At 56.6% G+C, this 60,948-nt stretch overlaps 1 protein-coding gene across 1 annotated transcript; it reads right to left on the bottom strand.

The window, feature by feature from the left end:
* Nucleotides 1-526: 526 nt before the first annotated feature.
* Nucleotides 527-48,881, bottom strand: C2CD2 (C2 calcium dependent domain containing 2). Its single transcript, XM_042998472.1, has 14 exons — nucleotides 48,567-48,881; nucleotides 39,388-39,486; nucleotides 28,287-28,406; nucleotides 24,513-24,617; nucleotides 22,587-22,709; nucleotides 21,043-21,166; nucleotides 19,246-19,351; nucleotides 16,576-16,640; nucleotides 14,685-14,809; nucleotides 14,018-14,192; nucleotides 12,943-13,056; nucleotides 10,805-10,932; nucleotides 8,915-9,224; nucleotides 527-1,354 (listed from the first exon to the last, which is right to left on the bottom strand). The coding sequence occupies exons 1-14, from the start codon at nucleotides 48,837-48,839 to the stop codon at nucleotides 1,092-1,094; spliced, it is 2,130 nt and encodes a 709-aa protein (XP_042854406.1). The 5' UTR covers nucleotides 48,840-48,881; the 3' UTR covers nucleotides 527-1,091.
* Nucleotides 48,882-60,948: the final 12,067 nt, after the last annotated feature.

Here is a 60,948-nt window from a genome sequence, read left to right as displayed (position 1 = left end):
AAGGGCACACGGGGATCCGGACACCGTGGGCCACGCGGATCTTTTCTTCCCACTGGAAATCAAAGCAGGCGTGCGTCCCCTCCAACACGCGTCAAGCACTGTTCACAGAATCCTGCAGAGCTCCCGGAAGCATGCGAGGCAAGTTTGGCCCACTTGTTACTATTCAACTTGACTTCCATCCCTAAGCCTCACACCTGAGACCTAGAATGAGTTTTCTCTTTTGTCCCAGAAGTACTTTGTTTCAGCTATTGGCAACATTTGGCAAACTAACCTTGGACTAAAGAAAAAAAAAAAAAAACCCGGTGTGGGTGGCCACCGTGTTCCGTTAGCGGTCACTTACTGCCCCGACTTCATTCCAGAGGCCCCTCCCTGCACTCCCGTGTGGCAAGTACCCCAGCAGGGCAGTGGGAAAAAAAGCCAGGAGTTGACGGCCCCGTGGGAATCCTGAGCGCTTCTGAAACCACAGAGGAGACCGGAAAGACCACGTGGGAACTCACAGGCCTCCCGTTTGCGAAGGAAACACGAGTGCACAGGATAGATCTAGTGTTTGCATACTTTTCAAGTTATATGGCTAATAGCAAAGGCAACTCTGCTCCTACCTTTGTCACAGTGTCTCCATCACCACCGCGATGTCTCTACTGACCCCCAATCCCGCCTCCGTCCCACCTGTCCGCACTCGGGGCCGGCCGCACTGTGTTGCTCTGAGCAGCCAGTCAGGACAGGTGACCCATCCGTTCCAGTCACAGTGACAGCACAGAGGGACACCTCCTCTTCGCGACGCGGTCCGGGCACGGACCCAAGATAACACGCGTCGGGGCGCAGAGTGGGTGAGGTGGAGTCCCCCTCACCGGCCCCGTCACCGTCCATTACTGGAGGTCCTCCAGTCCGTTATGCAAGTCTCCCAACGTCTGACTTCAGCTCTTTGACCTGAGCGCAGCCCTTTGGCATCTGACTTGGTGAGTTTTCTCTGGGGAAAGCCTCCTGGCTGGAGACGCGGATCTTCGTCCCCCTTTACAGGATGGCAGTACGACCCGGCCGGACGGGGCGGCCGGCTGACAGCTTGCAGCTCTCTTGCTGCGTCCCGGGGGTGCTTAGGGGGGCACGCGTCTTCCCGCGTCCTGGTGGGGGAGGCCGCCGGCCGCGGGGTCCGCCGGGGCCCCGTTCATGGCGCTCTTGCTTCTGTGCCTGGAGAGGAGCTTCTTGTTGAGGATCCTGGTGAGCGTCGCCCCCTTCCTCCGGGCCCCCTCCGGCTGCTGCAGGAACACGAGGTCGTTGTGCGACTGGCTCATGCCAGGGTCCTTCTGTTGATGTCGCCGGCGGAAGAACAGCTTTGCGCCCTTCCTTAAAATCCCTCCTGGAAGAGGAAAGCAGAGGGGGGCGGTCAGGTGAGCTGAGGAGGAAACGCCGGGGCCACTAATCCGAGTGGAAAAGACAAGCAAGGAGGTTCGAACTACTCTAATGAGCAGTTTCTTCTGTGTGCTGTCACTATCCACACGGGAGGGAAACGGCCGGAATCTGGCCCGGACCACACGTCAGAGTTTTCAGGGTGAAAAGACTTGGAAGGGAGCCCGGGCGGCTGTCGGTGAAGCGTCTGACTCAGGTCATGATCTCACAGATTGTGAGTTTGAGCCCCGCACTGGGCTCTGTGCTGACAGCAGGGAGCCGGCTTGGGATCCTCTCTCTCTCTCTCTCTCTCTGTCTGCCCCTCCCCTGCTCGTGCTCCTGCAGATCTCCCTTTCTTTCAAAATAAATAAGTAAACTTTATTAAAAAAAAAAAAAAGACTTTGAGCCAAGAAGCAGTGAGCTGGACTGTCCGGTGCATCCCGGGGCAGGGACGTCCGTCACCGACTTCCGAGTCAAAGCAGACGGCGGCAGGCTGTCCCTACCTCGGGTCCCCTGGCCACTCACTCTCCTGCATTAGGAAGGGTGTAAATGGTGAAGAAGTGCTATGTGCCCCCGAAAAGAGGGTCCCGCTATTAAAACACAAAAACGGTCTCTGAGAACAAGGGATACGTATCCGCTGTCTTAGGAGAGTTAAGATCTCTTCTTTCAGGGAGTAAGATGTTGTTTCACTGCAGACCCCACCGTACGTGCCTCGGGCTGTCGTGAAATGTCTGTTTCGGGCTTGTTGCTGACTCACAAGACCTCAACTTTGTGCGCCTCGACCTGCCTGCAGGATGTCAGCTAGCGGAACACGGAATACAAAAACGGCAGCGGCAACGACTCTTCAAAGACCCAGGGCGAGCTCGCGTAGCCACGGGGCCCAGAACCCGCTACACGAACTCCCTCCGGCACGCTGCTGCCCGGGGCGCCCCCGGCAGGGTCCGGGAGCCTTTCGGGCCAGCCTGTGGCGCTCCTCGCATGTGCGTGTAGGCGTGGAGGGCTTCTGGACGAGGAGCCTTGTGGCTCTTTGCCAGTCAACTATTTTCCTGACAGAGCCCGTGGATGCTTCGGCAGCCGTGACACAGACCAAAGCCACCGGTGTCTGTCCAGAGGGGACGAAGGGCGCCTGCTGGCTCTCCCACGTGAAATGCGTGTGGACGGCGGTGGAGTATGGCCCCGCCCTGTCTGTGGACAAAGCAGCACGCCCGTGACTTTAAGGGATCTTAATTGGATCTGGGGCCAGGGGAGAACTTGCCCTTGGCTCTGTCCGGGCTCAGCCGCAGAACAAGGCTCGAGAGCCCCAAGGTGTAGGCTGAATGTCATCTGATCGGAGCTGCTGGAAAGATCTTTTGGGTTTTTTTCCATTTTCTCTTTGGATGTAGTCAAACGGCCTATTGGGAAGAATCATGGGGACGTTTCTACAACTGTCTAACGCGGAGAGGCTGCGTGCGGGGGGGTCCTGCGGACCGTGGGAAGGGGAGTACAGACGTGTGAATGGCTTCACTCCTGCCGCGAGCCTGAGGTGCCGCATCTGGGGACCACGAAGGTCCGTTCCCAGAGCTGTTCAGGTCCCCCTAAGAATGCAGCGTATCGCGAGAAGTCACCAGTTAGGGCGTGTTATTGCACCAACCGCGGCCACCAACCGGACTGGACTTTGGCCAGCGGGGGGCATTACACTGGTACCTGCTCATTAATTACCCCGGCATGGTGACAGGCTCCAGCCGGAGGGTCGCAGGGGCCGAGGGAGTGTTTCCGACACGGGGACCTGCTGTAGGTTAAGCGTGGGGTCCCTGAAGGGCATATTAATGTGGGCTCTCACCTGGAACAGAGGAGGGGAAGGCGGGATCCGTTCTGTTAACTCAGAGTGCTCTGACCCCACGCCCCCGGTCTCCCCAGGGGAACGGAAGCCCGAGGGGGGGCAGGCTGGCCCCATCCCCGGGTCAGCTGGAGGCCAGCAGTAACAGGTGCTGTCCTGGAGGGCCCCGTCTCCTAAGCCCGTCCTAGGTGTCCCCACACTGGAATTTAGTCTGGGGTCTGGAGCCAGGGTCTGAGGTGTGAGCAGGGGTGCTGTTCTGGGTGGGGTCGCGTCCCTCCAAAATTCCTGTGTTGGGGTCCTAATCCCCAGCACCTCAGAATGTGGCCTTATCTTACAGACGGGGTCCTTACAGAGGTGATTCATCCACAGGGCGTCAAGGCGGGTACCACACCAGCGTGGCTGTGCCCTACAGAAAGAAGAGATGTGGACAGGCACGCCCACGGGGAGCGTGCCAGGTGGAGGCAGGGATGGGGTGACGCTTCGATAAGCCAATTAAGGCGAGAGACACTGACAAACACCAGAGGCCTGGCGAGAGCATCCTGGCCCACAGGAGCCACCAGCCCTGCCCACGCCTCGACCTCGGGCTTCTGGCCTCCAGAGCTGGGGGGACTGTCCACTGCTGAGCACAAGGCTGTGTGGATCGCAAGAGGCCAGCCCGCCCTGCAGGGCACAGCGTCTGGTTCTCGAGAAGCATGGGTTTGCACCAGATTCCGAGGGAAACCTGAGCGCGGGGAGAGGCAAGAGGTAGGTGTTCAGATTCCCTCAAAAGGGAATCGGCACGTTGTCAAGCAATCCCTTTAACTCGTTTCAATGAAATCGCACTTGAAATAACTAAAATTCGAATTCCTGCCATATCACGATGGCATATCAAGGACCCCCAACCTGTGAATAAAACTGGAAAAGCAGAAAGATCTGTGTGCCGTAGTCACTTTGAACGGTCCTGCCGTCCGTGGTCTGTCCCACAAGCGAAGGTCTGCTCCCGTGCGTCCCACAGATGGGGCCCATCACGGGGTGTTTTCTGTCCTTCCGGGCCCCAAGCAAGCTCTCAGAACGGGCTGCTGTTTTGTTAAATAGGACTGTTCCAAATCAATACCAGAACCGATGATGTCCTGGGTCCCCTGGTAAAGTCACTTGGGGGACTCACCAAACCTGTGTCTTCTCTAACTTGATAGGACTTGTCATGGCTTTATGGGGACAATACCTCCTGCTTGGATGGAAGGGTCATGTGAAAGGAGGGACTGAGGTTTGCAAATCTATAGGCTGGAGCCCCGCTTCTGTCTCCCAGAGACCTCTGAGAGAGATCTCCTCCCCAGCGGTGACGTGCTCTGCCCCACTAAATGGGCCCCAGTGCAGAAAGCCTGTGTTCTCACACCCGGCTCCTCTGTTCTCCTAAGGACGGTGTCTGAGCTGGGGGTCACACCGCCCAGCAGTGGCCAGCAGGTGTCTGGTAGAGGGCGCATCCGTGGCGGTCACCAGGGGGGCCTCCAGAGAGTGAGACGGGTCTCAGCTCCCAGAGGCGTCACAGAGCACAGCCCTGCGCTCCAACGCGGGCGTGGACAGGCTTTCCGGAACCACGTAGATCCCGAGAGGTGTGCTGGTAGCGTGTGTCGGGCAGGACGTTTTACGGACACACGGCCGTCTCCAGATCCACGGTTTAACTCCTCAAACGTGAGGAGTAACCAGAGTAAGCGGAGATCATCTCCTCTGCATTTCCAAATAAAAACGTCAAAGCCTGTTGAGCCTTGGGCACACATCACAGTTACCCTCGGGGTAAATAATGACGGAGGAACAAGGCCACGCGTGTGGCACTGACTCCCGCACTCCGCGGTGGCGCGAGGGGCACCGGACTCTCCCGTCAGCTGAGAAGTCACGCCGTCTGGAGCTCCCTCACCTCACCATGGCCGTGCGGCTGTGTCTTCTGTGTCAAGGTGGCCAGCGTGCCCAGGGATTCAGTCAGACCCTCATCTGTTAGGTGAATGCACTCGGCAGATGTGGGGGTAACACCCGCATTCAGCTATCCCGGACTGAAGCACATTACCCCGGATGATGTGGACGGGCCTCCTCCAATCAACTGAATGCCTTGGGAGCCAACCCCGAAGGGCTCTGGGAGAAGAAGGGATGGTCCCCTGCCCGCCGGCCCCGCCCACAGATTTCAGACTGTCAGAGCCCATAATCGCGTGAGCCAGTTCCTTGAAATGTAGAACCGATTGGTGCCGTTCCTCTAGAGAACTCTGGCTAAGACAGTAATAGTTTGGTATGTGACGCTTGCCTCTGGGCCCCCAGAACCCGTCCCCTTTGCTGATGGGGAAGCTCACAGTGCCCAGGCCAGAGGAACTGGAGAAGTCTGGATTTCATAAGCCCCTTTTTTCCAGATTAGCTCAGCCACACCAGCAGTCAGGAGGCAAGACTCAGACCTCACCCACACTTTAAAGATCCCTTAAGGACAAAATCTGGAGAGAAGATGTGCAATGTGAAACGAATAGCCAAACGCTTAAAGGGGGGGCAGAGAGGAGAAAAATCTTTCCCTGGTTCTAACAAGGTTAAAAAAAAAAAATCACAAACACACTGAAAAGTAAATAGGAAGAAATTTGAAAATGATTGTTCTAAATTATAGCTTTACTAGAGCAAATGTTTGCAAATCTACGCTTGTCTGTCTGCACAGACCCTGACAGACACAAATAGCTCCGTGAAGAACCCATCTCAAAATCTCATACGTAGGAAAGCAATGACCAAAAGCCACGTCACACATTGTAGTTTGCTGCCCAAAGAACAGCTTCTGAGTTCGAGCTAAGCCCCACATAGTCTGTTTATAAGCGACTGCTTGTTAGAACCAGAGCTCCGCTAAGGGAAGGGGCGTATGCAAATCACAGTGAGCGAGGCTGCGTGCCCCCCATCTAGGGGCACAGCGCCCACGCCCCACCCGCGTAAAGTGCTGTCCCAACGCAACCAGGCCACTTGTACGGAGGCAACTGCGAACACACACTGGAGAGGGACAGGAAAATAAAAAGGAAGGGAAGGGGGCGGGGGAGGGGGGGTCAGCTTCCTGCTGTTACAAAATACGCTACTCTCGTGGCGAAACCGCACCTAATTTAAAAACACGTATAGAAGACAAAAGTAACTTACTGTGTAGGCAATCAATTCTGGTTGGCATAGCGATCCTCTTAAGTTAGAGGGAATGAGCGTGAGGTGACGAGAAGGAAGAGGTCAGAGGTCAAAAGAAAAGTGCGCGGGAGCAAAACAAGAATGACAGACAGTGAGTTCCAAAGCACCGTGCCCCACGTGCGGGTGAAGTGACAGGGAAGGACGTCTGGCAAGAGTCTGGGGGCTCGGATTGCTTTTTTTTTTTTTTCTTTTTTTACTTTTTAATATTTATTTGTCAAAGTCTCCATCCGATACTTTGGTTCTTACTCGTGGGGGAATACACGTGGCGTCACCTTTGCCATCTCGGCCGTCTCTAAACACGCGGCCACGTTAAGTAAATTCCCATCGTGCAGCCCGGCCGCATCGACACCGTTAAGCTAGAAACAAGCCCACGTGTGGGGATAAACTGGCTGCGACCTCACAAGATGGACATTTCCAACCCGCGGGGTTCCAGAACTCTAACTATGCTGGCAGGTCTTGGAAATCTGTGCAAACCCACATAGGTGGTTCTTGGGCCAGAAACTAGCCTTCAGTTATTTAATGCGGAAACGAGAGGAAACCCCACAGAGCCACTCCCTGGATCCCCAGTGTTGAAAACTGGTGCAACACAAAAGCTACTTAGCATCCGTTAACACATAACTGTCCAACGTCTCACGGAGATGCTGTGCCCAAGTCGCTGGCACTTAGGTCCCCAAGAGTGCCCTTCTTGAGGGGTGCCACCAACCTGGCCAGTGGCGGGCAAGGAGAAGGGCGGCCACGGAAGGGATCCCATGGGAAAGAACCTTCTGGAGGGAAAAGCAGAGGAAGGAGGAAGCGACGGGTGAGGGCAGGGTGGTCTCTGAATGGACTTGGGGTCGGCGAGGCGCGGCGGCCGGGGTTGACGCGGGAGGGCAGGAGGGCAGGCTGGGAGGTTGGGGCTCCGTGAGAACAGGCAGCAGACTGCTGGCCACCGGGAGAAGGAAGGGAGAGGAAGGGGCGCCCCACCCTGCACCCCCTTTGCTACCCCACCCAGCACTCGCGGCCTTCCTCCGGTCCAGGGGGGCTCCCTCGGGCCGTGCTGGCCCCAAGGGCAGGCCAGAGGGGTGCGTATGCGCCTGGCAGACCGACAGCCCGGAACCTGGGCTGCGCCTTCTGAACAGGAGCGAGGGAGCCGCCAGAGGGCAACGCACAGGTCACCCAGGCTCAGCGCAGGGGCACTTAGCGGCCCGGGGTCCGATCTTCATCCCGTGGCTTAGAAGTCCTGTCCTCCTTCCCTCTTTCCTTCTCCTGGCTTCCAGCCGCTCCCCACGTGTGCCCACCCTGCTTCGGCAACCAGGGGCCTCGTGGGGACGCACGAGAAGCAGACGGGAGGGAGTGGGTAGGGATGAACGCAGAGGCCTCCAGCCGGGTTCTCAGCCCCAACAGCAAGGACACAGGGCCACGCACCGCCACGAGGCGGCCCATCCTGCACCCCACGGGGCTCTGAGCTGCACCCCGCCTGCTGCCTGTAGCACCCCACTCCCAGCTGTCTCGGGACGCTTGCCGGTGTCCCCTGAGTGGGGGGCACAACCGCCGGGTCTGAGAACCACTGGTCCCGGCAGCAAGAACGGGGTGGGGGGGCGGGGGCAGTGGGAGACAGCCACAGAGCAGCTCACCGGGGTCCCCGACCTCAGGAGTGACTGGGACGTCTGCGTTCTCAGCGGGGCAGGACTTGGCGCTGAGGTGCACCCACGACTCCCAGCTCGGATCGGGCACCTGCTCCCATCCTGTCTCTGCACCGGGGGCCCCTTACCACTGCCCGGGGGGTGGGCCCACCCTCGTGCGCCGAGGAGAAGCTGAGCGCAGGAGGCGTGACGCCTCCCGTGGAGAACAGACCTCAAGCCCCCAGACCGCGTTCGCTCAGAAGGAACCTTTACGTCACCATCGTGCCGAAGCGCTAAGTACAACTGAGCACACTGAAGAAATGTACAAGTTAAAGCCCCGATTTAGGGCTAATGGAAAACAACAGATTATCCTAATGATGTGAATCCTCGGCCCTGCACACACGTTAAGTTGATGGTCGTCAACTTAAAACTGACCCCAGTTTCTGGGGTATTCCTCTCGCCCTGGGCCCTAGCAGGTCCGAGTGGTGGGGTCTGCCCTGGTTTTAGTGAAGGGAGGAGATTGAGACACAATGAACAGGTGAGTATCTGCACAGCCGAGGGAAGCCGGGTCTCTGGCGGCTACGTGTGGTGTCTCTCTGGCCCCACTGTGGGACATGACCCCCTCTAAATGCCCTAGATAGTTCTACTGGGCGGGGGTGGGGGGCAGAGAGAGGAAGGGGCCTCTAGGCATGACCACAAGCTGTTCCCCCCAGCCCCCCAATGCGGAGAGATGGAAGGATTCTCAATGTGGCCCCTGCCCAGAGGCTTAATCGGGCCCCAACCTCCTGCACAGGGGTGCTCGCTGGGGTGGGGTGCTGAGGAGGGGGTGGGTTTGCGCAGGGGAAGGGAAGCGGGTGATGGGAACCGAAAGTCAGCTCAGAAACTGGCAGGAGAGATCAGCCGTCGGGTGGGGCGGGCGGCGGGGGGACGAGAGGGGGGTTGGCGCAGGTACCTTTATGCTTCTTGGCAGCATCCGGCTCTGAGACACTCAGGGAGCTCTCCGACAGCTCGTCCCCATCGGGGTCCAGCGGGGCCTGGCTGTCCCACGCCGGGGCCTGTGACTCCTGGTCCAAGTCCCAGGAGCCTAGCTCGCGCTCCTGGGGCTCTGGGGCCGGCAGGGCCGGGGCCGGCGCCTCTTCCTCCTGCGGGGCAGAGACGGCAGCCGCCCCCGGAAGGGACGGGGGGTCCTCCTGGGGGTTGCCGTCCACGGAGGCCGCGTAGTCCAGCATGAGGGCGGCGGCATTGTCCTGAGATAGCGAGGTCTGTCCCGGGACAAGAGAAAAAAGCCAGCATGAGGGACGACGGCAAGGACACACGGAAGGAGGGCCGGCACGGAAAAGCCCGGAAACCTCTGTCCAAACATGCTGGGGGTGATTCCAAAGAGTCAGAAGTCGCCCACGGCTTGTCTTCCAAGGGGGCGGCAACTGGGTTTCCAAGGGACTGAAGTGCGGTGACTATGGGTCTCCGCTCACAGCAGAGGGTCGGGGCCCCTGGTGCCAGGGGCCCTTCACACGTGGAGGGGCATCGAGGAAGCAGACACCCTTCTCCAGCCTGCGGGAGGGAGAGCACTTCCTTCTAGGAGGCGGACAGCACGCTGGGGGGGGGGGGTCACGGGACGTGGGCTACAGATTCTGTCTTTTCACACTTATCCTACAGGACTTTGTTTTCTGCCGGCAGAAATTGCTCAGCATACATGTCGTAGCCTGAGAATCCGGGGTGCTCCTCTCAGCCGCGGGGCTGGGTGGCTGCAGGGCGGGAAGGTGGTCGCGAGGGGCCTGGGGCGGGCCGCTGTCTGATGCCCACACTCTGCCGGCTTGCGGCGTGCCCACTGGCTCAAGATGGGACAACCTGAGCGTCCATAAAGAAATCGTAACTGCAGGGGGTTGGGTATGTTGAACGTGCAGACCCTTGGGCTCCTAAAGAGCCACAGAAAGCATAGAAGACATGGTCAGGAGACCCCGTGGGTCCCTCACAGCCGGCCCAGACTCAGGAGAACGCAGCCTTTGGGCCTTGGCCCTTCTGGGGACGCCATCGCCCCCTGCTGGCTGAGGCCAGAAGTGCACTCAGGAAGCCCAGAGAGGCCCCCACCTGGGGCCTGGGGCCTCGGGGGCCGGGTCAAGGCTGCCCGGCAGGCGTGGCAGCTGGTACGTGAGCACCAGCCACCGAGGCCCCGAGTACAATGGCAACACTGGTGACGCACCTCTGGCACCTGCCACGACCCACTGCGGCACGACTTCTAGACCCGCCACGCTCATGGCCTCCGAGCACCCCCCTCCGTGTTCAGAACGTCGTCTTCCTCGTCCCCCATGACTTCCTGGTCTCCCAAACGCCCCTCCGTGGCCCATTCCTGGCCCATCTGAGATGTCAAACACGAGTACGGGGCTGTAGCGTGGCTCACTGCCCTGAGGGGCCGGCCCCTCTGGCACCCAGCAGGGCAGGAGAAGGGAGGGAGTGGAGACTGGGGTGTTTTAGACAATCTGCACGTCTCTCTGGCTGCAAAAGGCATAAATACTCGCTGCAAAAAAACTTCAGTGGTTTGGAGGCGTGCGATGTGGGAAGTGGACGCTCCCCGTCATCGACCAGCGAGAGGGCGGAGGCTCGGTCCCAAAGGGGCCCCCCGGGCCAGAGACCTTCGAGCTGCCTCATCGACGGGACAAGCTGCATCCACACGACGCCGTGAACGACCCGCTCGCTGGGTCAGGAAGAGAACCTGCCATTTGCACGGAACTTTCCGGACGTCGTCAAGAGCTCAGGCTACCTTCCCCAAGGAGGAAGCCAGCCCGCCGACGGACGCAATCCGCGCCCCCCCCCCCGCCCCGCCCCCGCCAGCGCATGGCCGCACCTTGGAGATCCCTGATATGATGATGGTGCTTTTCTTCCGTGGAGACTTGACCCTCAGCTTCGAAGACTCGCTGAGCTGGCGGATGGCGACTTCCGCCACGGGGTCCGAGCCATTCAGAACCAGGAGCTCTGCGGGAGGGAAGGCAGCACTGAGCATGTGCACACACGCCCCCTGGAGACTGCCAGGGCTGACGGAAATGGTCCCCAGGCAGAGGTCGGCAGATACCTTCCGGAAGGGGCCAGGGCCCAAATGGTTTAAGGTTTGTGGGCCGGCGGGTCACCGGGTCCCGGCCACTCACCGCTGCCTCTGTAGGGTGAGAGCAGCCAGAGCCCTGCCAGGCTGGGCTCTGAGGCAATTTATGAGCAGAACCAGGGCCAGATTTGGCTCACAGACCACCCTCGGTCCACGGCTGCTTCTGGAAGTTTCCACGTACTCACTGACGCACGCTTACTCAGATCCCTGTGTTTTCTTACACACCAATCATACCTCCGCAGGGTTGACGAGAAACAAGTCAAGCAGGTAGGCTGACAAACAAAAACACCTCTAACCTTGTGGAAGATTTGAACTCCGCAAGGCAATGAGGCTGCCCCTTTTCCCTCCCGAGGGACTCAGCACCTAGCATTCACGTGAGCCAGTTGGCCAAGGCAGCTCCGTCCCGTGGTTCCTACCAACCCCACCGCCGGCCGTCGTCTGTGGGATGCTTAGCACCTGGCAGGTGCGGTACAAAGGGGCTCCGTGCACATTGTTTCGTACAGCCATCCCGCAAACCCCAAGAGCCAGGTGCCTTTTTTATCCCCACTGGAGACACGGGGGACCGTCAGGGAGCCAGGGAGGCGGCAGAACCGAGGGGCTCAGCAGGTCTCGGGCGCAAAGCCGGAACGCGTAACCTGACTGAAGTAGCTCCCGTGACGCCAGAGTCAAACAACGAGGCCATTAAAGGGGCAGGAACGTGTTCACAGGAACACCCGCCACCTCAGTTTCGGCTGCGGCCCGAGGACAATTCCAGAGGAAGAAGCAAAGGGCCAATGAGGCCAAGAGCGGCCTGGCCACGGACCCACAGTGAGAAGGGAGAGGGTGACAAGAAGGGGTGGGGCGAGGATCCCCCCCCACCCCACCCCAGGAGAGAGCTTCACTGTCCCGCCCAACACCCCACGCCAAGCCCGGAGGTCCTGAGCTGTCCTCCGAAGTCCCATCAAAGTGCCAGGGGCGCCCGAGAAAGTCACTAGGGCACCTGCGGCACAGGGAGCTGACCTCGGGGCCGGCCCCACGGCCCATGCACTAGATGGGGAGCCCACCATGGAAACGTCAGCCCGGGCTCCTTTAAAAAGGGATCCCTGTGCAGGGGAAGGTGTCCCCACGGTCGCTGGAGCACACTGCCCCTGGCAGGGAAGGGGGCGTCAGGAGCGGCCAGCACGGCAGGGACACTGCGTGCGTCTAGGAAGCTGCACTGGGGGAACCCAGCGGTTTGCAGAGAACCACGGAAACAGGGACAGGGCTGAGGGAAAACGAAGAGCTCCCTGCCCCTGTCCCCTCCTCCCTGTCCCCTCCTTGACCTCGGCAAGATCAGACACAGGACTCAGGGAATGGGGACAGGTGCCCACCTGCCCCTTCTCTGATGGCAGGTCACACCCGAGCCAAGGGAGAAAGCCTCGTCCCCAGAGTTAGATCGTGCTTTGATCTAGGGAGACGGTGAAACCCACCTCTCCAAAGACGCCGATTACCTGAAAGTGACCATAAAAATGGGAAATTTGCAGGCAGGGGTCTGGGGGAAACCACTCCTAACAAACAGCTTTTCGGGGACAGCGGGAGACAAAAACAAAGCCGCCTTTAGGCTTTCGCCCCCGCGCCCTGCTTATTTTATGATGTTCACAGCACTGGCCCACGGGGCAACAGAAAAATAATGCTCGAAAGTTTTATAAACTGGGTTTTTACGTTTATTTTGTTAAAGCACCTGCTAAAACTAAATGCCACTCCTGGTCTTTGGCTGGCTTCCCTTTCCGCTTTCTCCTAGTTTTTCTCCTTTTACTGGAAAAAGCTCCTCCCAAACTCTGAAAAGGAAATGCTGACCTCGGGGCAGATGCGAAAGGCATGAGGGAAGAGGCCAGGAGGAAGGAAAAGGCGGTGAGCACGCCCGTTACCTGTGTCCGAAGAAGAGAACGTCTTACTGACAGGGGCTCCGTGACAGGAGACGGCTTGGACAGAGATGTCCTTCTCAATGACCTTCACCTTGACAGGTGTCTTCAGGGGAGACTCTGCCAAAGGAACATCCTGGTCATAAGAGGGCCCCCAAAGCCGTCTGAACCTACAGTTTCCGCAAAGTGAAATCACATCTCTCGCGCCAACGCCATCCGGGCGGTTGGAAACGGCCAGGGCAAACCTTCAGATTGTTGCACGATCTCATTCTTTTTTGGGGGGGTGGGGGGGGTGGGGAGGGAGAACCCAGGTTTCAGTACAATTTCAGAAATTAAGCCAGAATTTCACATTCTGTTTTGTATTCACGAATGGGGCCAGGCAACCTATTCTGGGAAGATAACACATCTGTGCGAACAGACGTACAGCCCGAATAAAAGTTAGTGACCCACGTATACAGAAGTTGTCCCTACAGCGGAGGCTGAGGGGACTGGTGCAGAATCCAGCTGGATCTAAAATGATGGCACATCAAGCCTACGAAAAAATGGTTTTCGGGGTGCCTGGGTGGCTCAGTCGGTTAAACATCCGACTCTCAGTTTCGGCTCAGGTCGTGATCTCACAGTTCGTGAGTTCAAGCCCCGTGTCGGGCTCTGTGCTGACGGCATGGAGCCTGCTTTTTTTTTATTTGTAATGTTTATTTATTTTATTTTTGAGACAAAGAGAGGGAGAGACAGAATGCGAGCAGGGGAGGGGCAGAGAGAGGGGGAGACACGGAATCCGAAGCGGGCTCCAGGCTCCGAGCTGTCAGCACAGAGCCTGCTTGGGACTCTCTCCCCCTCTCTCTCTGCCTCTCGCCCGCTCACATGCGCGCACGCTCTCTCTCTCTCTCTCTCTCTCTCTCTCTCAAAAAATAAATGGCCAAACTTAAAGACAAAAAAAGCTAAGCAGAGCCCTGCCGGTTCCCGCTCCTTCTGTGCCACGAGAGTGTCTTAACCTCGCTCCCTGTGGCGCCCTGCTGGCCAGGGGGCCACGGCGCCCGGGGACGGCGTGAGTCCAGGCCGGGGGCCCACTCTTCATTCTCACCAGAGCTCAGCGGGGACGCCCTCCCCGTGTCGACACGCGGCTTGGTTTTCACGGCAGTGACAGTAGTGACCACGGTCCCACAGGGCATCACCATGCGGTCTTTTCCCACCTTCGCAGCAGGAGCGGGCGGAGCGGTCTGCCAGGATTTCGCTTCGCCGGGCTCTACGTAAGAGAACTGCAGAGAAAGCTGGTTACGCGCTCCATACGGCACCCGGCCCGGCGCCTGGACGGGGGCGGGGGACTGCCTTCCTCTGCCATAACCTCTGCCTTCTTCGATGAACGTCACCTAGTCTCCGAACCGTCCGACGACTGACCCGGGGTTCCCCACCACGGACAGAAGGCGGTAAGACCCGCGCTCAAACCCACCCACTCGCCATGCAACGACGGAACAGAGGCTGGAGAACCCAGTGCAACCCAGTGGCCCTTTCCGGGGCCGGCCCACGTGACACGGCGTCGTGGACCGCCACCCACGTGGCAGGCGACTCGACGCGACCGTGGGCGGGACGTGGCCCGTCCGAGTCTGGAAACGCACAGCGCGCAACGGGCTCTCGGGAGAGCGTCCTGCTTCAGGCAAGAGGAAGCCTGACGGGTGAAGACGTTCCTTATCTCAAGTGGGTCTCGAGCGGCTCAAGCCGGAGCGCGGCCACGGCGGGCAATGTCGTCGTACCTCTGCGGTGACCGAACCCAGCACCGAGCTGCCGAAGGAGGGGCCGCTGGTCAGCGTAAAGCTCTGTGGCCCCGCAGGCTGCTTCTTGAATAAATCTAAGGGAATGGTCGTCACCGCCGACAGAGCTAGAGAAACAGGACACAAGTAAGGAACCCCGTGGGCGTGCCCCCACGGGGTGCCACGGAAGCCACCGCACCCAGGACGAGTCCCCGAGGCACCACTCCAGACCACCGCAGGTGGAAAAGCCTGTGCGGGAGTCGAGAGTGACAGCCCTGAGGGCCAGGGGGCCCGACCTGCAAGGCTGGGATGCAGACCCACCGATGCAGATCTAGGAAGCCGAGAGCTGGGCAGCGGACGTCAGGAGAACATCCTTATTCTCAGGAAGGACTCGCCAAGGAGAGGGGGTGTGAAGGAAGGGCCCACGCGTGCATGTGTGTGCGCGTGCAGAAACAGCGCGTGCAAAACCGAGAGCCGCCACCCAGCGCGAGCACAGGTAACAGAGGCAACGGGGCAAAATGTCAAAAGCGTGTGGGTGTGAGTAAAGGTTATATGGCTGTTCTTCGTTCTGTTTTGTGGTTTTCGCACGAAATTTCGCAGACCCCACGAGGCTGTACAGGACTGAACCGCCAGCGGAGCGAACGAGCCGTGCGTCAGGGGTGGATTCGGAGGGGCTTCTCCGCAGGCGAACACCTGCCCGGTCTGGGGTCAAACCACACGCCTGCCCTTGGCACTTGGCCCTTGGTCGGGAGCGCCTCCCTGCCTCCCCCCAAGACAGCAGAATCCGGGAAATGGGCTCCGAATTCTTGCTCATACATAGAAGCTTAAATTGCTTTTTCCTGGGTCTTGGTAACTTTAGGAGACATCCAAACGGCCCGGGTTTGTGGCAGGAGAAGCCAGGAGAGGGTCCCCCTCTCCAAGTTTGCTAAGTCTAAGGGCATCTTTAGAAACCTAATAAATATTGATACTCCTGACTCAAGCACATGTGCGCTCACTGTCCGAGCTCACTGTCGTGATTTTTACCTTTAACTGTCGCTCTCTCATCTCTAAAGCATGTGTCCAGTACAAGCAGCTGTGGCTTATTTTACAAGGAAGAGCCGGTTGAAATCCACAGAGACAGAGAGTAGAGTGGCGGGGGAGGGCGCCAGGGGCTGGGGGGAGGAGGGGACAGGGAGTTGTCTCAGGGGGACAGAGTCTCGGCTTGGGAAGATGGAGAAGTTCTGGAGACGGACAGCGGTGAGGGTTGCACACAGTGGGGATGTACTTAATAGCACTGAATGTTACCCTCAGAAATGGTTAAGATGGTCATTTGCATGTCACAAGCGTTTTACCACAAGTTGAAACAAAACAAAACGGGTCAATTAAGGCTAAGAAGATTGAGAAGTGCATCTCTAAACCAAGAATTACTGAATAAAAAATTTTAGATATTTGTTTTAAAAAAGAGAGAGAGAGAAAGAAAGAAAGGTAAAAACCAGCTGAGTATATTGTTTTCCAAAATGTATGACCTTGGGGGCCCCAGGTGGCTCAGTCGGTTAAGCGTCCGACTTCGGCTCAGGTCATGATCTCACGGTTCGTGGGTTCGAGCCCCACGTCGGGCTCTGTGCTGACCGCTCGGAGCCTGGAGCCTGCTTCCGATTCTGTGTCTCCCTCTCTCTCTGCCCCTCCCCTGCTCATGCTCTGTCTCTCTCTCTCTCTCAAAAAAATAAACATTTAAAAAAAATGTATGACCTTGTCAAAAATTGAAATGGACTTTCAAGCCAACGTTGCCTTCGGAATTCCAGCATGCTCTGTGGGGTCTCCCGCCCACGCCTCCCAGCTTCTCCGGGTCCCCGTCAAGGCGGCTGGACCAACCCCCCCGGAGAGCAGGGCCTCCATCTACCTGCTCGACACCCACCTCCTGATGATTGTTCTTCCTCTGAAATCTCCAAGTACAGCTCCTTCGACTTGGCATTCAACTCGCTGCAGGAAAGACAAAGAATCCTTAAGCTCCATTAACTTTTTGAAACGGTGTTTTTTTTCTGACTGTACAAAGAGATACAAATCACCATCAGTATAAAGATTATCTGCAACCTGACTATCCCCAAACGGTTGCCATTAATATTTGGTTGCCGGTCTCCCAGGATTCTCCGCGACTTCCTGGCTGATGACAGAAACGTTGTACACAGCCGCTCTCTGATACGGGGGCCACTGGCCACAGATGGCCACCGAGAGCTCAAGGTAAGGCCAGGGCAAACGGAGGGCCTGAACTTAACTTTAAGTTTAATTAGTTGAAATTTCAAGAGCGACATGTAGCGAGTAGTTGCTGAATGAAAAAGTGTAGCTATATGGGCACCTGATGGCTCAGTAGGTTGAGCATCCGACTCTTGCTTTCGGCTCAGGTCATGATCTCATGGTTCGTGGGATCGAGGCCCGAGTCGGGCTCCATGCTGACAGCGCAGAGCCCACGTGGGATCCTCTCCCTCTGCCGCTCGCACGTGCGAGCTCTCCCTCCCTCCCCAAATAAACATGTTTTTAAAAAGCGTAGCTATGGGGGCGCCTGGGTGGCTCAGTCGGTTAAGTGTCCGACTTCTGCTCAGATCATGATCTCATGGTCCGTGAGTTCGAGCCCCGCGTCGGACTCTGTACTGACAGCTCAGAGCCCGGAGCCTGTTTCAGATTCTGTGTCTCCCTCTCTCTCTGACCCTCCCCCGCTCATGCTCTGTCTCTCTCTGTCTCAAAAATAAATAAACGTTAAAAAAATTAAAAAGTGTAGCTATGTAATTATCTAAAAACAAAACATAGAAAATGATAGACCTCTCTCTTTTTTTTTTTCAATTAAGATACGGGACATCTTTCCACGTCTGACACTACAGAAGAACGTCATTTTTACTAGATACCCAGTGCTTCACTATGTGGCCTTTTATTTTGTCCGTTCCTTAATAACCAACCCTTAATAATTGTTGGTTGTGGTCAACGTTCCGTAATTATAAACAAGCGAAGAGAAACATCCTTATCCATACATCTTTGTAAACACTGTGCGATTATTTCCTTAGGGAAACTGTAGATCCCAGCCAAAAGGTATGTGCATTTAAGAGATTTTCTCTCCCTCTCTCTCTTTTTTTTTTTTAAATTTATTTTTAACAGAGAGAGACAGAGCGTGAGCAGGGGAGGGGCAGAGAGAGGGAGACACAGAATCCGAAGCAGGCTCCAGGCTCTGAGCTGTCAGCACAGAGCCCGATGCGGGGCTCAACTCACGAACCGCGAGATCATGACCTGAGCCGAAGTCGGACGCTCAACCGGCTGAGCCACCCAGGCGCCCCATCTCCCTCTTTTTTATAATACGCCTGGAGGACTTCCAGAATGGCTATTCCAATCCACGCTTCCACTGGCTGTTCTCACTCCCCTACTCTCTACCACCCTGTAAGGTGAAAAAATTCTCTTCTGTCTACACACTTGTATTGAACTACTTGCGAGAGTGAACATCTTTTCAAAAGTTTCTAGCTACCTATCGTTCTTGCTTTCATATTTCCAGCTCATTTTTCCCCCGTTTTCCAAGGGAGCGCTCCTATTTTCATTAAGGATTTATAAAAGCTCTTTATGTTACACGTGGGACGTCTGCGGTCAGTACTTTTTCCTAATGGTTCATCGTGCAAGCATCAGAAAGCAATTGATTTCTGCAGAGTTAGCCACTTGACTGGAATATGACTTACACCGGTTTCCTAATATTCTTTCTAGCCTGTATCTATTGTTATTTCTAATAGTTTTAACTGATTTTCGCAAGTAGTCTAGACATGTAGCCGTATCACCTCCAGGTAATGATTCGTGTTGTCTCTTCCTTTCCAATCCTTGAACATGATCTCCTTTCCTCATCTCGCTGTACTACCCATACTTTTCGAACAAAAACAGTGGGTATGAGCCCAGCTGGTCTGGCTGTATCATTCTTAATGTGCCACGGGGGTGCTGCTCGATAATTCCTTGCTTGGGTTTCCTACACCATTTCTTAGAATTTCCCTTTGTCCGCTCCCTGCCAGCCTCTGGTATCAGCCTGAAGTTTCCTCCATCCTGCTCCAGATGGCGTGTGTATTTTTTTTTTTAATTTTTTAATGTTTATTTATTTTTGAGACAGAGAGAGACAGAGCATGAACGGGGGAGGGTCAGAGAGAGAGGGAGGCACAGAATCTGAAGCAGACTCCAGGCTCCGGGCTGTCAGCACGGAGCCCGACGCGGGGCTTGAACTCACGGACCATGAGATCGTGACCTGAGCCGAAGTCGGACGCTTAACCGACTGAGCCACCCAGGCGCCCCAAAGCATGTGTATTTCTAAAGAAAAGGGAGCCCGACCACAGTGCTCTCTGGTCACAGCAGGACGTGGGCAAGGAGGAAACCCACGCCCAGAGCCGCCTTCAGAAAGAAATCCACGTTCAACCTAAAACTACCTCGGATGTTGGCTACGCATTGAAGCGAAATTTATTTTTTAGTTTTAGTTTTTGGCGTGAACGGTGCTGCAAACCGACTGCCGGGTTGGGCGGTCTTGGACAGGTGTGGCTGTACAAACCCCAGCCCAAGATAGCCGGGCTGTACGCACAAGGTGAATTCTTCTTCCCAGGTGAGGTCCGCAGCGTTTTTCGCGAGGGCGCTGAACTTCTGAACGGGATCGTTCAGCCGAACTACACACTGTGGGTTCACGTAGCCTGTAATCGAACAAAGGGGCATTTTTATTTTTTAACCGCATTACACGTATACACATTTTGCATATAACAGGCGGCATTAAATGCCTGAGCTCTCGGCTTACCCGCTTCTGGGGGGACAGTTCTTTGTTTCCTTTGCCATTAGCAAACTCTCGAAGCACCTCATTTGAGGTTTAAGGTTTTCTATCCCCAACTTGGTATCTATTGACCTTGGACAGACCCCAAGTGCCCCTGCTCCCTGCCCTGGGCGGGAGGGGAGGGGGGGACACTCCCCAGGGGCGACATCACTACAGAAGATGCGGCCCCCACTTCTGGACAAGACTAACTGCTTGCAGAAGGCAAGTCCTCTGGAACGACCCCCAAGTGTGGGGGGTACCCCACAGGGAAGCCATGTCCCTACTTACAAGGGGTGTCTTTTTACACCTGACTCAGCTCAGTCGGACTCCTGTTTGGGGATCACTGATCCCCGTCACGGGACATTTCACTAGTGAACAGTTGTCCCACGGCATGAAGGTGTGGACACACGGCGTAGTCAGTCATCACCGGAACGCACGGATGCTTTACCACATACCCCGCGGTGCCACGTGTTCTATCACATTATCTTATGAATCTTCACAATCACCGTGGAGGGGAGACACGGACCCAGATGTGCACCTGCTGGCAGAGGCGAGGAACAGGGACCCCAGCCCTGGCCGACTGAGTCCAGAGAGAGATGCCCCTTGGCGGCTAAACACTGCAGCCCCAGACGGCAACATCCAAGTGCTTTTACCCAAACAATCACCTAGGACGAGCTTTGCACAGACTCTCATTTGTTAAATGCGGACAGTCTGTGCTTTGGGGACCGGAAGGAAGTCCCTGCAGATAAACAACCCTTAGTGTTCTCGGACAATAAAGAGGAATTCATTCCCGGTCTCAGCAAACTCGGATCACAGTGGAAAGATGTGTCCTGTCCCAGGCTGCTGTGCATGTGGGGGCTCAGCAAACGTTCAGGAACAGCTAAAAAGAATAATCTGTTTGGGGTGCCTGGGTGGCTCAGTCAGTTAAGCATCTTGACTCCTGATCTCAGCTCAGGTCACGATCTCACAGTTTGTGAGCTCGAGCCCCACGTCGGGCTCTGTGCTGACAGTGTGGAGCCTGCTTGGGATTCTCTCTCTCGTCCCCTCTCTCTGCCCCTTCCCTGCTTGCACTCTCTCTCTCTCTCTCGAAATAAATAAACTTAAAAAAAAAAAAAAAAAAAGAATGGTCTGCAATACTTTTCACTCCGATAATAGCCCCTCCCAGCACCGAAGCGTCCCCGATGGGCCAAAGCCCTTCTGACGCTCCCTAAACTGCTCCTGTGGCACCTTGGCTTCTAGAAAAGGAGAAGGTGCCTATCGCCTATCAGTCAGGGATGCTTAACATGGGTTTACGCGTTCAATAGTTCAAAAAAAAAAAAAAAAAAGGATGTGGCTTCCAGACTCAAGAGAAGGACAAGGTTACACACGACCGCATTCCTTTCTGCCCTCAGCCTTCATGTATGAAAGCCGGGACCGTTTTTTAACTGCCCCTCTTTGCTGTTATGGTTCTCAGGGGCTCTTTCTGCTCAAAGGCGGGGGTCACACCGCAGACCCCACTGGAGGGTGCCACGGCGAAACCACACATCACCCTGCGGGACGGTCCCTTCTGGAACCGGCGGGGTTCCCTGCGCCACCTGCCTGAAGCACCAGGATCGTGCAGCAGCGAGGCCCGGACGTTATTCACCGACAGCTTGAGTTCGTGGGCCCTGGGAGGTTTGGGAGGGCAGGATTCCTGAGGGCTGGGTGCAGTGTGCTGCAGGTTCTGTGAACAGAAGCACACAGGACAGTGACCTGCGGGGAAGAAGGGGCGGCCGCCCAACACCTCGACACCTGTCACCGGGGGCAGGGGGCGTCTTCAGGACCGTCTGCACGGGGCGCCTGACCCTGGGGTCTGCTCTGCGACGATTTTTTCCCTTCTCGTGGGAAGGGAGGGCCCCAATCAACCAAAACCTCTTCCCTTGCAAGGGAGCCTTTTAGGCCCAAATAAAGCAGGTGCGGGGGCGCCTGGGTGGCTCAGCCGGTTAAGCATCCGACTCACGGTTCCTGAGATCGAGCCCCACGTCAGGCTCTGGGCTGATGGCACGGAGCCTGCTTGGGATTCCGTCTCTCCTCTCTGTCCCTCCCTCACTCGTGCTCTCTCCCTCTCTCAAAAATAAATAAATAAACTTTTTAAAAAGTTTGTGAACCAGGACCCTGCTGATTGTGACCTGTAAGAAGTAGTCACAAAAGTCCTTAGGCTCCAAGTCCATGAGTACTGGGGCCAGAGCAATCACAGGGCTGGGATGGAGGTAAAATATTTCAATTATATATGCATGACAATTAATTTTATGTGTCAACTTGACAGGGCCACAGGACACACAAGTATTTGCTCATTGTCCTGGGTGTTGCTATGAGGGTATTTTTGCACGAGGTTAACATTACAATCAAAAGACCAAGTAAAGAAGGTTGCTCTCCCTAATGTGGGTGGGCCTCGTCCAATCAGTTGAAGGCCTGAACAGAACAAAGGCCGACCTTCCCTGGAAAAGAGGAGATTCCTCCAGCCTGACTGCTTTAAGCTGGGATATCAGTTTTTTTCCTGCCTTTAGACTTGAATGGAAACAGTTCTTCATGTCTGCTGGCCTTCGGACGGGAAGTGCCCCCGGGGTTCTCCTGGGTCTCCAGCTCGCTGACTCACCCTGCAGATCCGGGGACTGTCGGCCTCTGTGATCACGTGAGCCCATTCCTTACAATAAGTTTTTGTGCATGTGAACAAATGTACATTTATATAAATACACAACTGGCTCATGCAGTTACGGAGGGTATTAGATAAAGCCTCCTCGCTTCGAGGGCATGTTCTCATAGCTGATTGGGTTTCCCAGGTCCCATAGTCCTGGAAGGATGAGATCCGAGACCACAGGCTCTGAGGGGACAGCCAACACAGAAAAGCAGAGGGTCAAGGCCAATGAGGGCTGGACCGTGCGGAGAGGCCCAGACACCTGTTCCTTCCATCCCACGGGGCTTTGGAACCCTGTGCCCTGAACTCGAAGCTCGTCCCTGACACGGTCAAGATCACCAGCAAGCAGCCGTTCACTCTGGCTCTCCCACGGGGGGCGGAGGGACAAGGGGAGCGTGTGCAGATTCTCCAGGAGGGGGACCCTGGTCCCAAAGGGTCGGGAAGCTCCGCCCTCGGTGGACTGACTTACCTGAACTTCCCTCACATCCACAGGCTTGGTGCTCAGAACCACCGACGGCGAGGCAGAACCAACCAGGTGCTTCAAGATATCCTTGAGGGTTTCAGACACTGCTTTCGTCTCAGCCGCCCGCTCCTGCCAGAAGACGACAAGCCACCCAATCATTTCATAACCGTCGCCGTGCAGCCGGACGGGCAGGTGACTGCTCTCCTCACCGCATCCCCGAGCCAAAGCCCGCTGGGTGCGGCCTGGGCTCCCGGGAGGTCAGATTAGGACAGGTGACGTCTGGGAGACGGGGTCCTCCGATCTCACAGATCATCAGGCCCCTTATTTCTAAAAACGGCAAAAGTAAAGACACGCGGGATACAGAAACATGCTGCTATTTCTGCGTAAACCCTTTCCGACAGATGTGTTTTTTCTGTCTCGCGTGACATTTTTTTTTTTTTTTGAAGTGAAAAAGTATTCAAGTAAGTGAAAAGGCCCGAGGAGAAAGACAAGCTTGTAGAGGAACAAAACTGGATGATTTGTGTTACCAGGGGTCAGCTCCATAGAGCTGTAATAATTCACACCCAACAGAAACGTGTTCCTGCGTTCCGGAATGCACACAGCACCACTGTTCATAAAGCCCCAAACTGGAAACTCCCTAAGTATCCGTCAGTCTCTAAATAGATACGTAAACTGTGGGGCAGTCACACGGAGGGAGTGCCACACCAGCCCTCTGGTGTCCCTTGTCTCCTCTGGGGTAAATGCCCTCGCTGCGGGGCTCCAGCTACCCCCGCCTGCTCAGGGGACAGGACGTTTGCAAGGAAAGACCTCCCCCGGGACCACAGACCCATGGAAAACCTCTGACTTACAGGGTTGGAGGGATCTCAGAGATCGGTCTGCCGACGGCCGGCCAGGTCCTGCTCTGGCCAACTTAGTCCCCACGTGCCCATTAGCGAACATCTACTCTCTGCTAGAAACTCTAGTAAGTATCAAAATAGCAAATACCCACGTCACTCTTAGGATAAGTCAGGCTCGATCCTAGGCACTTCTAGGTACTAGCTCATTTAATCTTCACGACCACCTTGACTATCATTGTTCCCACTCGAGCGACGAGGACACTAACGCACAGAGAAGTGAATTACCACGCGTAGGGTCACCCGGCGCGTGAGCGGCAGAGCCGAGAGCCAAACCCAGGCGTTAAGGCTCCGCGGTCTGTACTTAACATGTCGTCCCTTCCCTTCAACACGTCCTCGGTAACACCGATTTTCTTCAAGTGAGGTGAAATCCGCAGGACATAAAATTCACCATTTTAAAGCAGACATTGCGGTAGCTTTGGGACGCTCTGCTCTGAGCATTGGGACGCTCAGTGCTGTGCAACCACCCTCGCTCTGTCACCCGTACCCTGATCTCTCGCTCCCCGTGGCCACTCCCCCCCCCAACCAACTGCCCCTGCCGGCCACTGCTCTGCCTTCCGCGTCTACGGTTTGCCCGCTGCGACAGCTCCTAGAAATGGGACCGTAAACACGAGTTTTCGTGTCGACTTGCCTCGCTCTGCTTGACCTCTTCGAGGTTCCACCATGTGGGCAGCAGGTGTCAGAACCTCATTCCTTGTTTGCGGCTGAAAAAATACTCCATTGTACGGATGGACGGACCTCGTTCTGCTCACGTACTTGAGTCTTTTTTTAACCCCGCCCCCAATTTCTTGTCGCTTCACAGAGGAGGAAATGGGGTGCTCAGATGCCAGAGTTCATGCCCAGATGAGCAGCTGGGTCGGGCCGGCGTCGGATTCATCCCACGCCCTGCCGCGGCCGCCCCGTCCTCTGGGACGAGGGGAGAAGCCTGCCCGGGGAGGCGCTGGTCCGAGCCTCTGCTCCCCAGATCGGGCGCTCGCGACCTGCGAGCACGTTCACACACACCGATGGGGGGAGGGATCGTAAAAACTTACGGACTGACCTCCGCCGGTGCTTTGGGCTGGACGGTAACGGCCGTTTCTGGAGTGCTGATGAAGGACCACTTGATCTGGATGTCGTCTCTCCTGTCCTTCATGTGGAGCTCCAGCTACGAAGAAACACGGCTGTTGGGGAGCTGCCCTTCCCACCAAAACCCCAAGCGTATCCGTGCGCGCGTAGGCCTGTGTGTGTGCACGCGTGTGCGTGGGTTCATTTACGTTCTTAGACACCCGCCTGGCCTCCCCTTGCCTTCTCAAAACGGTAAGGAAAACTCTAGCCCCCCCCGGACCTCCCTGCAGCCCGGCCCCATCCCCGCCAGCACCTTCCTCGGCCTCAACCTGCCACTCAGGGCCCTCAGTCCTGGCGGCTGAAGGCCAGATGTCCCTCAACCCTGTAGTCTATCACATGAATAATTCCCTGGGCCCTGCATTTCTCCTCGGCAGTGTCACCAAGGTGCAAAGGAGAGGGAGGAACGGAAGGAAGCCAGAGCTCAGCCCAACCCCACTCCCGTGCACTCCCCGCGGGCTGTGCACCTCCTCTCTTGCCTGGGCCAACACCCACCCTCTAACCGGACTCTGAGCCCTGGCAGCCATCCGTCGAACCCGCCCCATCTGTGGCGGCAGAATAATGCCCCCCCCCCCCACCGCCGCAGAGATGTCCTCGCGAAGATTCTCGTAATCTGTGACTAACGTGGCCTGATATGGCAAAAGGGGGCTTCGCGGGAGAGACTAGGGTAAGGGCTACCCCAGCGAGCCCCGGGGAATCAGGTGAGCTCTTAGAGACGGGAGAGGAAGGCAGGAGAGCAGGCCAGCGAGGGGCCTTCACGACGGAGGGAGGATGCCAGGAGCTCGGGAATGAGGGGGCCCGTCCAAGCTGCCGACAGCCTCCAGCTGACCTCCGGCAAGGACACAGGCTCTCGGCCCTCCAGCCCTAAGGACCCGAATCACGCCGACAGCCCAGTGAGCAAGGAAACGGGTCCCCCCAGAGCTTCCAGACCGACGGGCCTCCGGAACGGGGACGTGGGACGTTGGTGGCATGTTAAGCTAAGCCTGCGGGGACTTGCTTCGGGGCCGCGAGGCCAATGCAGGTCCCCCGATGCACTTCTAACGGCCACAACAGAGGGCCTGGAGTGTCTCCCACCTTGGTGGTTAGTAACCCAGGCACCTCCAGCAGCCCCCTGTGCTCCGAGGGGGAATCCACAGAGTGGATTCAAAGTGCGTTAAGAGATCAAAGATACAACTGTGCTCCTTGTGTCTGAGCTGCACGAAATGGCACGTGAGCCATCTCGGAAAACCCCATTTCCTCGCCGGAGGTGGATGGGTCTGGCAGGACTCCGCCTGTTCCGGAACAGGCGGTGAACGTCGGGTAAGCGCGTCCCAGACGTTGGAGGTGTTTTCCAGCTACACTGTCCAAAATCTCGGGGGCGAGCGAGAGGGCATTAGCCTCTGACCAGTGCGTGTTGTGACGCTCACCCCCCCTCGACTCTCAGAAAGGAAGTGTTGGCGGCTGGGGCCGGGGGGGAGCGGGGGCTGGATCTCAGAAAAAGGCCATTTAGGTAGCCAGAAAATCTGGTTTGCCCTGGGTATGCAAAACCACGTCTGTGTAGGAAAAGCATGTAGAGCAGTGTCCTCCCTTGTGGCTGGGGCGCCGGATGACTTGGGCTCATTCCGCACTTAGGCCGCCAAGCACAAGGACAGAGGAAAGGAAACCCAGGGTTGCATCAGCAGGGACCCCTAGAACAGACCCAGAAATTTACGGTGTTCACACGCTGGCCGAATGGGGCGCCCGTGGACCCCCGCTTCGCGGGAGAGACACACAGTTACTGACGCTTTGGGCACCCGGAGCTTGACCACTAAGCCTCTTATGATTACTATACGTGTCTCTACGTAACTTCTATACGTATCATCGTTAACAGTATGCAAAATATATACCAGCACACCTCACAGACACTGCAGGTTCCGTCCAGACCACGACAGAGCAGGTGTCACGAGAAAGCAAGTCAAATGAATTTGCCTGGCTTCCCCCCCCCACCCCCGGCGCATAAAAGTTACGCCGACACGACACTCTCCGCGTGCGACAGCGTCACGTCTGACAGGTGACGGCGTATGCGCGTTGACTTAATCAAAACACACTGTATTGCTAAAAGTTGGTAACCATCATCTGAGCTCTCAGTGAGCTGTAATCACGGATCACAGGTCTCCGTGAGAAACAGATTAAGGACAAAGTAGGACGTGTTACAGAATCACCCAACTGTGACGCAGAGGCCACCGCAAGCCTTCGGTTGGTGAACGATGCAGTATCTACGAAGCGCAATAAAACGAGGGAGGCCTGTACGAGTCTGTAATTATCATAATAAGAAGCCTATAATCAGAAAAACTACAGGAACACTCATCTTTTAACTTGTAAAACATACTAAGAGTTCTTTTAAAGATCTTTCTTTTTTTTTTAAGTTTATTTATTTATTTTTGAAAGACAGAGTGCGCGCATGGGAGGGGCAGAGAGACAGAAGGGGAGAGAAGATCCCAAGCAGGCGCCGTGCGGTCAGCGCAGAGCCCTACGCGGGGTCCTGTCTCACAAAGCACAAGATCGTGACTGGAGCCGAAATCAAGGGTCGGGACACTTAACCAACTGAGCCATTTTAAAGTTGATTTTTCCATGGGTGGCTCAGTCGGTGGAGCGTCCGACTTCGGCTCAGGTCACGATCTCGCGGTCCGTGAGTTCGAGCCCCGCGTCGGGCTCTGGGCTCACAGCTCGGAGCCTGGAGCCCGCTTCGGATTCTGGGTCTCCCCCCTCTCTGCCCCTCCCCTGCTCACTCTCTCTCGCAAACATAAACATTAACAAACAAACAAATAAAGCCAACTCTTTCCAAAAGAGTCCGGCACTGGGTCCTGAAGCAGCACAGCTGTCCTCCACCTCAGATGCCACTTGACTTGTCCTACCTGCCAACGACATCCCGGATTTGTGGACGTGCCTTGAGAAATATCACATCTCCCACTTTCGGTGAATGGGCAACCTCTGAATTCGTTGTGTGTGTGTGTGTGTGTGTGTGTGTGTGTGTGTACGTGTGCACATGTCTGTGTATAGATGTGTGTGCATATGTACATGCGTATGTGTGTGCGTGTATCTTTGCACACATGTATTGTGCACGTGTGTGCATACATGTGCGCACGTCTGTGGGTGTACATGTGTGTGCACATACGTACGTGTGAGCATGCCGTACATGTGTGTGCACGTATGGATGTGTGTGCATATGCGTGCGCATGTCTGTGTGTAGATGTGTGTGTGTGCATGTGCACATGTCTTTGTGCGTGCATGTATGTGTGCACGTATGTGTGTGCATGTGTGTATGTGCATACGTGTGTGCATGACTGTGTGTACATGTGTGTGCACGTCGTACACGTGTGTGCACATATATACGTGTGTGCTACGTGTGCACATATCTGTGTGTAGATGTGTGCATGCATGTGCACGTGTCTTTGTGCATACACGTATGCATGTCATACGTGTGTATGCGTGTGCGTGCACGTGTCTTTATGCATACGTGTGTGCGTGTGTGCGTGCATGTGCACACGTGTATGCGTGTCATACGTGTGTGTGCACATATACACAACACGCACGCTTTATTTCCTGCAGGTACAATATAATACAGAAGGTCTGGAAACTATGAAATGAATGATTAATAAAATCAGGGAATCACAGCCCCATGGGCACGCCACGCTTACCCCACAGGTTTACGAGCACTGTCTCCCCACGACTCACTCGATCTACCCACGCTTACCTGTAAATGAACTGGGGACAGCCTGACACCGTACAGCTGGCGCCCCGTGTCTCCTGGGGATGCGGGCCCCGCACTGACCAGGAACCGCATGGCCTCGCCCACCACGTGACAGGACACCACCTGGTGGAGGGACAAGGTATGACAGGAGAATTCGTTCCGTGTACCTCTTTCAGTTCATCGACTGCAATACTCAGGACGTTAAAAGTTAGCAAGGACGACAATTTAGAGTTCCAAACTGGGATAAATACCCAGATTCACATATTTTCTATTACTTAGTTTGAAAACTGGGAACAGTGTTGCAAGTCTTTTCTTCCTGTTGCATTTCTCCAGAGCTAACACTGTTTCGCCCAGCAGTTGTTACATTCTTTCCCCACAAGAAGTTTTCCCTTGACACTGTGTTCCATTTCTCCCCACCAGCCGATTTAAAATTCCCCGGACATTTCCAGGTGCCTATGGGGTAAAAGCCATTAGCCGTCTCCGCTCACTAAAAATGAGCCTCAGAAACAACACAAGTGATAGATGTTGCAAGCACAACATTTAAAAATATACCCAGGACACAAGAAGTTGTTTCCATCTGAATAATTTTAAACCTATAATGGTTTTCAAAGACGCGGGGATAATTCAAAGGACATATAAAATATTGAACGCTTAGGAAATTATATGGCCTCAACAAAAATAGAATCATAGAGTGAGTTCGCTGAAGGACCTACACGACAAAGACAAGTAATCACACCAGGAATAAGCCAGACCGTATCCCCGATAAAAATCACAAAGCATTTTAGAGAGAGCTGTTACCGAACAGAGAAATATCAAGTTTCTGCCACAGATTCCCGCCACGGGAGAGGATCTTCTAGAATGGAGGGTCACCCCCACCCTGGAAGACTGCCGAGCAAGCCCCTGGGGATGACTGGGACCCATCAGGAGGCCGGGCGTAAGGCAGGAGGTTACCCCCACATTCCCAAGGGAACACCGCAGGCTGTCACTTGGGAAGGAAAAGAAAATTCTTTAATTCTCTGGTGGATTTATCAGAATCTAAAATAAAATACCAAGCGGAAAGATTATCAAAACAGTTACTCTGTCAGGCCCGCTGTTTCACAAAGTTCAGGCTGGGACATCTGCCCCCTTCCTCTTTCCCAACCCCAGCTAGCTCCTCCCTCCCCAACCCAAAGCCCCGCCCCCCCCCCCCCAGGGCCTCTCCACCCCGGGCTCATCTGCCCCTCCCGCAAAGACCCGACCTGGACGCTAACCCCCCCCACCCCCCAGGACAGGGTCCATTTCCAGCATCCACCGCGGAAGGCCTCGATGGCACAGAATGACAAAACCTCGCCTTTTCTCAATACTGCAGGCAACCCACGGCACCCATTCCGGTGGGTCGCTCCCGGAAGCCCGGTCTACACGGAGGAGTTTACGTATCCCCAGCCTGTTTTTGCCTCTCCCGAGTTCACAAAAGGTTGGAACAAAAAAATGTTTGTGCAAGAAATGTCGTCTATTCATTTCAAAAATAAATGCTCTGTAAACAATCCTTTCTGGAGGAACATAGCTTCGTGCCAGAGGAGTTACGTGCACAGATGACATGACACGGAGAACATTCACTGTCCTTTGTCACAACGGCCCGGGCCTCTATGCGGCTTCGAGCAAAACACCGCAGGGTGAGAGCTTGACTCCTGTTATGTGTTTGGAACCGTCTCTAATAAGCTCACTGGAATTTTACCAATAGAACCCCATGGCTTCGGGCGCCTGAGTGGCTCAGTTGGTGGGGGATGTGATTCTTGATCTCAGGGTTGTGAGTTCAAGCCCCACACTGGATATAGAGATTGCCTAAGATAAAAAAAAAATTTAGGGCCACCTGGGTGACTCAGTTGGTGGAGCGTCTGACTTCGGCTCAGGTCACGATCTCGCAGTCTGTGGGTTCGAGCCCCGCGTCGAGCTCTGTGCTGACAACTCAGAGCCCGGAGCCTGCTTCGGATTCTGTGTCTCCCCCTCTCTCTGCCCCTCCCCTGCTCGCATTCTGTCTCTCTCTCTCTCTCTCTCTCAAAAATTAAAAAAAAAAGAACAAATAAATCAACAAGCAGATTTAAATTTAAAAAGACTTTAAAACCTCTCGAATACAAGGCTCCAACGGTCCCAATTACTATTCAAATCACATCAAGAAAGTAAGGGCAATATTATAAACACGGAGTATCTGTAGGTCCCAAATGTCTTTGACCCAGACCAAGTGCAGTCTTGCCAGACCTATGGGTTCCGACCCCCTAAATAAAACCTGTCACACAGACAGGTGTCCCAGCCCCATTCAGGTGGAAAAGCTAACGAAAGCAACAGTCTGAACCTGCCTCAACACTTCAGCATGGCCCAACAAAACGCGACTGGAGCTGGGGCTGCTGGGAGCCCAGCTGGAGGGACAATGAGCAGGGCCAAACCCTCGTCCGGGCCAGCCTCCGCCCCTGCCACCCTGGGAATAATAATGCCCCATTTGTCAAATGGACAAGAACAAAATGGAAAGGCTTTCACCATAAGTAATCTTCTCTGAGTGCATTAAGGTGTTATCCACAATGGAGATTAAATTCTCTCAACCCCGGCGAATGGCGGCGAGCCTTCACCACCGCACAGGGGACCCCTTCCGGAGCAGCAGAAGGCAGGGTCGCCTGACCCGAGGTTCCAGAGACCCTTCCACCCGGTCAGCTTCCCAAGGGGCCAGAATGTCCAGGGTTGACATCCGCCTAAATAAGGACGAACAGGTAGAGACCCTGATCTTAACCCGCAGTCTCCCCACCCCCAAGCACACCCACGTTTACGAGGATCCCTTCGGAAGTTTTACAGTCCTCGGTGCTCAGGCTGCTCGCTGAGGTAGTCTGATATTGATGATGGACTTACAAAGTTAGGCAGAAACTGGGGGCGCCTGGGTGGCTCAGTCAGCTAAGCGTCCGACTTTGGCTCAGGTCACAATCTCACCGTGAGTGAGTTCGAGCCCTGCGTCGGGCTCTGTGCTGATGGCTCGGAGCCTGGCGCCTGCTTTGGATCCTGTGTCTCCCTCTCTCTCTGCCCCTCCCCCGCTCATGCACACGCTCTCTCTCTCTCTTTTTGTCAAAAATAAATAAAATTTAAAATAAATAAAATAAATATATTTTAAATAAAATAAAAATATTTTAAGTTAGGGAGAAGCAGTATCTAATATCTGTGATGGGACCAAGCACTTCTCCGAGAACAGACATGAGCCTCCAGCCCCAGACCAGGACTCCACGAAGCCCTGATCTGGGAGCACAGGGAGGGGCTCCCTTGGACACAGCCAGCTGCCAACCCACCTGCTTTATGCCTGAGACATTTTTTCAAAGGCAGCAGACAACTCCTTGATTACATAAACCATTTCAAAATCGCACCAACGAAAAGCTGCACCGTGTACCCCAGACAAAGCCCCCTCTTCTGCAGAAGGGAGCGTTTATGGGGGACGGACTTCACGTAGTGAGGGTCCCAAAGGTAAAGGCCTGGTCCACTCCCATAGATCGAGGGAGAAGCCTGGGAGGGATGCATCACGGGAACGTGAGGGCGAGCTCACATCACCGTAATCTGTTCGGACAGAACAGACCGGGGGGGGGGGGGGGGGGCTTCATTCACTTTCCTGTGCCCTCTCTCTCCAGCTTCAAGACCACAAGCTCAAACGGTCGCTCGCCTCTGCAAATAGGTTCTTATCTTGAAACTGTATTCCTCTGTTTCGACTCGGGGCCAAAGGATCCCAGGCCTAGGCGCCCCTGAGTTTTGCTAACGCTTGCCAGAGAAAGGCCTGTAATAGCTTCACCTCTCAGGGCACTCTTTCCACGTTCCTTTCCAATTAAGCTTCCCGTATAGCTGCCTCAGCTCCTTCTTCTCTTAGAACACTCCAGAGAACTGGAAATAATGTAATTACTTCTGTCCCCACAAGAACCGGGAACACAGCCGTGAAAACGCAACGGAAGGGCTGATGTCACTGGATCTTTCTCGCCGTGATCACGCTTTACAACAGCCTGAGGAAAGAGCTGCAAAATGAAATGCACGCAAAGCCCCTTCACCAATCACTCGGAGCTCCCAACGCTGCTCTCCAGACTCCCCTCTGTAAATATTCTTTACGACGGCGCCAGGCTGACGCGAACAATTATTTCGACTCTGGGGTAGAGACTCGATTTAAAAAGTAAAGCCCATGAGGGGCGCCTGGATGGCTCAGTTGGTTCGACGCCCGCCTCTTGCTTTTGGCTCGGGTCGTGATCTCGCGGTTCGTGGGATGGAGCCCCAGGTCGGGCCCTGCGCTGACGGAGCCTGCTTGGGATTCTGTCTCCCCCTCTCTCTGCCCTTCCCCCCACCTCGAAAGACGGAAATCCACTTTAAAAAACAAACCAAAACCAAGCAAAACCCATCAGAGGTCAATATAATCAGAATGTCTACGAAGCTAATCCTGTTCACCCGGGGAGAGACGAAAGACGCTAGAAACAAGATGGCAGCCGACCCCGTGGAATGCTGGGCCCATGTCCTACTTGATCGTACTGACGGGCGTGCCCCGGGCCACATGGGCTCCGACACCCTACCCCAGGAGTACTCCCATGCCTCCTCTCGTTGGGACGCTTTCCGATGAACAACAAGGCTTTGCGGGAAGAATACACCCCCAGGAAGTACTGTTACTACGTAACGCGGTTACCGTGGGCATTGCTTAGCTTAAAACTCTGTCCGGGAACGTGCCATTCTCTTTCATCACCCCTGTGTATTACACGACACGTACAGGACACTCCCTTTAAAACGAAGGCAGGAGGCGGGCACCTGGGGGGCTCAGGAGGCTAAGCGTCCGACTCTCGGTTTCGGCTCAGGTCATGATCTCACCGGTTCGTGAGATCGAGCCCCGCATCAGGCCCTGTGCCGACAGTGTGGAGCCTGCTTGGGATTCTCTCTCCCTCTCTCTCTCTCTCCGCCTCTCCCCCACTCGTGCACGGGCTCTCTCTCTCTCTCAGAATAAATAAATCTTCTAAACAAACAAACAAATAAAAGGAAGGCCGGAGGGAATCGGGTCTTTTCTCAGCTGGCTGCCACGCTCCCTGTCTAGAGCAGCCCTGCTATCACACGTACCCTGAACGCTGCTTCCCAGAACTCCAACACGCCAACAGAGCTGCAGCTGGTCTGCGGGTCCTTTACCCGGAACCCCTGGGCTGGCTCAGCCCGGAACTCGGTATGCGCGAACCCACGCAGGTGCAGCTCCCAGGAGGCACGGCTCCCCGTTTCCAGGGTGGCGTCCACCCTGGGTCTCAGAGGGTGGGGCCTCCGCTGAGGAATCTCCATGCCTGCCTTTGGAAAGACGTCGGTTCAAAACAATTTCACAACCTGCCAGCATTGTTGCGTGCATACGAGGCTAATGGGGAACCTGGCACTTCAAGTCATACGAAGCAAAAAATAATAATAATAATCATCATCATCATCAACCAGGCTTCTTACTTGCAGCCAGGGAGAGAACCACGGACAACCCGGACTGTGCCACCCTCGCAAACCGAGGGGCCCGCTGAGGTCTGGGAAGAGCACAGGGGACCCCGGATGCTCTCAGAGTGGGTCTCAGTACACACACCGGTGACAGCCTCAGGTAGAAAGCACGGGCACGCACAGTGCGCGACACACACCCCGGGCCGGCTGTGGGGTTCCCCGACATGCAACGCGGAACCAGACTCTGGGGGAGAGTCCACGCAATTGTCTCGGCTCTGTTTGTTCTGTTTTCCAGAAGCAAAGGTGAGTTCTTGCCCTTCCCTCTCGCCCCCCCCTCGCCACCGTCTCTTTCACGGCCGGGTGGGGGCGGGAGCAGGTGGGAAAGAACGGCAAGAACGCGCAGTCCCAGCGGGGACGATGGCGCGCCATGCTTCAGCCTGCTCCTGGAGGCTGACTGGGCTTCAGCTCTAGCCTCTACTACGTCGTAGCTCAGAGTCAAGTTGGCCAAGTGATTGAGCCTCTCTGTGCCTCGGTTTCCTCCTCTGGACAACGGGCGTGGTTCTTGTTCCGGCAGAGAAGTACGGTGAACGCGAAGAGGCCAGGCCCGTGGCCCCGAGCGGGTCGCAGCTGATAGCATCGGGGGCCAGGGCACAGGCTGGCCCTCGCTCGTCCCACAACCCTGCCGGGGAAGGACGCGTCCTTCGCCGACCCTACCTGCCTACGGCTCAGAGCGAGAAGGAAGCACCCAAACGAGCCCAGATCCAGCCGGTGTCTCCCGGGCTTCTGAGCTGGGCTTTCCCCCACGCTGGGTGGGTTATTACGTCGATTCTAAACTGTAACCTACAGATGATTGTTATACCATTAGAAGCCTCTATTTATTTACGGATGGCGCTGCAGACAGGGATGATTAAGGCTTTCCAGAGGACACCTGGCCTCACACCAAGAAAGCCAACGTGGCTCACAGCCTCCGAAGACGGCTTCCAGCACCAAGCGTGACCCTTGTTCTCACCCGCAAGCCTTCCGAGCGGTTGTGTCCGGAGAGATGCACCACGCTCCCGGCAGGAAATGCACGGCTCCGTCACTGGGTACCTGTCACGGCACGACTCTCAAAGCCTGACTCACACTGGAGGAGTTGCCACACGGCCCTCGCAGACCTCTTACCTCCACGGAACCCGGCGCGGCATTTCTAAATCCACGGCCACGCCGTGAAAGGGCTATTGGGACGTCTCGCGGGGGCAGAACTCGCTCTCGGGCCACGTGCGCTGCAGAAACAAAGGCTCTCCTTTTCTGGGTCAAACGTTCTGTAGCAAAACTCTCCCGGGATGTGTGCAGAAAGAGAACGTAGGTAGAAACTCGTCGCTCTTGTGTAAGAGGGTAATTACAGTCTGGGAGAAATAAATATATTCAGTGCGTGTTGGGACTGGAAGAGAAGGCAGAGAGAGTCCCGGGAGAAAAGTTCAAAGGTGATGCCTTTGGTGCAGAGGGCCCCACGGGGAACGCCTGGGTCCGGCCTCCCGCCGGGGCCAGCCGAGACCGCACACAGGGAGCCACAGCGACAGGGATGTGACAGAAAGATGTCCCGCCAGGTGAGCACAGGCTCGCTGCAAGGACGGAATTCCTGCAGGAAACTCCACCACTCAAAACCCCCGCAGGGCTTGGTGCTTGGGATAAACGTCTGGTCTTTGCCCCCGGCTCCCGGCTCCCAAAACCACCACAGTCTCCCAAACGATGACGGTGTTTTGTGTGTGCCACGGAGATGACTGGTGGCGGGAGGTCCATGCGTCGCTGTGGGACGGGGGCTGGTTACCAGCAACGCCAGCCACGATCAGGGCGTTGGAACCTTCGGCCCCACTCCTGGCCTCCAGGGAGTTCAATCGTGATTTGCTAGTGATTTACTCAATCCCGCCTGAGTGATGAAACCTGCAGGAAAACTCCAAACGGTGGCATTTGGAGAGCTCTGGGTCCGCCCACACGACAGGGTGCTAGGAGGGTGGTGTGCCCGAGAGGGGCCCCTTGCCCCAGCCCTTGCCCTGTGCATCTGTCCCCTCTGGCTGTTCTTTCCCCGTGATGTAAATACTAGGAAGCAAGCTGGTTTCCCGGATGCCGTGAGTTGTGGCAGCAAATTATCAAACCAGAGGAGGAGTGGGAATCCCCGACTGGAGACTGGCATCTGAAAGGGGGGGTAGTCGTGTGGGGCTGCGCCCTTCCCCTGGGGCCCCGTGTGGAATTCGGCTCAGAACGGAACCGAGCTACCGAACACCCAGTTGGTTGTTGCGGGTTGGAAAGAGCCCACACCCCTGGCGTCCGGGCGCTGCAGGCACGCGGCACACCTGCTGAGCCAAGGCCGGCCAGGGTGAGCGTTCGGCACCCATCACGGGCTGTGCAAGACGACTCACGCCTCCCTAAGCTGAGCGAGACCTCACTCTCGGCGTGGGACGTGGCGGTGGGGCATTTGCTGATGAGCAAGACATCTGCCAAGGCGATTACTTTGGCGCCCGGGGGGCTCCAGGGGTTGCAGGAAAAAGTCCAGCACCGGGCACCCTGAGAGCGGGTGTTCCTTGGTTCCTTGGTGGCCCGCAGGGACTCAGGGCCAAACACGAGTCGGGAAGGGTGCTCACAAAGGGAGATCAGAGTCCCCATTCGCATCTAGACCACCAGAGATGTGACTGCACGCTCGACCCGCTTGGTCCAGCCTGGACGTGTCCTTGTCATTAACTCAGGTGCCATCCCACATGTCCCTCATCAGGGCTGGGTCGGGGAGATGGGAAAGATACAGGCCGATCACACAGGGCGAGCTCAGGAAGGGGAGGGTGACACCCGCGAAACCACGCGTCTGTATTTCTTTCTAACCTTTGTTGGTGGGTCCCAAGTGCCGTCACAGCTTCTTCCTTCTCAAGAACCATGCGGGGCACGGAAGATACGTAGCAAAGCTGACAGAGGCTTCGGTACGTGTGAACATGTTGGGGGGTTGGGGGGCGGGCAGATCCTAAGAGGAGGAGGACCCCATTGCTGTGAGCGTCCTGCCCGATGCAGCGGTCCAAGAACACAAGGTTCGAGGTCCCGAGGGCGAGGAGAGACAGGCCCTGGCGTGTTCCCACCTCCCCTGGCACACAGGTGTCATGGGACCTCCCTCCAAGGTCACAGCACAACAGAGACTCTGATGAACCTGCCTTCGTGACTTCAAACGCACCGTGGTCAGCCAGAAGGCTCGTCCGCCCGTCCGTCCGTCCGTCCGTCCGTGAATGGGGAAGGCGGCGCGCAGGACCCTCGAACTGGGGGGTTTCCTACAGCCAACCTCCCAGGGGCCAGGCAGATGCCAACAGGGCACCCCCCCCCCCACTGGTCTGGGGGTGTCTGGGGGCCTGACACCCGACTGGCCGGCCAGCTGGCCCGAGGACAGCGCCACCGGTAGCCTTGACAAGGCAATGACAGACTCCCGTTTCCTCATCTGGCCAAGAACACACGGAAGTCAAAACCTCTGAAGAAACTCGTAAGACGAAACAAGATGCTGTATGTGCTCTGCCACTTGTCTGAAGCGCGTAAGACGCTTCAGAGAGTTCAATGGGGGCGGGGGGCAGCGGCCCCTTCCCGGGGGGAGCAGAGGAAGAGGGCTGTGTGCAGGGGACAAGAGGGCAGGTGTCTATATTGTTTTCAACCTTTTTTTTTTTTAATTTTTAATGTTTATTTATTCCTGAGAGAGACAGAGGGCGAGCAGGGGAGGGGCAGAGAGAGGGGGAGACACAGAATCCGGAGCAGGCTCCAGGCTCCGAGCCGTCAGCACAGAGCCCCACGCGGGGCCCGAACTCACGGACCGCGAGATCGTGACCCGAGCCGAAGTCGGACGCTTAACCGACGGAGCCACCCAGGCGCCCCATACACTGTTCCCAACGTTTTAATGAGCGTGCGCCATTTCTGTCGCTGTATTAAAATAAGCATGGCTTCACCATCTGCTTCCTGAGGTTGCTTGTCTGGCACTAAACGTGAAGACCTTCGAAAATGCTCGATCGCTAGGTCCACCCGTCGGTTCCCTCCTCTACACCTCCAGGCCAGCCCTGAACTCTTCCTCCCCGACCGGGACAGTGTCAGATAGCACCAAGCAGAAACTGCCACCACGGAGGGCTTCGATCCCTATCGGCCCATGACAGGGAGGGGGCTCCCAGAGTGAACTGCCCTCAGCCCCCCGGTGTCATAAAAGCACCGGGCACCTGCTTGCCCAGCCCCTTCGGCCCTCGCGGGCCATGCTGGTCTCAGCACCCCGGCATCGTTACCACCAGCCTCCTCCTGTAACCCCAATATCTTCCAGAGACTTCCCCACCGTCGTTACAGGGAGAACACAGCACGAGACTCCAGCGCCGGGAGGGGGAGGGGGGCGGAGAGCCCTCCTGGGCCGCCAGGACGCAGCAGGCGGGGAACGGCGCTCTGGTGGCCAATCCTGGAACCCTTGCTCAAGGTGCAGCAGGCACGCCTACAACCCTGCAGCTCAGCTGCTCGTGAGCCGTCCCCCTGCTGGCGCCTGAGGACTCGGGACGGTAACCCTGCCAAGCGCCACGCGGGTTTGCTGTGCTTGTGGAAGACAGAACACAACTCGCTGATCCACCGACAGAAGATGAACACGGAGGCTGTGGTCCAGCCAGAAGCCTGAGCTGTAAAGAGAAGCAACCAGGCGCGCCCGGGGGGGCTCAGGCGGTTGGGCGTCCGACTTCGGCTCAGGTCACGGTCTCACAGTTCGTGGGTTCGAGCCCCGCGTCGGGCTCTGCGCTGACAGCCTGCTTGGGATTTTCTCTCTCCCCCCCTCCCCCGCTTGCTCTCTCTGTCTCTAAACAAACCAACCAACGAACCAACAGAAAAGGAACCCGAGCGGCAAACAACACTCTACAGCGGGGACGGGGAGCAGAATCCAAGGGGCAGGGCTCAGGGTCCGGCGATGCTCTCCTTCTCCAGCCACCTGGGCTCACGCAGCTGCCCCCCACTGTCTGCTAAATGGTGCGTGTGCAACTTGGCAGGGAAAGGTAGACAGACACGGGGGGGTAACCCTTGTATGTAAGAGGAAGCGTCTGAGGACTTTTTGCAGATACTTGCCATTAAAAAACAAAATTTCTGTTTTCACCATTCACAGCATTCGACCCGTCTAATAAGTAATTTTAACCTGTGAACGATCACGGGCTGGAAGATGAACTCTCTGTAGCATTGAAATGGCTCAAATCTATGCCACCTGTATATACGCACAGGCAAAAATATATGCATTTTGTTGAGATGTAATTCACAGGTCGTTTAACTTGCCCGTCACCCCATAAAGACACTCTGCGCCCGCGGGCAGGCAGAATCCGTTGCCCCCCACCCCGTGCCCGGCGACCCTGAGTCCACGTCCCGTCTCCCTGGATGGATCCATCCGGGACACGCGCCATAGACACCGTGTGTTCAAGGCCCGGGCATGCGGCATGCGTCCGCCTCTCCTTTTTTAAGGCCAAAGCACATCCCGTTGTGCTGATCGACCATAGCTTACGTGTCCGTTCATCACAGGATAGACCAGAATTTTTTTTTTAGGTTTTTAAGGTGCCCACGTTTTCAATAATCCTAAGACCCAATAACCTCCCCCCGACCCCCGCCACCTAGGCTTTACGTTTGCTCCCTCGGCAGGTAAGCGTCCACGGCAGGCGCCCACGCCCCAGCTCACCTTCTCCTGGGCTGACCTGGCCACACTGGAGACCCGGTGCACCTCCAGCCCCAGGGGCTGCCACAGCGGGTCCTCCTCGAAGGACAGGAGCAGCGGGCCCTGGAACAGAGGGAGAAGCACGGTGAGGTCCTCCTTAAAACTGGCATACTGGCGAGAAAGCTCTGCAAATCTGGGAACGTCATCTGACTCCTGTCACTCAAATGTGTGCTTCTAAACAGCAGCAGGGGGTCACGGAGAGCACACACCCCCGAGAACCTGCTCACGACGCGGTGTGCCCGGGCCGGGCTTTGGTTCCCAGAGCAGGATGGCAAACAACCCAGGGAGGTGGCCCTAACGACGGCAAAGGGAACCTGAACACCCGTGTTTACACGGGCAGGAGAGAAGCCCGGCTCCCGGGGCAGCGTGCTTGGGGCGACCCCACAGGTCCAGCACCGTATCTGGCCAAGCACGGCAAGTTCAAGGGCTCCGTCCTCTTCTCCTGGCAAAGGCCAGCCTTCTCTCTGGTCTTAGAGGACCGCCTCTCCCCGTCCACGTGGTTGCCCGCATTGTGCCTTCAGGTGCGGCCCCTACCCCTCTCCCAGGGCCCGGCCGCCTCTCGCTGGAACTTGAGACCCCTTGGCTCAGAATGAACCAGCCTGGCTGCTGTGCCCAAGGAGCAGATTCCTGAGCCCCTGCTGCCCAGAGCTTTGGAGCCGCCGGGCTCCTGCCCCCCAAGGTCTCCTGGTTCAACTCTGCCCTCAGCTCTGTGCACCTTACCGCACCCCGTGAGTAAACCCTTCTGCGGCTTATCAGCCTAGGTCCATTTTGGTTTTTGCAATTAAAAATCTCCAAATGAAGGGTGCCTGGGTAGCTCGGTGGGCTAAGCATCCGACTCCTGATTTTAGCTCAGGTCATGATCTCACAGTTCGGGAGTTCCAGCCCCACATCCGGCTCTGTGCTGATAACACGGAGCCTGCTTAGGATTCTTTCTCTCCCCGTCTCTCTACCCGCCCCCCCTTCCCAGCCCAAGCTCACGCTCTCTCTCAAAATAAATAAACTTAAAAAAATTTTTTTAATCTCCAAATGACACGTAGGCAATTAAATTAATATGTCCACAAGGCAGTAACACTGATGTTTTATAAAATAATAAATCAGGGCAGGGATAGTCAACCAAGTCTTGGCCTTTTAAGTTTCTTATGTTTTTAAGTTTATTTATTTATTTTGAGTGGGGGGACAGACAGAGGGAATGAGAGAGAGAGAGAGCGAGAGAGAGAGACAGAGAAACCCAAGCAGGTTCCATGCTGTCAGAGTGTGGGCTCAAACCCACGAACCATGAGATCATGACCTGAGCCAAAATGCACCAAAGCTCTCCTGGCAAGCACAGTGCCAACAAGCAAGTGATGGAATTCTCCTGGGGCTGCTTCTTAACAATTCCCGAGGACCAAGAGTGACACTGAAAGACACAGAACGTTCTCGTTAACATGCTTCTAACCTCGCCCTGCTTTTAGTGACATCTACCTCACCCCCTAAAGGTCATCAGGGGAGAATCCAGTCTACTTCTCGAGAGAGATGTAGTCACGGCCCGGGCCCCTCTGCAGACACTCCCCGTGGCCGGAGGTTGTGTCCCGTGTGTGCCCTGCTGGCCAGCGGCAGGTGCCCGCCGCGAGCTCGCTGAGCGCACGGAACCGCTGGCTCAGGGAGCTGATCGATAGAGATTCAGCATCATCACCTGCTGCCCCCAGATCAGTGGATGCAGGTTGTCCTCTCCCACCTCCGGCACCGTTGGGACTAAAACCCTGAAAAGGTTCCGCTGGGAGATTCAATGTCGAGCGGCGGTCTCGCAAAGGAAGTACGGTATTTGTGTTCAAATAAGGACCCGGGGATTCCTTTTCGCTCCCACGCTGCCTGAGGCTCGGGTTCCGGAAGCCCGGCGAGCACGCGGAATCGTTCACACCCTGCCCGTTGCAGAGTCTACAGGGCAAGACTTCACGACCACACGGAGAAGCAACACACAGGCATCGGCAGGAGCACGCTGAGGAAGGAACACCAGGAGGAGGACCACCCAGCGTGAACACACGTTACAGAACCTCCGCAATTCAAACTGTGTGGTGCAGGTGCACGAACACGCAGACGGTCCAGGGGACTAGAACAGCCCATCCAGAACACACCCAAATGCACGGACACACGTCATATACGTCGAACGTGGCATTCCAAATCACTGGGTAAAAAATGGATTTTAAAAATCAGGAGCGGGGGGGTGTCTGGGTGGTTTAGTTGGTTAAGCATCTGACTCTTGCTTTTGGCTCAGATCACGATCTCACAGCTCCGAGTCGGGCTCTGCGCTGATGGTGGGAAGCCTGCTTGGGATTTTCTCTCTCCCCCCCCACCACCCCTCCCCTGCTCTCTCTCTCTCTCTCTCTCTTAAATAAATGAACTCTTGGGGCACCTGCGTGGCTCAGTCGGTTGGGCAGCTGATTTCGGCTCAGGTCATGATCTCACAGCTTGTGAGTTCAAGCCCCGCGTCGGGCTCTGTGCTGACAGCTCGGAGCCTGGAGCCTGCTTTGGATTCTGTGTCTCCCTCTCTCTCTGCCCCTCCCTTGCTCGCCCTCTGTCTCTCTCTCAAAAATAAATAAACATTAAAAAAATTTAAAAAAAAATAAATGAACTCTAAAAAAAGTCAGGATGTGGGAGAAATCCCAGATGGAACACCAACACCAACGAACAAACCTACCCCTATTACAAATGAACGCCATAACCCCCACCCCCAAAGGGGTGGGAAGACACACATCTCACCTAAGAAACTTTGGATGACAACAGCCTGACTGCAGCAGGCATAACCTCGTCTGTAGGTGTGTTTCTCGTGGGTGCTAACCTTAGCAATGCTGAAACGACTTTGTGCGAGTCCTAGAACTGACCCAGTAAGTAAATATGTTACACACAGGAAGGGCCAGATGCCTCAGTCTTGGAGACGGAGGGTACAATTAAGGAAAGAAGGAGGCTGAACTCTGCGCTGTTGGGCTGCAATCCGAGCCATCAGTGTGAAGTCATGCTCTCTCAGAGGCGGACAGAAAGGTCCAGAATGGCCGACATGTGCAAACACACACTTAATGCCGAGCTCTGTGCACTGAAAGGGTCTGGAAGGAATGAGACCCCAGCAGGAATGAGCACACACGATGCCCAGATCTTGGTTTCTAAACACCTCCCCAAGGAAAGGCATCAGCACTGCTGGCAGAAGTGGCTGAACCCAGGGCTGGAAGAGGGGAAAATAAAAAGCTGGAGAGGAGTCTAGAACAAACGTCTTGTGGAGTCACGAAGAAAGGAAGTGCCAAAGCAATACATGTTTGGTATCTGGATGGAAGAACACAAGAGGCTACCAAGAAATATCCACGAGCCCGCACGAGTGCCGATCATCGAGTGGATACGGACAAGGAGGAGACGGGTAGCTCTTTCTCGCAGTAGAATTGCAATGAACAAACGCAGGAGAGAAGGAAACGGAGAACCATCATCCACAAACTGTACGGAAGCAAACGTTGCAGACCAGGTACACCCTGGGTGCCAAAATCAGTGAGCTGAAGTTTGACAAGTGCCAGATTTACATCGTCTCAAAGCAGCTCCCCGAAGTATCTGTTCACCACAAAGGCGAGGACAGGACAGGAGACAAGGTATAAAGCAGAAAACCCGACAGAAACCATCCTAACCACGGGACCAAGGCCAACGTCCCAGCAGTAAGTACTCTGACATCACAAAGCCCATGATACAGGACACTAACAGGGGCACATGACTCCTGTGGTTTCACAGCCCAATCCTGTAAAAACACCATGCCGAGGGGCACGGGGCAACACGACAATCCATCCTCTTCAGAGTCCTCAAGGTCATGCAAGACGATGAAAGCCTGGGGAACGATTATAGACTCGGGGAGACTGGGCGAGACCGCGGTTCAGTGCCCGCCGTGGGACCCGCGTGGGACCCCGGAACGATGAAAGGGTACTGGCAGACTGGGTGAAATTCGAGGAAGGTCTTCAGCTAAAGGCTTTGTGCGGATGTCAATTCCTCCTATGTCACACTGCTTGTATCAGGGCACTAGGAATTCTAGTAACATCGTGCCGATGTTAATTTCTTGGTTCGGATGCTATGTTCTGGTTATGTAAGGCCGGGCGAGGGAATGTATGGAACTCTGTTATTTTTGTAACTTTATCTAAAAGCAGTAAAAAGTTGTTTTGTTTTGTTTTTAAAGGCTTTACAAGGAAACTGCCCACCTTTACTGACCCTTCTTCCTACCTGCCCCACGCGGGGCCCATCTCACCCGTGGTGGACTGTTTTCCAGGTTGAACCCCAAACTGTCCTCTTCTACCGAGGAAGCACAGAGAGGTCAGGCTTGCCCAAGGTCACACAGCCCCAGAGCTGCCTTCTGGCCTCAACAGGGCACACACTGCTGTTCCAAGCTGTTCGACAAGTCCCCTCCCTCCTCAGCAACCCACGGCCGGGCCGGTGGGAATGGAAGTTAGCTTTGGCCGCGTTCTAGTTGACGTACGCACGACACCCACTCTTCCTTCCCCCGAATTCCTGTCTCTTTAGGAGAACGGGTGAGCGCAAAGCACAGCCGGAACTGGAGCCTACTCCCGGGTTGCGGATTGACAATTTGCAAAGTCATCAGTGAGCCTCCTTTACTGTTGATTCTTTAGAAGTGAAAAACAAAGCACATTAAACAGCTTGTTTTGCCCAGGCTTGGCCGGCTCCCAGGGAGGGAAGGCCTGTGTCCAGACGGGGTGATGCACATGCCCCCACCCCCCTCCCCGGTTCCTCCTCCTCCAGGGACAGGTTCCTACCAGGGCCTGACATTCACCCCCCGACTGCCACCTGCTCCAGGCCAGCCTTGTGCTGGGTGCAGAGGCGGCCGTGCCCGGAGGGTCAGGGGTCTGGCCGGGCTCACCATCCCGGGAGCGGACCAGGGCACAAGTGACCACGAGGTGCAGGGAGCAGGGCAGGTGGCTGGGCTGGGGCTGGGGCAGCATCCTCACGGAACGGGAGGCCCGGGGGCCTCTGCGCTGAGACCTGGAAGGTTAATGAAGTGTTCCGGACAAAAGGAATGGCCCGTGGGAAGGCCCCACAAGGACAGAACCCTGAATGTTTGAGCAACAGAAAGCTCAAACAGGGCGGGACAGATCCACGGCCCTGACCCAAAGTCACCTTCACCTTCTTACCGACTGACCTCCTATATTGTGGCCGCGCGCGCCGGTCACGAAGTTTGGATTTTTTGTGAGCGCCGCTCAAAGCTCGCGGCGAAAAACCGTGAAGTCTTGTCGCTTTGTTTACTTTTTCAAATGTCAAGGCTCATACACAAGTCAGAGCTATTAATAACATGGTTCAAGTTCACACGGCGTCTTTTTTTTTTTTTTTTTTTTTTTAACAAAGACCACAAATTGTCCCGCAGTGCTGGTCCTCTGCATTGAGAACATTCCTCCGAAAAAATCCCCAGGCAAATGACTCAAGAGACAAATAGCTTTGGTGACCCTCCTAACTCAGGGCCTCAGCCAAGCTGGGCAGCCCCCTTCCATCCAAGTCCAGAAGCACCAGCCACGGAACACAGCCCTCCCTCTGGGCCCACCCCCAACCCCCCACCCTCCCCCCGTGTGGCCCGGCAGCGCCCGCCCTGAGAGGGACACCCTGCCCCGGCTGCCCGTCCACCAGCACCCTGGCTTCCAGGGCCTCCTGGCTGGGTGCTGGGGACACACAGCACCAGCGGGGCCGCTGACGCTCACCACAAACCGCTTTGTAAACATTCAGGTAAGTGCAGGGGGGCTGGAGGGGGAGCGCCAGCTGTTGCCTTGGGATGCTGGGGTATTAGTTCCCAGGCCGGCGACTGAGCCAGCTCTGGCAGCTTTCTGTTCTCCGCGACTCAACCGCCACCAGCTGGATGGGAATCCCGTGTTTGCAGCACCAGGGGGGACGTGTGGCTGGGTGGGGGGGACCCTGATTGCCTGGTGGCCGGCTGAGGGACAGGGGTGTCTCTGCAGGCCCCTCACTGGTGAGAAGCTACCTGGGGAGCTGGGGACAACCACAGTATATGCTGCCTGCGTTTGGCCAACCTACCGGGTCTGAACTGTGGGGTGGGGAAGGGGCAACCCGCCTGCGCTCCCCAAACCCCCGGCACCACCCCACCAGCTGGCCCAGCGGCGAGGCTTTCCTCTCGTGGCTCCCCGAGTCACCATCCCGTCTAATTTACAAATGCCTCTGGAGCGAGAGCCGGAATCCCAGGGGCCCGTCTGACACGAGCGGCCTGCACTGCCACAGTCACTGGTCATCCGGGGTCAAAGGAGAGGCCAGTCACTGATCGTCCTCGGATGCCAGACATGCCCATTGTTAGGACGCTAGGTCAAACAATCGCGTCCTCTCACCCTTTCCGGCTGTGCCTCAATCACGGGAACGTGTGGGTCTCAAAGGGAAACCTGCCGTGCACGGCGAGCGTGACTCCAGCCACGGGCACACCACAGGGACACCTGCCCGGGGGCTAGGCGAGCCCGGCCTCTCCAGCACACGGAAGGGGCTCTGCTACCGAGTTCAGGGTTCCCTCCAGAGTTAAAATTCAGAGCTGGAGCAGAGAGCTTACGTGGGGAAGGGCCACTGTCTCCGGTGACAGACAATTCCACCTGCATGGAAGATGCCAGCCGGTGTGTCCTCAACCCCCCAGTGACCGGCTGAGAAGGGGCGTCCCAGGCCAGGGCAGGGGCAGGAGGGCGCCCCTAAGCTGCTGCTCTGGGGCGGAGAGCAGGCTCCGGGTGTCAACCCTAATCGGGGATTAGCGGGAACAGAGCCGGAGGAGGACGACAAGGGAAACTCCCGCGGGGCTGGCCGGCCACCGGGGTCGGGACAACCACTCACGCCACACCAACACCTGCCCTACCCAGGCCCCCAGTCAGCGCGGGGACAGCGGTGGGCCCGGACAGGGCAGGGTACGACGACTCACTTAGCCAGATCCTGTCTGCAAAACGTGCCATCTGAGATCAGATCAAGCAACGCTTCCAGGCATCAGGGCGGGCGGAGAAACACCAGGCACCCACAGCCAATCCGCACGTGACGCCACAATGGCAACGAACCCGCGTCCTCGCAAAGCCGTCAGAGCAGATCTGCCCGTTTTCAGCTTGACCCCGGTGCATTACTGCCTCTTGCGGGCAGGCGCCGGGGAAACACTGACGTCTAAGACCCTGCAGGTGTGGCCACCAGCAGGTAGAGAACAGAGAACACACAGGCCAAATCTCTGTCCCCCAACACAGAGCGCGGCCCGCTCCCACACAAAAAATGCGGGTGACCCGGGCAACACCTTCAGCGATTTCTTCGGTGTTCTCGGCTTTACCTGGCCGACCAAAGACCAATCCCAGACCAGAGCGTTCCTCCTTTCTTCCTCAACACTCCAGGCACGTGGGTAATCCGGAAGCATCCCATCTAAGGCAACCCTATTTTTTTTAGGCCAATCGAGAAACGTCAGGACATGAAGAGACACGACTGAAGCAGGGCCATCCCACATCTGCAGGACGCAGGGTCATGCCTCTGCGCCGGAAGCTGTCGGGAGTCCCACGGTTAGACGTGAGGGGCGCCGCAGATCACGCGGCCCAGGCTTGCTCGAATTTGACAGAGACCTGGGAAGGGGCTCCCACCTGTTCACACCACCAGCCCAAAGTATGAGCAGCCACGGAACCCAGGCCCACGACGCCAGGTCACCCGCGGGGGTCAAAGACAGCGGCCTCTTGGGGAAACGAATCCGTGTTTGCGCACATGCGTGAGGTCACATGGCTTTAAGTCCCCCACAAGAGGTGGGGTGGTTCCAGAGTCTCTGGCTGGCTCAATCAGGAAAGCTCGTGACTCTCGATCTCAGGGTTGTGAGTTCAAGCCTGGGTGTGGAGATAACTTAAGAGAGAGAGCGAGAGACGGGGAGAGGTGAGGGGGTGCCCCTGAGTAGGAGATGTCCAGCTCTGGGCAGCTGGGGCACAGATTCTAGGCATCAAGACAGATGGCAGTCAGCTGACCTTGAGCTGTTTTTTTTTTTTTTTTCATCTAAAAGGTACAGTTTATTTTTTCAATAGCTCAGAACACAGTCTTTTGAGTTGATGAATTTATATTCATTGACACTCAAAGACTCTTCGTTTTTTAAATCTCTGGCTGGGCACGTCAAGGCCAGGGGGAAAGACCAGCCAGAGGGGCCCCTAGGGACTATTCTGGAGGGTGAGGCATCCACACACGAAGCGTTCACTCTCCTTAAAGCGAATGGCCACAGGCTTCTCCCCTGAGCTGCACAGGCAGGTGAAGGAGGATGACAGCCAAGGGTGATGAGCAAAGACTGGGGGGTACCTCCCCAAACACACCAGGCCTCGATCCCTCTGTGGAACGCCTAGAAAGAGTGGACGCCGGGGGTCTGTCATCAAGATGTCTCAAGCGTAAAAGTAAGTCACCACATCATCAGCCACGGAAGAAACACACCGCAGGAGAACGCAGGAGCGGTTACGTGATAAGTCCCTGAGCTTTGAGGGCGGAGGCAGCTGGCTCCCAATCCCAGCTCGGCCACCCACAGGCCGTGTGACCTTGGGCGGGTCGCCGAGCCTGTCTAGGCCTCAGTTTCCCCACCTGTACAATGTTGACAACGCCTCTGTGCCAGGTGCCCTGAGGATCCAAAGAGAAGATCGAGGTACTGAAAGCCCCCCGAACAATGTCCCGCGAGTGGCGGGCACTCAGCAAACGGCCACCACCTCCATGAGTCAAGGAACACAGGCCTTCGGGAAATACATTCTTGGGGAAAAACGCATTTCTACACAAGGGATCATATTGGGGTCACGGTTACTCATCCATCAGGTGCACAAGCAGTAAGTGTCCCGCTGGCACCGGAATCCACCTGGGACTCCAGAAGGGGCAGGGGAGCCAGGAGGGCAATGGGCGCCTCCCACAAGTCCCTCCCGGGGCCCCCGGGGTCTGGCACACATGACGTGTGGGGGGCAAGATCCAGCCGCTTTGTCTTGGTCCCCCATCACGGGTCCTTCGCTCTCCGGTCTGTCTCCTAACTTTCAAGAGCGCTCTGCCACGGGGGGGGGGAGGGGGGGGCTCACTTGCATCAGGCCGGGGCTGTGGCGAGGCTCCAGGGCAGAGCGCTGCCGCGACCGCCCGCACCCGGCCACCAGCCCCGCGGCCACGAGCCGCCCTCGCAGACAACTCACCCCTTTCCGTTCGGCCTCATCATTCAGGGCGGTCACCCAGGCGGCCTGCCACTGGTTCCTCCAGCTGTTCAGCGTCAGGATCCAGGCGAGCAGCGCGTCCGACTCGGGGCGCCGGCCCTCGCCAGGCTCGGCAGCCCGCCGCGGGGGCCGGGGTCGCGCCCTGGCCAGCGCCCACTGCGCCAGGTACAGGCCCACCGTGCCCAGGGCCACGACGAAGAGCGACACCAAGAGCAGCCACTGGACCTCACCGAGCCACCAGCCCAGGCGGGACATGGTGATGGCGCATACCCGGCGCGCCCGGCCCCAACTTCCCAGGGCAGCTCCCCCCGGCCGGGGTGCAGGGCCCGCGGGCGGCGAGCCTAGGACATGAGCGCGCGGCCGGCGGGGCTCGCGGGGGGCGTGGAGGGGGGCGCGGCGGGGCCGGGGGTGCGCGGCTGGCGGCGCGGGCCCGGAGGCCGGGCGGCCGCGCGGGGCGAGCAGGAGGCGATGTGCGGCCGCGGCCCGGGACTGCGCCCCGGCCCCGCACACCTGGGAAATGGGGACGCGGCGCCCGGCGTTCCCGACCGGCGCGTCTGGGCAGGTCCCGGGCCGCGGCCGGCGAGCTTCCTCCTCCGCGCGCCGCCCCGGGCGTCCCGCCCGCGGCCCAGCAGTGGCCGGAGGAGGCTCGGGCCGGGGCGGGGCCTGCGGGGCCGGGACCGCCCCTGCGCCCGGGCCGTCCCGACCGCGTCCCCCCCAACGCCCCGCGTCCCGCCCCACCCTCGGCCCCTTAAAGGCCCCGCGGCCCGGCGCCCCGGTCGGGCCCCGCCCAACCACGTGCGCGCGCCGCTCGGCCCTCCGGCGCCCGTCGCGGGCCGTGGCGGGGGCGGGAGGGGCGGGGGCCGGCCTCCCCCCGCGCGGACGTGGCCCCGGCGTGGCGCCGCGACAGCTCGGTGCGCGGGGCTTTCCAGCTGGGTGGACCCCAGGGCCGCCGCGGGGCCGGCCGGCTTGGCTTCCGTGCGCGTGTGTGTGCGCGCCTGTGCGCGTGGAAGGGTGGTTTCTAGGATCACCATCTGCCCAGCGGCAAGACACTGTCTGGCTTTAACGGACTCGGAAAGTCCCCGGAAATCCACGGCTAATCCCTGAAGTCTGGAGGGCCTGGAGCCTGGCCTCACGGGCTGCGTGCTCCTGCCCCAGAAGGTCTCAGAAAAAAATGCCCCAACTTCGTGTGGGTGTGTCGTTGCGAGTTGTGCGCGTGTGTGTCGTGTGTGTGTGTGTGTGTGTGCGCGCGCGCGCGCGCGGCATGCCCCCTGCGCCCCTCACCTGGGAGACTTGGCCCCCATTCGTAGGAAATGCCGCAAAACACTAGCCCCAGATTCTCCAAGGCCGAAGGAAAGGCCTAAATCACGAAGTAGTGAATCGCAGGTATTTTCTGCAGCTGTAGGAGGCGGATTTGACCTTGAACTGGGTTGGCCAGACCCAAGGGCTTAGCCGTGGTTCACCTAGCCAGGGTCAGCCTGGCTGCTGACATCACTGGGGATTCTGGCTCTGGGGTTGCAGGGGAGGGGTCCTCCCTGCTTCCCCCTCAGCCCTTCCCTGCCCCTGCGCTGGGAAAGTAAAGCCTTAGAAGCTGGTTCAGAGGGGAGTCTGCTAAGGGGACAGGCTAGTTTGGCAGATCTGGGATTGGGGCCTAGATCTGGTCCACAGGAAGTGGCATTTTTGATATTTACTATGCAAGAGCCCTGGGAACAGTAGAGCAAAGAGAACCACGGATGATATGCTAGGTCTGTGCGGGACACCAGGTGTTAAAGACAGGAGTGAGGTGCCTGGCTGGAGGCAGGGGGGTCAGCACAAGGGCATATGAACAAGTGTGTGTGTGCGTGCGCACGCGCGCATGCATGCAAAGGCCCTGAGGCAGAGAGGGCAAGGGGGTGTGAGAGTTGGAGGCAGTCGGGAGGTGGGCAGAAGCTGGAACTGGAGCCCCCCAGTTATGGGTAGTGGATTGTGCCATGGAAAAGAAGCGGCAAGCTGTCTTAAATAAGCACAGAGCGAAAAAAAAAATGGAATTTTACAAATGTCACTGCCAGCAGATGGTGGAGGTCCGGTCGGAAGGAAGCCGGAGGGGGCAGACAGGCCAGCTAGAAGGTGACCCCAAGCATCCAAGAGAAGGGTTTAAACTAGGCCTAGTGCATGGCCAGGAGGGAACAGGCCCTTACAGGAGATTATTTCTCGCTTAGAGGCTCCAGGCCAGGAGACACGAGGGTGAGTTTGAAGTTGTGGGCAGGGAGTAGCAGAAGGATGAAGGACTTTACACCCCAGGGGCCTGACTTTCTTTGAGAAAGAGGAAGGGATTGGGAGGCAGCTGGTCCAGGAGCCCTTGTGGGAAACAGAACAGGAAGCTGGCAGGGAGTGCCCAGGTGAGCTGGGGGCAGGGGGCGGGGAGCCAGCCCTTACTTGGCAGGTCTGATATTAGAAAGAGGAAGCAGAATGATCCTGCGAGCTTTCCGCCAGCTACCTGGCCATTAAACATTCCCCCCGCGGGCCCCTGGGGGTTGGGGGGGAAAGAGCGCTCCTTTAAGAAATCTCTCCTTATTTGGAGGAAACACCGAATTATGTTCTGACCTGTAGCCAGATCCGTGCAATTGAATAATTCGGGTACTGCTGCCCCCTTACCAGCATATCAGGGATAACTCGATACCTGGGGCTCCGCGTCTCCCTGTTCTGGCTGGCTGTGGCCTTGTCCCCGGTTACCAGACGGCCAGTCCGGTGTGACTGGTGGAACCAGTCTCTTTCCTCCACCGCCGTGTCTCCCAGGCGTACTCGCCCACTGGCTCACTTAGAGGCTTGAAACAAACTGTAAACTAACAACCAGCCCTTGGTTTGGAATTTGTCACCCGGTTGTAAGTTTTTACAAAGGGAATGTAAACAGGTAGATGCTGACTGACTTCGGTGTAGAAGAGAATTAAGGGGAAATGAGGGGTGGGACGTGGGACGGGCGACCGGGAAAATGCAGGTGGCCAAACCATGCGACAGGAACAGAAACATCTCGGAAACCTGGGAACAGGCCAGTCTCCTTCCGCCTCTGCTCCCAGCCACTGTCCCCCTGCGCCCGGGCCCGTTCATCCCCCGCGTGGAGGACTTGGCCATCAGCACCCCGGCTGGCGATACCCCCCCGCTCTCAGCACAGTCCCGTCTCCGCCACCCCGAATCCCTTTAGCCCAAGGAGCCGGGACGCTGCTCTCTGCCCAGAAAGGTCTCTCCTCGCCACCAAACCTTCCAAGATGTGATGGGCTCCAGCAAGCTCCCGGAGCTGGTGTTAACCCCGCCTGAAAGAGCCAGGCTGCTTTGAATGGAGCTTCTGTGAGCGGCGGGGGTGGGGGCGGGGGGCCTCAGGGCGGGGCTGGGGCCCTTGGGTCCCGGCCACCCTTCCCGAGCCAGGCCCTCATACTGCCGCCCCAGGGAGACCGTCTTCACGTGAACCTACAGGACCCACCAGAGACAGCAGCCTACCTGGAACTCTCTAGAAGGCATCACTGTGACCCTCGGACCAGGTGGCAGGGAGGCAACAGTAAAAGTTGGGTTTTCAAAGTCTACTGCAGAATGTTCTGCTGCACATGAGACAGACCACAAGCTGTGGCAGAAAAGGCTCCATTGGTCCCTTTTTTTTTTTTTTTCACGTAAAGAACATTTCCAAAATGTAGACACACATGGCTTGCTGGATGATCCCCATCCAGTCCCTCGTTTGGGGGACTCTGTGCATCCCAGGAGGGAAGTATTTTGACGTCTTTTCTCGCCAAGCCAGGAGGTTCCGCAATGGTGTTACATTTTAAAAAATTAATAAGTGGCACATGTGTTTCCTATCTATAAACAAAGTTACACATGTTAACATTTCAAGTTGTTCGTTGCCATTGAGCCACCTGTCCTTACGGATTTTTGAAAGTGCTTAACCCAAAAAATCAGGATGTATAGACTTATTCCCACGTATACTTAATCCCAAGTAATTACGCTAAATTTGCAGAAGGGGAAAGGAGGAGGTCCTGGGAGTTGTAGTTTGTCTGTAACTTGGTAGAGAAGTTCCTTCTTCAGTTTGCACGGTTGCGATCACCTCTTGAATCATCGCGTGTGCTCGGACGGCCGCAGCCGGGGCCGTGGGCGACCCCGAATTGAGTTTAAACTCGGACAGACGACCCCGGATTACAAACGTGCAGTTTCCTCCAGGGGCGCTGCACGGAAGACATTCCCAGAATTCCCTCTCGGCAAAATGCCTTCGAGATTTGGCTCCAGGGGCCTGGGCAGTGGGGTCTGAGGGGACATCTGGCCGTCTCCTTGGCTACGTTCACAGGGCCCCGGTCATTTCCACAATCCGGAGGCTTGGGGTGTCTCAGGCTGGCTTCCAGTCTTGCCGCGGTGGCTACGGGGCACCTGTGAACCCTGTCAAAGGTGCCTCAGTGGGTTAAGGGTCTCTTGATTTTGACTCAGGTCACGATCTCACCGTTCACGAGTTCGAGCCCTGCGCCGGGCTCTGTGCTGACAGCATGGAGCCTGCTTGGGATCCTCTCTCTCTCTCTCTCTCTCTCTCAAAATAAATTTATAGACATTGAAGGTGGCCCACGGCCAGAGTCAGGCTCTGTGCCAGACAAGGCTTCCCTCTCTGTTTGACCTTGACTTCTCCTTCCTCCCCATTCATAGGACTGGCTGACGAGCTTCATCCTGGCGCATGACCCCTTCTCTGGGGGGAGGGCAACGGTCCTGGCAGGTGCACTAACTCCCGCAGCACAGCACGGAAGGGCTGGGAGCCACCCCCCGGCGGGAGTGACTGCCACAGAATTGGCCCCGGCCTCGCTGCACAACCCCGTGGTGGGGGTCCCTTCGATGCCCTGTGTGTGGCCGGGCGGCTGGTGGACAGACGCCGTAGCTGGCGCTCGGCTGGACGGGCTCACTTCGTTTTCAGGGCAACGCGCAGAGGACGGCCTCATCCTGTTTTCAGAGTGAGGAAGCTGAGTTCAGAGAGGCTGAGTCACTTACCCAAGGCCACACAGTGAGAAAGGGGCAGAGCCAGAGTCTGACCCTAGGGAGTATCCGCCCCAGAGCCTGTGCTCTTTCCCTCCGCATGCTACGAAAAGAGGAAAACGTTAGAGGCTGGAAAGGAAGGGGTCCCGTTTCTCGAGTGCTTGGGCGCAGATACGTCCAAAGAAGATGAATTGCCTTTTGTGCTCTGAAGTCCAGGGGACACGGACTCTTTCAAAACCAGAGGGGAAGGAAGTTCATCGAGGGTTCATTCGAGGGACTCACAGGGAGCTTCTGCTCTGGCCCGGGCCCTTCCTGGGGAAGACAGATTCCTGTCGCAGAGCCTGCCACAGTGGCCGGGTAACCAGATCACCGTCCCGCAGATGCCCACCAAGGAGGGTCCGAGGGGCCATCCCCCCACCAGTAGGGCCTTCCGGGCCCCCCACCTCCCACCCTGAGGGTGAGCTGTCAACAGGATGTGCCCTCAAATCCCAGTCTGGCGATGGACCCGTCGAAGAGCCTGAGTCATGCCGCCCTGCAGGGAGGCGGGGTGGGGAGGGCTCGGGGCCAGAGGCAGGGCTTGGCCGCCTACTGTGGGCCAGCCGGCCTGCCAGGAGCCTGCCCTGGGCCACCCTGATGAATGCGGTGCCTGCAATTCTGCGCCCACGCCGGGTGGATGCAGGAATGTGACCCAGATGGCAGGCCGCATCCCTGCCAGGTGGCCCAGTTAAGCCTCCTGCACGATTGGCCGACGGCAAGGTGACAGGGCAGCTGTGCGTGCACGCGAGGCCGGGACCTAACTGAGGCACGAGAGGTTCAACCTTGCGTTTTTAAAAACTCTCTGGTACGCTGAAAAGGTCCTTCTGAGGAGGCAGTCCCCTGAACTGTGTGTTCTTCTTCACTCACCCCGTTGGAGAGTCACATACATCTGCCGTATAGACGTCGGGTTCCTAGGGGCTCCTCAGGTGGCAGTGGGAGCCTGGCGAGAGGACAGGCTGGAAGAGAGAGAGGAAGGCACTGAGGACAGAGACCCACCCCCACCCCCCCCCGCCCCTTGTTGGGACTTTGCTGTGGCCTGGCCTGCATCAGAGGCCCCAGCAGAGTGTGGTCGCCATGGGGCCCTCCTGCTGGGGTCAGCCCCCTGGGCCACACCAACGAATCTGTGCTGCTCCTAGCTTCTCAGAACCTGCCCCATCCACCGCTGCAATCCCCCTGGTGTTGCCGTCCCGAGTGCTGACTCGGGAACGACACCGGCTTGATCCAGGGGATGGCTCAGCTAGAGAAGGGCATGCTCAGAGCCGGTCAGCCGGGCCCCACAGGCCGGAGGAAGGGCTCAGCCACCCGATGTGGGACTCCGGAAGTCTCCTCCTGCAAATGTAATTAATGTCTTAATTAATTACATTTAATTAATTAAATGGTGGGGGCATAAGGATAGAGTCAACTAAATATCTGGAGAGGTGGGGTGGCTCAGTCGGTTAAGCATCCGACTTTGGCTCGGGTCATGATCTCACGGTTCGTGGGTTCGAGCCCCGCGTCGGGCTCTGTGCTGACAGCTCAGAGCCTGGAGCCTGCCTCGGATTCTGTGTCTCCCTCTCTCTCTGACCCTCCCCCACTCGTGATCTGTCTCTCAAAAATAAATAAATGTTAAACAAATTTTTAAAAATATCTGGAGGGGTATTTCACCTCTTTGAGAGTTAAAGGACACCCCATCAAAGCACTTTTTTTTTTGTTTTTTAAAAGTGCTTTTAAATGTTTATTAGTTTTTGAGAGAGAGAGAGAGTGTGTGTATGCACAAGCAGGTAAGGGGCAGAGAGAGACAGAGGGGGAGACACAGAATCAGAAGCAGGCTCCAGGCTCCGAGCTGTCAGCACAGAGCCCGACGCGGGGCTCGAACCTATGACCAGTGAGATCATGACCCGAGCCAAAGTCGGATGCTTAACTGACTGAGCCACCCAAGTGCCTCTAAAGGGCCTTTCAAACATCCCAGGAGCACCTGTTCACCCACAAAGTCATTCACGTGCTCATCACAAACGACGACTGGCCCAAATAACCCAATAGGACAAAGCGAGCAATTTTGCTGGTCTGGAAAATCCTTCAGCGTGGGCACAACCAATCCAGCGATTACAGGGGGCAAGCGTGAATGCCTTCCGTGTGCGTGCACTTTACAGTAATTCCTGTAATAAGCAACCCACCGGGGACAAGGTGGCCCAAGGGTGCCGGAGACAGACCTGGAATCCGCGCGTTCCCTGCCATGATCCTATGCCGCGCAGCACGTCGGCACGAGCCTGCAGAGTCAGAGAGCAAGTCTTCACCCGGATTTGTCGCCATGTCTCATTTCTCAGTGATTCTGATGGAGTCATCGTCACCCCCACCCAGTGCGAGGTGTAACTGTACCCGTGCACCCCTGGGGTCACCGCACCCATTCTCTCGGCGCCTGGTTTCCCGAGGTGGGGGGTACCAGCTCCGTCTTGGGGACCCCATCCTTGTCGCTGAGTTGGGAGGGGGAGGAGCCAGCAAGGCAGGGGGATGCCACCTGCGGGCCCCAGAGTCCCTTCCAGCTCTGCCTCCCCGTCCGGTCCAATCCGACCTTCCCTAGGTGGAGGGGGCCACAGACATGAAGCCAGGAACTCTCTGGAGGGAAGCAGCCCAGCCTGAGTCCTCGGGGCTCTTCCCCAGGTGACAGAAAGAAGGTGGCTGCTGGGTCGCGGGGTGGGGGGCGGTGACAGCAAAAGGTCCCCCTTTAGCCCTCCCCTTTCTGTGTGTTCAAGCACCCAAGGATCCTTCCTGGACACGTTCCAGATTATCCACACGGGTATCGTCTGAACTGCATGCTTCTGTGTCCGCGAAGATGGGGGACGAACCCCGCCCCCACACCTGTCAGGCCCACATGCCGTGGGGGTCACGCCAGCAGCCTTGCTAACGCACACTCGATCTTGGATCTTCGCTGGAGAACAGCAGCAGGTGCAGGGCCTCCCCGAGGGAACAGGAGTTAGTGCAGGATGATTTCCAGGAGCTCACGTCCCATTGTTCCCAGGCAGGACAGAGCGGTGCAGGCTGGCTGGTCTTTGTCACCGCGGAGCAGGACGTCCGAAGCCAGGGGCCAGCAGGTGAAACACCAAGCGGGTGGAAATGAGACCCCCATATTGTACAGACCCCTTCGAAAGGCACTAGAGAAGGGAATGTTCCAGGGGTAAAGGGGGGTGTCAAGGAAGCTGGTCCTTGCTGACGCCAGCTGCACGACCTCGGAAAGTCCAAGCCAATATTTGTATGAAGGGGGTAGCAGGCTGGGAACACCCAGGGCTCCCGCAGAAGTCCCCCTGCAGGGCGATAGCATTCACTGTTACCCCGGAAGCCCCTTGGCCACACTGCTTCGTGGGACACGGATGCCAGGCTGCCCAATCTCCAGGGGAAGCCGGCAGATGAAGCCACCTAGGGTCTTGTCAAAAATCACAGCCCCCCAGTGGTGTCACTTTGGCCAAGTCCCCGAGCCAGGACTTTACACATAACCTAACTGTGGGTCCAGCCTCCCGCAGAAATGTAGTCTCAACCTGGGAGTCAGGAATTTTCTGGTGGGCACAGATGGGGTGACCGGTCTCCTGGACCTTCTCCATTGCCCCCACCCCAGGAAGAGGAGGGGATCTGCGGGATCAACCCCCACCCACCCAGGGAAGGTGACCCGGCCTGAAGCAACCCTTCCTTTCTTTTGCTAATAACTTCCTTGTCCCACCCTCCTTCCTACAAAAACCTTCCATTTTGTTGGAACTCGAGCCCCCTGTGCTCGCTGGATGGGGCGCTGCCCCATTCACGAGTGGCTTAATAAAGCCCGTCAGATCTTCAAATTACTCGCTTGCATTTTTTTAACAGTCTTAGCCAATACAACTGAGTTCAGACAAATCAATAAGTAAAAATAAAGGGAATTAAAGGGAATTAAAAATGTGCAATTTTTGGATTTAGCCCGCAACGTGCCATGACACGGTCCAATTGGACAGGACTGCCCCTGGTAGGGGCCCGAAGTCCAGAAAGTTCCGGAACTCCCCGAGAGCCCCCTGGTTATTACGGACACCGCTAGGGCTAACACGTGTGTGGTGCATACTGCTCACAATCCCTCCTGAGCTGGGAGCAGCCTTCGTAAAGAAAAAAAAAGGCCACCCTGCAGCTCAGCGTCCTTCTTGACGATTCTCTAAGGCCTCAGTCCCATCAGAGGGGCCTTTGGAAATCATCTGGCATTTAGTCCAAGCAGTTGTAGAGGGCCAGGTGACATTACTTGCTGCAGTAATAAAACTGTGCATATTCACTAAAAAACATCATGGCTCCTCTGTGATGGACAGTGGGGCTCGTGGGGTCCGGAGCCAACGGCCGAGAAAGAATTCTTGAAGTTGTCTTTGGCGCAAAAAGGTCGTCTTATTGAAGCCCTGAGACAGGACCCATGGCAGGAAGAGCTGCCCCGGGAGCAGGAGCGGAGACTGGTTTTATACCAGGGGTCGGGGGAGGTAAAGGCCAGAGGAAGTTTCCAGTGAGATTTTCCTATGCTAAAGAAGACTTCCGGATACAGGAGGCCTAGCTATTTCCAAACTGGGGTTGTTTGCCCTCTAGCAAAGCATTAGCAGCAAGACAGTAGAGAGTTCCTGGAGAGACCTTTTACTCTGGGCCTCAAGTAGTTGTCCATGGGCTGCAGGTTAGAAGGAAATTTAATTTGATCTGCCATTTCCTTCTGCCTTTGTTTCCCACGTCACCATGGAGGGGTGATGTTGGGGCTCCAGGAAACGGAGTCTATAGGTTTCTGGAGATTAGCTATTGATAAGATTGCCTTTTTCTGGTGATTTACTAAGATATTTGTAAATAGGTGGAGACTCAGGCCGGGTAGGACTGTGATCTCTATCAGTTAACCATTCGTTTCTCCCCTTTCCTTTGTTCTCAGGCAGCCAGGAATGCCTGAGGAATGTCACACACGTCCCACGGTGGAGGGAGGGGGTTGGGGTGGGGGTTCGGCCTGTCAGCATGCCTTAAGCTCCCTCATCACAATGCAGTGGAAAATAAGACGTATCTGGGGACGCCTGGTGGCTCACTTAGTTAAGCGTCCGACTTCGGCTCAGGTCATGGATCTCACGGTTTGTGGGTTTGAGCCCCGCGTCGGACTCTGTGCTGACAGCTGGGAGCCCAGAGCCTGCTTAGGATTCTGTATCTTTCTCTCGCTCTCTCTGCCTCTACCCCGCTCGCACTCGGTCTCTCGAGAATAAAGAAACCTTTTAAAAGAAAAAAAAAGACATGTCCAGGCCAGGCCTCACCCAGGCCTCCAGCGGGCAGGCTCCAGATGCTGGGGCTGTGTGTGCCCGGCCGTTGGTTCAAATGCGCTTATCCACCTGGCTCGGGGAGAAAATGGTCTTTAAAAAACAACTATTTTGTCTTAAAATGCATTTGATCTAGGAAGCTAACACAAAACTGAAGGAACGGGAAAAAGACGGTCGGCATGAAGCTCAGTGGGTGCCAGAGATGCGTCTAGTGCGGGAGGGGCAGGCGGGGGGTGGGGCTGTCCTGCTCTGTGTGGGCCGTGACCCTGAGCCCTCCGCCTCCCCCCACCGCCCACCAGCCAGCAGCGCATGCGTGGGGGGGGGGCGCTCCCGGCCCCTGGGGCATCGCAGGCTGGGGACAAAGCAGACACCGAACTTGTCTCCTCTCTGTCTCTCTCCCCATCTCCATGAGGGTGTCCTCCGGGAGGTCCGGAAACCGGTGGAGGTGAGTGACCCAGATGCCCTCTCCTCACCAAAGCTCCTCCCCCTTCCCAGACAGTGTGGAGTCAGCGACGTACATGCTTCCTGCCGGCGGCGGGTTTGTGACTTACGCACAAGTCTAGGGAGAGGTGGGGAGAGCCAGCCTGCCAACCCCGCAGGTGACAAGTGCGAGTCCAAACAGGGGACGTCCAGAAGGCCATGCTGCTCTTGCTGGACTGCCCACGGTACCTGATGACTCTGTCACCACAAGACGGGGAAGGGGGAGCCAGGGAGGACAGGAGGTGCCAGATGAGCCGGGGAGGCGTCCTCTCCTACATCCTGGAGCTCCGGGCACAGCCACCAGACTGCGAGATTCCGCCGACAGGAAACGTCCAGAACAGGCAAGTCCCTGGAGGCCAAGAGCGGATTCCTGGTTGCAGGCGGCTGAGGGGAGAAGGGGGTGAAGACAATGTCCCGGAACTAGATGGTGGTGGTGGTCGCGCCACGCTTTGAGGGTACTCAATGGTTAAGGGGCGCCTGGGTGGCTCCATCAGTTACGGGGTGACTCCTGATTTTGGCTCAGGCCGTGAGCTCTCAGGTCATGAGTTCGAGCCCCGTGTTGGGCCCTGCGCTGACAGCGTGGAGCCTGCTTGGGATTCTCTCTCTCCTTCTCTGCCCCTCCCCCACTCACAGTGTCTAAATAAATAAGTAAAAACATTAAAAATGGTTAAAATGGTCACATGTATGTTACGTGCATTTTACCACAGTTTTTAGAAGGGAATCGACTGATTGATTCAAGAAACACTGGGAGGGGCGCCTGGGTGGCTCAGTCGGTTGGGCGTCCGACTTCGGCTCAGGTCATGATCTCGCGGTTTATGAGTTCAAGCCCCGCGTCCGGCTCTGTGCTGACAGCTCGGAGCCTGGAGCCTGCTTCTGATTCTGGGTCTCCCTTCTCTCTGCCCCTCCCCTGCTCATGCTCTGTCTCTCTCTCTCTCTCTCTCTCTGTCAAAAATAAATAAACACTAAAAAAAATTAATTTAACAAACACCGGGAAGAGGTCCCCTGAGTTCACATTAATGGTACAGCTTCTGCTCTTAATAAGGCCCAATGTAAAGATGATTCACTTGAAGAACATTCCTGGTTTTTTGAAAACCATGGAAGACTTTGGTATTTGACAAGGAGCCTTCTGGTATGTGTGTAATACCCCCCCACATATGCATTCATACACACACATACAAACACACACACATACATTCATACATACACGTACACACATATACGCATATACACACCAACATAGACACATACAGACACACATAACACAAATACACACATACACGCACATACACACGCATACACACACTCTCCGCTGGGTCAGCTCCCAGGTGAACCTATTACACGACCGAGTCAGGCGTCCACGGGCTGCTTCCTGCTGCCTCTGGGCTCAGAATGAAATCAAGCTGCCCCATCTCACAGGTTTGTTCCCCACTGGTTTCGGATCGGTCCTTGGGTTTTCCATCATTCTGGTCGATATTTCATTTACTTTGGTAACATCCTTGTAAGAGGGGACTACATCAAGAGGTTTGCCTATAGACCAAAGTGTTTGCATTATCGTGAAAAATACAATCAGATCAGCGCAGATGTTTGCTGGTAAAGGGGGTGCCCGGGGCCCTTCTCACTTGGCACTCGGT

The sequence above is a fragment of the Panthera tigris genome, chromosome C2 (genome assembly GCF_018350195.1).
Source record: "Panthera tigris isolate Pti1 chromosome C2, P.tigris_Pti1_mat1.1, whole genome shotgun sequence".
NCBI lineage: Eukaryota > Metazoa > Chordata > Mammalia > Carnivora > Felidae > Panthera > Panthera tigris.
Note: the sequence above shows the minus strand (reverse complement) of the source record. Positions and strands in the feature narration are given on the sequence as shown.

What these genes read in the sequence shown, in the direction of transcription:
- C2CD2 (XM_042998472.1), bottom strand. Translation starts at nt 48,839, where the DNA reads ATGTCCCGCCTGGGCTGGTGGCTCGGTGAGGTCCAGTGGCTGCTCTTG. An exon ending in AGCCCAAAGCACCGGCGGAG is followed by an intron (nt 22,710 to 24,512) that starts GTCAGTCCGTAA and finishes GTCTTCTGGCAG; the next exon opens with GAGCGGGCGGCTGAGACGAA. An exon ending in TGGGAAGAAGAATTCACCTT is followed by an intron (nt 16,641 to 19,245) that starts GTGCGTACAGCC and finishes TCTTTCCTGCAG; the next exon opens with CGAGTTGAATGCCAAGTCGA.